Here is a 72,089-nt window from a genome sequence, read left to right on the forward strand (position 1 = left end):
TAGATGAGTCACAAGGTTGTAGACACCATGTGCTTAATTTGTGCGCTAACGCCTGTGTTGTAGACATACGTGCATTCAAAAGGTGCACTTACTTCTAGATAGACTTATAACTTTTATTTTAATTCTTTTATTATTTCTATTATTATTATTTCTATTATTATTATTTATTTATTAATTTAATATTATTTTTATTATTATTAATTTTTAAATTCTATTTTCTTTCATTTAATTTTTTTCTCAATTAATTTCCATTTAATTAATTAAAATCAAGATATCGATCATGACATTATATTAATTTTTATCATGACCTTTACTTTGGCATCGAACATTTGTATGAGTTTGAGGATAGTTATTTGTTGTTTTAATGAATCAGCTCCACATTTAAGAAATCAGTGAAAGTATTTTCATTCTTTCTTTCTCTGCCAATGCTCACACATTTCTTTAAGAACATTGTTTCGTCTACAAACTCCATATGAAATTTGAAAGAAATTCAACATGAAGTTAGAGAATTTTAGACTCTAATTGAAGCTAATTATATGGCTTGAAGACCTCTATAATCTTGAAAATAATCAATGCCTTCATATCGGGTTGTGAGTGATTGACTTAAAAATATTCAGACAGCATCAAATTAGGTTTTTAATCAAACATTTTGATACTTCTCTCCTTCACCTATGTGCATGTTTCCTTGTTCCGTTGGCAGACAAATAAGTATGGATAAATCTGCGAATGAGGACATTGATTAGAACTCGGGCTAGGATTTTTCTTCATCAATGATTTTATGCTTCTCATATTTCTTGAGCTTGAAACATTCCATTCTTCATCTGAAGCACCGAGGATATGGCCGCATCTTTCCGTTTTGGCAAATGAGACTGCAAGTGCGCATGCAAAGCCATCGTTACTTTCGATAGCCAAAACTGTGTTGGTAACCCCTCTCTCGGGTGTCATTGTGGCCAGATTGGGCCTATTTTGCATTTACAAAATATACACTCTCAATTTTTTTGTATTCATTAAAGCCATCTTAACAAACTTCATAGCGAGTTTTCATGACTGGTGAAAGTGACAGAGCTCTGAGAAAACATCACAAAATACTTTCATTTCTCTATGCATTATAGCATTTTCAAGCACCATTTGGAATCCAAGATTGCAATGAAGTCTTATCAGTTTGCTGATAATTTCATTGAACCTCCTCTTTGTGTAATGCTTTTCAAAGCCTCTGTCAAAAATCCTATCGGACTGCTGATACTGTCACTGAACCTCCTCTTTTTGTAATGCTTTTCAAAGCCTCTGTCATTTTTTTTAAAAAAATTGTATTATTTATCTTTATTTCCAACCGGCAGTTATATCAGAGTTGGGGTTCGGATTCAAAGTTTCGGCTAGGAGTAGGGTATGCATTTTGGGCAAAGTTGATATCCGAACTCCAATTCCTTAATCTTAACTTTCTAAAAGGTTAAGGTTGATACATAAAGAAAGCATTGGGGATATACAGAAAGAAGAGGACTTTTGTATGGGGGGAGAGAGTGGTTCTAGTACTTAAAGAGAGGTGGTTTTGGTATGGGGAGAGAGAATGGTATTTAACATTTAAATTTTCTCTCATTCTAGAAATTAAACTTTGTTTTAATCCTTTAGGTAATTATCAAGGTGACAAAACTAGAACAAATTAACAATTACCAAGTTAAAATAAAAAACTATAAACCACTAACCAAGTTGCAAGCCAAACAAAAACCCATCCAAAAGCTTACAAATGGACCAAACTTCCACCAACAAAAAGAAAACATTTTCTGATTATTATATTCTTTAGAAGTGATGCTGTGGCATAGAAAGGTTAATGAATATTTAACCCAAGCCTATATTGTAATTTAAGTGGAAAGACAAAATTCCTTCTCATTTCTATGAATGTTATAGATGTTATAAATATGTCGTCTGAGTGATTTTTTTTAATGAAATACAATAAATGTTTTAATGGAGTGATGTTATTATTTTTGTCTAAATATGTATTAGAACTAGCTACATAGTTATTGTGTTTAGAATAATTTTACACTATTAGACGGTTCTCTTAATTAGGTTTTAAGTAATTTTGTTTAGAGTCAATTAGCTATTGTTAGATATTTTTCCTATTAGAATATGGGTTAAAATTAATTGTATGACATAGAAAGAATATAAATTGTTAACTACAACCTATGTTATAATTTATCTACAAGGAAAAAAATTGTTCTTTATTTTTTAAGTTAATGAACTAATTTTTACTTTTAGAGGAAAAATCATTTTACATGGACAAAAAATCGAAGTTCACGACATAAATTATTTGTTATGCAATACAAAAAAAATCATTTATATGCCAAACAAAAGTGTAATTATATCAATGCTAATAGTAGCACTATCCTTAAGATTACAAATCATGTTTGAATATATGTTACAAATAGTAGATGATTTTGTAGATGACTAATTTAGCTATTTTTTGATGAATAGACCTTTTTCATTAATTATAATTTAACTATTTTAGGATACCTCTCTTAATTAAAAGGAATTAATTCATCCTTGTGCATATTTTTAGAATGTTGTCATGTACAAAATCTTACCTTGTACAATATTAAATTAGATTTTCAAAATTGTAAATTTTTAATTAATGTAATAGAAATGGAAAAATGTTTTTGTAAATTGAATGTTATTATAAAATTTATAGTTAAAAATGTTTTATTAATATATATATATATTTAATTTGGAAGGAGTCAATTCCTTCTCATTGCTATTGTTATACTTGTGAGAGATAATATGACTTGCGTAATATTAGTGGCTAGTGGCCACAAAGCTAGGTGTATGAGAGGTTGTCATCTTATGTCTTAAAAAATGAATTAGTTATCAAGGGAATGGATTCTTGAAGTGTGAACAAGCTATCAGTGTTGAAATATGTGAAAGCCAAGTAGAATGGAGGACTGAAATAGAGATTTATAATCTGCAAATGGAGTTGTAAGTTGTTATTAGATCAAGCCTTATTTTTACCCTCTAAGAATTGTATCAATCTATGATAAATCCTCCTGATTAAGGTTGACCTAATATTCATTTGTAGTTTCTTTAACTAGGTGACATTCCATGTGAATGGTCTAAAGTCCTCTAACAAGGCTCACTCCTAACACAGTGATTGAAATCCTTTAATAGGGTCAAATTTAATAGTGTGTATTGTAACATTTAATAGGGTTGGCCTTTCATAGGGCATCACTTTAGAAGAGTGAAAAAGAGTAGCATGTTACTGGTAGGTTTTCCCAAATAAGGTTTCCACGTAAATCATTATGTCAAGTGTGTTGTTGAATCTGTTATGTTTCATGTTTACATTTATGCAAATTGATTTGATAGTAACTTACAAGTTTTAAGATATTGGATAATCTTATGGATGCATGCATGATGATAAATGTTTTATTGGTTCTCTAAGTTTTGAAAAGTCTTATTTATACATTTAGACCTTGGATAACTGATTCACCCCCCTCTTAATTATTCTAAAGAATTCCAACAAATAGTATCAAAGCCATTGCTTAAGAGGACTAGTTTGAAGGTACTAGTAGCAAAAAAGTCAAGTTGTTAAAAAGAGTTGTATCCAATCTTAATAGAGGGGTGAAAGTACAAAGTTGTGTCACATTTTAGGCCGACTAATTAGAATGACTAAATTTGAATATGTCTATCTAAAAATCATTTTTTTTTTAACATATGATCTTGCTAAATTTATTCTAGCTAAGTTGTATATGGTCTCACACTTTTCCAATTGGAAATGTCTATTAAAAGCATGTTTTATAGTAGTTAGTATCAAATTACCAAAAAAATTAAATTACTTTAGAAAATTGACATTTTAATAGCTCTTACTATTTTTTATGGTATTTTTTTACTAACATATAAACACCATTTTATAGAGCTCATAGTCAAGAATATTCTCATATAGAGTTCATATTCTTTGAATTAGATATAATATATTGTAATGAAAAAATTCTATAAGTATGCATTTTAACACTCGAGAAGATGTCAATTTTTCGAAAAAAAAATGGTAAATCATATCAAAAAAATTTAAAAATTATATAATGTTCTAGAGGAGAGAGTTATCTTAAAGATTCTATAATTTTTCTTAAGGTTGGAATAGATTTATGTTCAAAAATGTGGTGGGAGATGAAAAATATCGATTTAAAAAAGTTAAAATTTCAATCATTGTAAAAGAGAAATTATAGGTTTAAAGTTATTTTTTATTTTTTATTTTTCTAGCTGCATATATCCATTGCTAATTATGAAGGGAACTTCATTATTACTTCCATAGATTGAGTAATACAAAGTTTCCTTAAACAATCACTATTATCATTAATGAGATTACCATCAGGTGCATTAGCATATGTTAGAGATTAGTTATCAACATTTACAATTAGTATCAAGTATATATTGAAGCATGATCATGTTGGCTCATGGCTCAACTTGATCATGTTTCAATATATATTCGATTCAAATTATCATATGTAGATTAATATCAATTACAGTGGCAATATCAATCTTAGACTAGAAATTTAAACAAGTGTCAGATAACATCAAATTCAGATATTAAGACTTCATGCTACATCCTATAGGTCTATCATAAAAAGGAAATCAATAAGATATAAATTACTGAGTCTTCACCAAACAAGATTTATTGAAACTTACATGGTATCAAAGCCTAATTGGTAGAGAGACTATTAAACCAAACATCTCAAACATCGTAAGAGTAGAAGAAGACTTAATAAAGGTGTTGTAAACTTCATTTCATAGAAAGTTTAGATTGCTATGATTCTTGAAGAACTAGAATTAGAATCTTTTACTGAATCTGATATTCAAATTCCTGAAGATGAAACTTAAAAAGTAACTTGGAAAAGACATAACAATAAAGCCAAGAAAATCATAGTAGACTTTGTAAAAGATCACATTCTCCCTTCCATATAAGATCTGAAGAAAGCCTTCCAAGTATTTACCACAATAAAAAAATGCATTTGAAACAAAGAACTCAAGCAGAATGATTACTTTGAAGAATCAACTAATGAATACTAAAATGGATAAGGGAGAAACAATCTCTTTGTATTTTTGAAGGATCACTGAAATTAAAAATTATTTAAATTCTATTGGGAATAAGGTAGTAGACCAAGAACTCTCAATATTAGCACTTAGAGGATTACCATTACCATTGAAAGCATTCATTCAAGTCGTTAGTAGAGCTTTGATTCAATCATTTGATCAACTAAAGATTAATTGTATATTAGAAGAGTTAAGGTTGATCTCCAGAGGTATTGTATCAAATCAAGAGGGAGAAAATCAAGCTCTTTTCTTTGCTCCTAATGATCAAGGTAAGAAGAGAAAATTTAAAGGAAAGAAACATGACTATAAGAAAAAGAATAATAAATTCAACAAAACTAATTTCTCCAAAGTTAAATGTTATAAGTCTAAGAAATTCAAAAATATCTTCAGTAAATGTCTTGAAAGGGAAGAAATATTAGCCTCCTTAGCTGAAAGTAAGAAAGATGAGAATCTATTATTCTTCACTACTTTATCAAGTGAAATAAATTCTAATGAAAGTGTGTGGATAGTAGATTGTGGTGCTTCTAGACATATAACTAGATTGAAAGAAAAATTTGAAACACTTGAAAATGACATATCTGAAGTAGTTACTATTGGAGATAATTCTACTCATTTAGTCAAACATATTGGGACCTGTTCCATTCAACTAAGGAATGGAGCTACATTAAAACTAAAAGATGTTCTATTTATACTTGGAATAAAAAGAAATCTAATTTCAATCTCTAGATTAGTTGATGAATGATTTCTAGTTACATTCAAATAAGACAAAGTTTTGTACCAGCCTAAAAAACTCACATCTAAAAAATAATATTACCATTAAAACTTACAGAAGGGATAGTGGAACCAAAGGCATTCTAGGTAGTGACATACATGAATATGACAAACAAAAATTGATTTGAGGTCCAATAAAGTTATTAAATATTTTTAAAAAGGATATTGATAATTACTAACAATGTACAATAGTAATGAAAAGCCAGAAATAGATTCAAGAAATTGTTTTACAAAATAAGTGGTACAATGACTTTTCTAAACTCTCCTTATGTAAGGAAAAGGTGAAAATAAAAAAAGATACCATTGCCTTTGAATAATAATTCACGATTGAAATCTAATGAGTCTCTATAAACATGTGAAAGGAGGACAATGGTATCTTCACACTTAATTAAAGGGACAATTAAGGATGTTTCTATTGTGAGGACTACATAAAAATAAAGGATAAGAGTTTAGGGCATAGGTTAAGCATAGTTACATGGTCATTTATGTTAATACAAGCTAAATATAATAACTAGAAATGAAAAGACCAGCACAAAAATAACATAGGAGTTGCTAATCATTGAGATGAGCCACGATATGAATGATGTAGTAATTGTTGGGTATGTGAAGCTTAATAGTCAGACCTTTCAACTTCTCCTATCTCTTCACTAGTCATTCGTATATATTTCTATAAATAGTTGTGTCTACAATTTTCTCTGTTATGTATTTATTATATTTTTCTACTGATGTCTTAGTATGATTTCTAAAGTTAGTTGCTCAATTGAAACTTGCAATTGGTATCAGAGCTTCATTCTATACAGGAGCATCATTCCATATTACCTCACATAGGAAATTTTTCAAAACCTTTCGAAGTGGCAATTTTGGTAAGGTATTTCTTACTGATTATAAGATTTAAATATTGACTATAATTCAGCATATAAGAACTTTAGAGGAATAATATCTGACAACGAAAGAGTTACGTTACTAGTGTTGAAAGTGAAATTGTACCAATGAAGCTAGATGAACCAGATTTCATAGATTAGGGAAATTATATGGCACTGTGTTCTGCACCCAATAACCAGGAACATTTTGAGTTCCTTCATATCCCTACGGATGTAATGAGCCATTGTCGTCGGTCCATTAAGAAGGTTGTTGCTATGGAATCATTCATTCCAAGAAAAAAGTTAGATCCTCCAAATACAACAGCAGAAAAATGTGTTACAACAATTTGTGCGAGGGCTGTAGAAGTAACTGAAAGAGAAGCAAAATTTGAGCATAGAGAAGGGCAAGTGGCATCAAAGATGTATATTGTTGATGCTTCAAAACAAGCCAGTGCGGGAGCAGACGTAAACGAAGTTGCTACAAAAGCTAGATATGAAGTACAGAGTGCTGCCACACGCGAGAGGCCACGGAGAAATGAGAAGACTCTCCTGAAACATGCGGAAATGGTAATGAATGATGTGTTCAAAGTTACAATCCAAAATGGGAAAGCCAAAACCGATAACCAGGGAGGTGCTTGAGAAAGGTGATGCCGATGTAGCAGTTAAGGAAAAAGCTTCTTTTTCTCTAGTAGTGTTCCTCATCGTAGATTTTTTGGCAACCTTAAATCTTTAAAATATGTAAGCGAAGATGATTGACCGTTATATTTTATTCAGTCCGATAAAAATTTGGAGAAGATTAATTTACAATGTCCTTGAGCAGAATTTGGCATGATTAAAATCTTCTCAGCATCTGATTACAATATAATATTAAAGACAAAAGAGCAACGATGATGTTGTTGTTCATGACTGTAGCGATAGCACTTCAAGTGGGACTTTATTAAACATGTAAAGCCCAACTGTCAGACCTTGCATCTTCTCCCATCTGTCAGTTGTATATAATTCTATGAATTGCTATGTACATTGCATCCGTATTGGTACCACTATAATTTGTTGTGTTATCTATTTGTTATATTTTTCTATGGCTATTTTAGTCTGATTGTTGAGTTTATCTGCTCAATTCAATCTTACAGTAATAATGTAAAGACACAAGGCGCCGGAGTGTAAAGCAATAGTTCAAACTGATGCCACGGTTGGGATCATCGACAAATTTGAATGATAAGACATTGCCATAAAGATGATGAAGATGAAGAGAGCACTGAGTAGGCAATAACATGTGTGCAGTGAAATACAATGATGAAATAGTGACATCTACACAATGACATAAAGTTTGTGAAGCGGACGCAATTTCTCAGTATAAGAGTACGAAGACAATGGTAGCAGAACACCATGGTTTTATTAATGATGATGATGTGAACTTATAATGAGGGATAGTGCAAGGGGAAGCTGTAAAAACAAAATCCTTTGTCCTTTGATGTATTATGAGCTATTCATACAATAAAAAGAGAAACTTTGACGGGAAAATTTATGTGATTTGTTGGTTGTAATCCGCAATCGGATCCTGACAGGTGAAAGAATGCAATAGTTGGGTGTGATGAGACCTACTAGATGTCCTCTATGCAAAGAGGCGGGTGAGTCAATAAACCATATTTTATTCAATTGTGAGGCTCGTGGAACTGATTACTCGAGTACGTGGAATGCTATGATGTTAGACCTGTATCACTTCAGGATTTTCTCATCGGTTGGCACTGTTGTAAAAGGGATAGAACAAAGGGAACAATTTAACACACTCAAGATTTTTCATTGTTCAAATCAACCAAACTTCAATAAAAATAAATTGAACAATTTAACACTAATTCTGAATTTTTGATCAACTCATGAACACTGGTTCAAGCGAACTCACTTCTAATGAGAACAAAGGGAGCAATTTAAAACACATTCTAGATTTTTTATCAATTTATGAACAGCAGCTCCAACGAACTCACTTTTAATGAGAACAAAGGGAGCAATTTAACACACATTCTAGATTTTTTATCAATTTATGAACAGTGGTTCGAATGAACTCATTTTTAATGAGAACAAAGGGAACAACTTAATACAGATTCTAAATTTTTTGTTCAATTCATAAACAATGGTTCAGACGAACCTACCTTTAACACAAACAAATGGATCAATTTACCACTAATTCCAGATTTTTTATCAATTCATGAACAGTGGTTCAACCGACCAACCTTTAATGAAAACAAATAAAAAATTTAGCAGACATTTCAGAGTTTTGATCAATTTATGAATGGTGGTTCAAAGGCACCTTTAATGAGAACAAATAGAATAATTTAGGACTAATTCTAACTGTTTAATTTTTTTAATCAAACAAATTGACATGATTTATGAACAATAACTCAACTAACCAACCTCTAATGAATATAACTGACACAGTTGAACATTCACTCCAAATTTTTCACCTATAATCAGTTATTAAAGTACTATACAAAGCATTAAAGAAACCTAATCAAATCTTTGTCTATAATCCAAATTACTGTTTATTATAAAAACTGAACAACATTGTGTGGCAGATAGAAACTACGATATGACAAAATCGTTGGATGCCAAGCAAATGAAGTGGACATGACAAACCAAAACATGACTCATTACGGATTGGCAGGAACCCAAGGGACAATGGAAGTAAAGAATTGTTCGGTGGATTCCTTGTCATGTTGTTCTGTAGACAGCAGCTGCCCTCTCATGCAACGAAATTGAACAGGATTCACAACATCTGGTTTTCCTCTTATATTTGATTTTCCTGTAATAAGATGATAACCTAATAATCAGGCAATGGATATAGGCTAATACAATAAGACTCTTTCAATATTTTTCATGCATGCCGTTAGCATACCGTTTATTTCAGCCAACCTATTGTTAAGGTTACATACAGTCTGGTTTTATCTGTCTTCTATGTAATAATCTTTAAAACACTCACCCTCGGTGTCATGAAAGCTATTTCAGCTAAAGGCGAACAAAATTTAAGTTACTTATGTCGTATCTATTCTATTGTAGCAGACCTGTGATCAAACAAAAATCAGATTTACTGCAACTTGGGAACATGGCAAACATCCTGTGACAACAATTGACCCCTTCTTTCTGGCTGAAACCTAATGTCACCTCTTCCAACTATCTCGCTAGACTTATTGCCTCCAAAAAATACTTCTAGGAAATGCGCTTCATGATAATTAGTGAAACAATCTGTACAAAGGTGGCATGAAAAGAGGCTAGGAATCTATCAACAACCAAGAATCTGACTTCGTGTCACTTGTTGAAAGAATAAACTACTTTCATCATTTCCATGTACACTGTATTAGTTTCACTCTTTCTCACATTTTCTTGTTCATTCTTGTAATCGTGATAATTTCACTTTGAGTGGCACACTCCATTTCTACCTCTTCATTTGACGACTTCTTCCCCTAATCTCCATATTGACCATGGTAAGATCATCACCCAATTGTAACCGTTGGCTTTCAGTTATAGACTTAGAGTAAGAAAACTTACGTGCTCATTTCCATACTCATTTACAGCCAAGCGGCAGTTTTAGCTAGAATTTAGGCTAATCAAATACAGAACTTACCATATTTTTCATACGCTTTGTTAGCATATGTTAATTTTAGTCAACTTAGCAGCCTAGTTTCATCTGTATTCGATATGTAATAGTCTTCGTAACACTCACCAGCGGTGGCATGAAAGCTATTTTAAATAAAGGCCATGTAATCATTCATTTACATTCAATGAAATCATTTTGTGATATTTGTGTTCTATGTATTTTCTGCTGGAGCAGAACTGCCATCAATTATGTTTGCAGCTACTTAATTATTTAATGTTATTCTGAAAGCCCTCTCTGCCATCAATGGAGACAAATATATGTCAATGGAAAAAAATTAAAACTCAAATGTTTTGTAATGATTACCATTTTGCTTTTCCTTCGTTTCCAGGTATTCTTTTACCTCTCCTGATGACAGTTGGCCCCTCATGCGGCGGACTTTACCAGGGATTCCATTATCTGGTTTTGCTCCTTCAATAAAATCACCCCTTTAGCTATCAGATAATGCAAACATTTAAACCTAAACAACGTCTTAAATATGTTACAAAGGTTATCCATACCCTTTCCCATTTTCGGTTGTGATCCTGATTCCTGCAAGTACTTCATTACTTTTGGCTGGGATGGACAGGGTCGTTTATTGTGATCCTCGATATAAATCTAAAGATTTCCACAGAAACAAAAACAAAATTCAATTGGATTAAATGTCAGACTATCTTAATACTTCGAAAGAAAGTAAATATAAAGGCTTTATATTGAACACCTTATCATAGCAAACATCACATTTTTTGAATCGCTTTACAGTACTCCAACCACTCTGTGGCAGCCATGATGGATTCTCCATAATCTCCTCTCTTCTTGGGAGATTCGATTTTGGTTCCTTTGTTTGCGAGCAAAATAATGGATGTTAGTATAGTAAAAGAGATGTTACCAACATGAAATGACAGTGAAACGCATGTATAGAAGACAAGAGTAGTTACCAGGGTCTTAAAACCAAAGACAGTCTACGTAGAGTCATACATGAATATGATGAAGAAAGATGTTTTGATGTCAAATTAAGTACTCAATTGTATCAAACAAATAGCGCTGATAACAATGTATTCAGCTATGAAATGGCATAAAGACAGTCAAGATATTGTTTCTTAAGAGCAGCGCTACAATGACTTTTTAAACTCCATTTATATAAGCACAAATATTAGAGTTATCAGGGAACATTAAAAACGTTAACAATTCCTTTGATCTATGAGACGAGGCATGAAAATGTGGAAGGGGAACCGTGTATCATCTCAATTAATCGCAAGGACAAGCAATTCTGTTATGTAAAGGACCACATAAAAATCAATGATTATAACAATGTAGAGTTCAGGGCGCTTGTAAATCATAATTACATCGTTGTTAATATTGATGCAAGCCAAAGATAATTACAACAATGAAAGGGCTAACACACCACAACCGTAGAAAGTTCTGGTCATTAAGATCAGTTGCCACACGATTGAAGTAGGAAGATGCTACAGAAAAAAATGTTCAAAGAGACAAATTTGAATGATAAGAGATCATCAGAAGCATGCACATGAAAAGAGCATCGAATAAGATTGATGTGAGAAAAAACAATGATGAAATAATCTCATCTACACAATGACATTAAATTTGCAAAGCTGTGAAGGACGTAGTTATTCAGTATAAAACTAATGAGAAAATGGTAGGGTTTACTCAAAATAATGTTATGGACTGAGATATTCAGCATAAAACTATTAAGAAAATGGTAGGTTTTATCCAAAATAATGCTATTCAGTATAAAAAAATGTTCCAAAGGGGCAAAAGTTGAATGATAAGAGATCATCAGAAGCATGCACATGGAAAGAGCACCGAATAAGATTAATGTGAGAAAAAACAATGATGATAATCTCATCTACACAATGACATTAAATTTGCAAAGCTGTGACGGACATAGTTATTCAGTATAAAACTATTGAGAAAATGGTAGGTTATTCAAAATAATGTAAAGATTATTAGCTATTTGTAGTATTATGTAATGTTAATTTTAATCTTGAAATATTATATTGTTACATATCTTTTATCATTTATAAGAAATTACCATGTTTAATTTTATTTTTATATATAAAATGTATCGGTTAGCCAGATTAATGTTATAGGAGACATCTAAAAAGATGATTATAACAAATAGCTTTCCTATATTACAATTCAAATGTTTAGTTTTTAAATCTGAGAAATTGATCCATGATTTATGAATAATAGTTAGAGCGAACCCATTTCTTAACATTATCAAATATCCACAATCCATTTCAAACCATTTCCAATGAAAACAACACAAAATATTTACAACTGTAAAGCTTTATATACATAATCTTATGTAAGCCTAATGAAATGTGATCCTACGAACCATTTGATCATTTTTTTAAAACCTACGAAATTAAAATTAATTATAAAAACTAAACAACATCGTGCGACTGTGCTAACTATATTAGAAGCGATTGTTGGTCTGATTCCTTGTCATGTTGTTCCTCTATATAAAAAGTACAATAATTTACCTCTCATTCGACGAAACTGACCAGGCAACGCATCATCAGGTTTCGCTCTTTTATTTGACTTTCTTGGAATACGACGATAACCTAATAATCAGGCAATGGACACAAATTAAACTGAATAAGATTTTTCACTAAGTTTGGTAGCATTTTTTTTTAAACATGAAAGTTAAACTATTCACAACATACATATAGTAATAGAAGCAATAACAAACATTCAACTGAAAGTCTACATAACAGGTTACATTCTTTAAGGATCCCTTAATATTGAATCACCGTCAAAACTAACTAATATTAATTCCATCTAGTACTACATCCACCTGAAATAATAATGATAAGTTCAACATTCTTAAATTCTATTTCCAATCGCTCGATCATCCACTGTACATGCCATAGGGTATGAAAGCTTAAAAAAAATATACATATGTGAAAATAAAGTACACCATCATCGTATACTAACCCATGATTCAACAAAGTAAATTAAACCAAATAACATACATGATACATCATCATAGAAGATATAAACATCCATCATAAAGTTAACCATATATCATTAAACATAATTGACTAAGTGCATAGTTCCTCCCAACCGTAAATAGCATCATTAGACCATCGTGGGCCCTAGCCATCCCTCCGTGCATAACATTCCAAATCATCGAAGAGATCATTGGTATTATCATAGTAGAAATGTCACCCCTAAAACATACTACATCATATGCAAAATTAAGCATAAGACAAGTAAATAACATCATCTATCATATGCTAATCATCAATATAAGGATACATGTCCACCATCATAATCCATGAAAAAAATAAAGATAGATGTCAACAAAGAATGCTTCAACCACTGCGTCTCAGATAGATCTCAAATGATAAGAATGAAAAAGCACTACCACCCAACCACTTGGAACCTAAATGGTCCACTCCCACCACACTGAGGAGATAATCTCAAGTCCCAAATAGGTTATCAAATCACATCGCACAAATACTCTCTAAGTCCAGGAATCATAAAAGTATACTAACTCAAAGGTTCCAACACAACCTGACATCTAATCCTATAGGCACACAAATACATGTAGGAAACCTACTATGCAAGTGGGAAATTGTCATTGCATGGATCACGCTAGAGTTACCCTAGTAGTCTCTCTATAGACCCTAGCCCCCTAGTGATCCCTATGTGGCCACTAGTATCCTCTCATACTGATGAGGCATACTATGGAATGCAAGGTCGCAACCAAGCATTCTCTCTACTCCCATCCTAGTCTGTACTAGCACTCGAGGCATTGGCAAGAATAAAAAATTATCTTATTAGGTTCATTAAGTCAGTATTAGGTGTAATATTTTTACTTTTTAAAACAACTTACAATGAGTTACCCTGGTAGTCTCTTAGGGCCCCATCCCCTATTGCAAGCTAGATAACTTACCCTAAGCTCATGGAATCATAAATCACAAAATCACTACAGTCTATACAAGTGACTGGAAATATACCAAAAGATAAATCCATAATAAGAGCATCGAATCTCCATGAGAAAATAAAAAACATCCATAGATAACCATGACCACAATAGTTCTCTATTGCCAATTGAAGGTATCACTGATAATCACAATATCCATTGGTTCTCAAAAAGCAACCAAAAAGTATCTCAAAGTAATACTAATCAAAGACTCCAAAATCGTCAAGTCAAAACATGTCACAACATGACATCATCGAGATCAAATAAATACTTCAATTACTTCAAGTGACTGAAAAGTTATCCAAATACAACTGATTGATACTCATAAAAAGGTTACATATATCAATCAGCATGCCATCACATAACCATGGCTGAGTTTAAAGATCGAGATCAAAAGACATCATCATAACATCACAATAATAACCCTCGAGCCTCTGGTAGACATCTTATAACTGTTCAACAATCTAGTCAAGCCCAACCCAAAATAGATAGCATAGAGAGAACACAAAATACAAGAACATGTTTTGGTTTGCTTAAAATTACACAGTTGATTAAAGTATGGGATTTCAGTATTCATTTCAGATTTAGATATCAAATGGGAAAATGTTTGTATGTACTTTCCTCTAACCCAAGAATATGTTTTAATAAGCTAAAGATTTTCCCATGACTCTTAGAATTCAATTTTCTAAAGTGCCTACAGGATAAATACATATTTGTACAATAATCCCCCATCTAGTTAAAATTAAACATGAATAATTTTCTAACTTCTCGTTATTATCGTTCATTTAAATTCAATTAAATTATATTTATATTATTAATCTAAAATATTATAAAATGATTAATTATTAAAAGAATTAATCTATTAAATTTTTTATTTATAATAAATATATTAATATTATATAATAATTTAATATTATATAACAATTAATATTTAATCATTTATAATAACTAATATTTAACTAAATAATTAATATTTAATAATATATATTATAATAAATGATATCGCGGTACGTAGTACCTACGATCGTAGGCACTGCGCCAATAATGGTTATAGAGTACCCCTAACGTCGCAGTCCCTGTTGGTAGGCCTCTGCCACCCGCAAGTTAAAGGGTACAATTCGTGCTCCCCCCCTCCCCCCCTCCTTCAATATAAAATTTTTTTAAATTTTTTTTTAATAGCATTTTTATAAAGTGTTTCTATCATATGCGATTCGAATTTTTTAATATATATTTGAATATTATAAGCAACATTTTTTCAATATACATATATATGTATATATAGATGTACACACACACACACACACACACACACACATACAAAAACACACACACACACACATATATATATATATGCAAAATTTATAAACATAAATGCATATTGTGATGTGAATATCAGAATTTAACTGTGTGATTTTGAGTCAAACGCATTGACCCATGTTTCATGAGTAGTGATTCAACATGAATCCATCTCTCATGAGAATAAATGGAACACTTAGCACTCATTGGATCTAGGTGATGCTCACAGGGGTGAAGCATCGGGACTTCCCGGGAGGTCACCCATCCCTGTGAGCATCACCTAGATCCAATGAGTGCTAAGTGTTCCATTTATTCTCATGAGAGATGGATTCATGTTGAATCACTACTCATGAAACATGGGTCAATGCGTTTGACTCAAAATCACACAGTTAAATCCTGATATTCACATCACAATTTGACTTGCTGTGGAAATTATCTCCTACTTATCAATATATGCATATTTTAAAAAGAAAACATTTACAATAATGCCCACAAGCATAAACATAATTTTTCAAACAAATAGGGCTTTTCGATTTTATAAATTAGGAATTCACTCCATAATGATTATTCTCTAGATTTACCTATAATTCCTTTTAATAAGTTTTCCCATAAGCATATGAAAACCCTAGCCCCATAGACTCCTTAGATCTACGCATATGAGATTTTTTCGTAGAGAAATTTAACTAACTATGACAAAATGCATACAACCAATATATTCAACACCTGAAAATTCGCATAAAGTATTCAGAAGACAGAAAGAAGATAGAAAGTGCAAGAAGCGAAATATTATATGTAAAAATCACAAGTGTCTACCTGGATAGTGATGCTAAATCACTTCTCTTTAGAATCTGCAGAGTAAACTCCTTCCTTCTCCAACATTTCAGGGTCCTCCAAGCATGCTCCCCGAGCTTCTAGGAGTGCCTGAATATAAAGAACTCTCAGGAAGCACCTAGAATGTCTCTAGAAACAACCAGAAGATGAGTTAAGCGTTAACAACCAAGCGTGAGCTTTTTTCAACCTTCTAGATGAGTCACAAAGTTGTAGACACCATATGCTTAATTTGTGCGCTAACTCCTGTGTTGTAGACATACGTGCATTCAAAAAGTGCACTTACTCCTAGTAGACTTATAACTTTTATTTTAATTCATTTATTATTATTTATTTATTATTTTAATATTATTTTTATTATTATTAATTTTTAAATTCTATTTTCTTTCATTTAATTCTTTTCTCAATTAATTTCCATTTAATTAATTAAAATCAAGATATCGATCATGACATTATATTAATTTTTATCATGACCTTTACTTTGGCATCGAACATTTGTATGAGTTTGAGGATAGTTATTTGTTGTTTTAATGAATCAGCTCCACATTTAAGAAATCAGTGGAAGTATTTTCATTCTTTCTTTCTCTGCCAATGTTCACACATTTCTTTAAGAACATTGTTTCGTCTACAAACTCCATATGCAATTTGAAAGAAATTCAACATGACGTTAGAGAATTGTAGACTCTAATTGAAGCTAATTATATAGCTTGAAGACCTCTATCATCTTGAAAATAATCAATGCCTTCATATCGGGTTGTGAGTGATTGACTTAAAAATATTCAGACAACATCAAATTAGGTTTTTAATCAAACATTTTGATACTTCTCTCTTTCACCTATGTGCATGTTTCCTTGTTCCATTGGCAGACAAATAAGTATGGATAAATCTGCGAATGAGGACATTGATTAGAACTCGGCCTAGGATTTTTCTTCATCAATGCTTTTATGCTTCTCATATTTCTTGAGCTTGAAACATTCCATTCTTGATCTGAAGCACCGAGGATATGGCCGCATCTTTCCGTTTTGGCAAATGAGACTGCAAGTGCGCGTGTAGAGCCATCGTCACTTTCGATAGCCAAAACTCTGTTGCCAACCCCTCTCTCGGGTGTCATTGTGGCCAGATTGGGCCTATTTTGCATTTACAAAATATAAACTCTCAGTTTTTTTGTATTCATTAAAGCCATCTTAACAAACTTCATAGCGAGTTTTCATGACTGGTGAAAGTGACAGAGCTCTGAGAAAACATCACAAAATACTTTCATTTCTCTACGCATTATAGCATTTTCAAGCACCATTTGGAATCCAAGATTGCAATGGAGTCTTATCAGTTTGCTGATAATTTCATTGAACCTCCTCTTTGTGTAATGCTTTTCAAAGCCTCTGTCAAAAATCCTATCGGACTGCTGATACTTTCACTGAACCTCCTCTTTGTGTAAAGCTTTTCAAAGCCTCTGTCATTTTTTTTGAAAAAAATTCTATTATTTAACTTTATTTCCAACCGGCAGTTATATCAAAGTTGGGGTTCAGATTCAAAGTTTTGGTTAGGAGTAGGGTATGCATTTTGGGCAAAGTTGATATCCGAACTCCAACTCCTTAATCTTAATTTTCTAAAAGGTTAAGGTTGATACATAAAGAAAGCATTGGGGATATACAGAAAGAAGAGGAATTTTGTATGGGGAGAGAGTGTGGTTCTAGTACTTAAAGAGAGGTGGTATGGGGAGAGAGAATGGTATTTAACATTTAAATTTTCACTCATTCTAGAAATTAAACTTTGTTTTAATTCTTTAGGTAATTATCAAGGTAACAAAATTAAAACAAATTAACAATTACCAAGTTAAAATAAAAAACTATAAACCACTAAGCAAGTTGCAAGCCAAACAAAAACCCATCCAAAAGCTTACAAATGGACCAAACTTCCACCAACAAAAAGAAAACATTTTCTGATTATTATATTCTTTAGAAGTGATGTTGTGACATAGAAAGGTTAATAAATATTTAACCCAAGCCTATATTGTAACTTAAGTGGAAAGACAAAATTCCTTCTCATTTGTATGAATGTTATAGATGTTATAAATATGTCGTGTGAGTGATTTTTTTTAATGAAATACAATAAATGATTTAATGGAGTGATGTTATTATTTTTGTCTAAATATGTATTAGAACTAGCTACATAGTTATTGTGTTTAGAATAATTTTACACTATTAGATGGTTCTCTTAATTAGGTTTTAAGTAATTTTGTTTAGAGTCAATTAGCTATTGTTAGATATTTTTCCTATTAGAATATGGGTTAAAATTAATTGTATGACATAGAAAGAATATAAATTGTTAACTACAACCTATGTTATAATTTACCTACAAGGAAAAAAATTGTTCTTTATTTTTTAAGTTAATTAATTAATTTTTACTTTTAGAGGAAAAATCATTTTACATGGACAAAAAATCGAAGTTCACGACATAATTTTTTTTTTATGCAATACAAACAAAATCATTTATACACCAAACAAAAGTGTAATTATATCAATGCTAATAGTAGCACTATCCTTAAGATTACAAATCATGTTTGAATATATGTTACAAATAGTAGATGATTTTGTAGATGACTAATTTAACTATTTTTTGATGAATAGACCTTTTCCATTAATTATAATTTAACTATTTTAGGATACCTCTCTTAATTAAAGGAATTAATTCATCCTTGTGTATATTTTTAGAATGTTGTCATGTACAAAATCCTACCTTGTACAATATTAAATTAGATTTTCAAAATTGTAAATTTTTAATTAATATAATAGAAATGGAAAAATGTTTCTGTAAATTGAATGTTATTATAAAATTTATAGTTAAAAAGGTTTTACTAAAATATATATACTTTTAATTTGGAAGGAGTCAATTCCTTCTCATTGCTATTGCTATACTTGTGAGAGATAATATGACTTGCGTAATATTAGTGGCTAGTGGCCACAAAGCTAGGTGTATGAGAGGTTGTCATCTTATGTCTTAAAAAATGAATTAGCTATCAAGGGAATGGATTCTTGAAGTGTGAACAAGCTATCAGTGTTGAAATATGTGAAAGCCAAGTAGAATGGAGGACTGAAATAGAGATCAATAATCTGCAAATGGAGTTGTAAGTTGTTATCAGATCAAGCCTTATTTTTACCCTTTAATAATTGTATCAATCTAGTGTAAGTCCTCTAGATTAAGGTTGACCTAATAGTCATTTGTAATTCCTTTAACTAGGTGATATTCCAAGTGAATGGTCTAAAGTCCTCTAATAAGGCTCACTCCTAACACAGTGATTGAAATCCTTTATTAGAGTCACATTTAATAGTGTGTATTGTAACATTTAATAGGGTTGGCCTTTCGTAGGGCATCACTTTAGAAGTGTGAAAAAGAGTAGCATGTTACTGGTAGGTTTTGCCAAATAAGGTTTCCACGTAAATCATTATGTCAAGTGTGTTGTTGAATCTTTTATGTTTCATGTTTACATTTATGCAAATTGATTTGATAGTAACTTACAAGTTTTAAGATATTGCATAATCTTATGGATGCATGCATGATGATAAATGTTTTATTGGTTCTCTAAGTATTAAAAAGTCTTATTTATACATCTAGACCTTGGATAACTGATTCACCCCCTCTTTTTTATTCTAAAGAATTCCAACGCTTTGTATCAGAGCTATTGCTTAAGAGGACTAGTTTGAAGGTACTAGTAGCAAAAAAGTCAAGTTGTTAAAAAGAGATGTATCCAATCTTAATAGATGGGTGAAAGTACAAAGTTGTGTCACATTTTTGGCCAACTAATTAGAACGACTAAATTTGAATATGTCTATCTAAAAATCTTTTTTTTTTCAAACATATGATCTTGCTAAATTGATTCTAGCTAAGTTGTATATGGTATCACACTTTTCCAATTGGAAATGTCTATTAAAAACATTTTTTATAGTAGTTAGTATCAAATTACGAAAGAATTAAATTATTTTTAAAAATTTGACATTTTAATAGCTGTTACTATTTTTTATGACATTTTTTTAATAACATATAAACACCATTTTATAGAGCTCATAGTCAAGAATATTCTCATATAGAGTTCATATTCTTTGAATTAGATATAATATATTGTAATGAAATTTTTTTATAAGTATGCATTTTAACACTCAAGAAGATATCAGTTTTTCGAAAAAAAATGGTAAATGATATCAAAAAAATTTAAAAATTATATGACGTTCTAGAGAAGAGAGTTATCTTAAAGATTCTATAATTTCTCTTAAGGTTGGAATAGATTTATTTTCAAAAATGTGGTAGGAGATGAAAAATATTGATTTAAAAAAGTTAAAATTTCAATCATTGTAAAAGAGAAAATATAGGTTTAAAGTTATTTTTTATTTTTTATTTTTCTATCTGCATATATCCATTGCTAATTATGAAGGGAACTTCATTATTACTTCCACAGATTGAGTAATACAAATTTTCCTTAAACAATCACTATTATCATTAATGAGATTACCATCAGGTGCATTAGCATATGTTAGAGATTAGTTATGAACAGTTACAATTAGTATCAAGTATATATTGAAGCATGATCATGTTGGCTCATGCCTCAACTTGATCATGTTTCAATATATATTCGATTCAAATTCTCATATGTAGATTAATCTCAATTACAATGGCAATATCAATCTTAGACTAGAAATTTAAACAATTATTAGATAACATCAAATTCAGATATTAAGACTTCATGCTACATTCTTTAGGTCTATCATAAAAAGGAAATCAATAAGATATAAATTACTGAGTGTCGACCAAACAAGATTTATTGAAACTTACATTGTATCAAAGCCTAATTGGTAGAGAGACTATTAAACCAAACATCTCAAACACCATAAGAGTAGAAGAAGACTTAATAAAGGTGTTGTAAACTTCATTTCATAGAAAATTAAGATTGCTATGATTCTTGAAGAACTAGAATTAGAATCTTTTACTGAATCTGATATTCAAGTTCTTGAAGATGGAACTAAAAAAGTAACTTGTAAAAGACATAACAATAAAGCCAAGAAAATCATAGTAGACTTTGTAAAAGATCACATTCTCCCTTCCATATAAGATCTGAAGAAAGCCTTCGAAGTATTTACCACAATAAAAAAATGCATTTGAAATCAAGAACTCAAGCAGATTGATTACTTTGAAGAATAACCTAATGAATACTAAAATGGAAAAGGGAGAAACAATCTCTTTGTATTTTTGAAGGACCACTGAAATTAAAAATTATTTAAATTCTGTTGGGAATAAGGTACTAGACCAAGAACTCTCAATATTAGCACTTAGAGGATTACCATTATCATGGAAAGCATTCATTCAAGTCATTAGTAGAGCTTCGATTCAATCATTTAATCAACTAAAGGTTAATTACATATTAGAAGAGTTAAGGTTGATCTCCAGAGCTATTTTATCAAATCAAAAGGGAGAAAATCAAGCTCTTTTCTCTGCTCCTAATCATCAAGGTAAGAAGAGAAAATTTAAAGGAAATAAACATGACTATAAGAAAAAGAATAATAAATTCAACAAAACTAATTTCTCCAAAGTTAAATGTTATAAGTCTAAGAAATTCAAAAATATCTTCAGTAAATGTCTTGAAAGGGAAGAAATATTAGCCTCCTTAGCTGAAAGTAAGAAAGATGAGAATCTATTATTCTTCACTACTTTATCAAGTGAAATAAATTCTAATGAAAGTGTGTGGATAGTAGGTTGTGATGCTTCTAGACATATAACTAAATTGAAAGGAAAATTTGAAACACTTGAAAATGACATATTTGAAGTAGTTACTACTGGAGATAATTCTACTCATCTAGTCAAACATATTGGGATCTGTTCCATTCAACTAAGGAATGGAGCTACATTAAAACTAAAAGATGTTCTATTTATACTTGGAATAAAAAGAAATATAATTTCAATCTCTAGATTAGTTGATGAATGATTTCTAGTTACATTCAAATAAGACAAAGTTTTGTACTAGCCTAAAAAACTCACATGTAGAAAATGATATTACCATTAAAACTTACAGAAGGGATAGTGGAACTAGAGGCATTCTAGGTAGTGACATACATGAATATGACAAAAAAAATTTGATTTTTGGTCCAATAAAGTTATAAAATATTTAAAAAAAGATATTGATAATTACTAACAATGTACAATAGTAAAGAAAAGCCAGAAATAGATTCAAGAAATTGTTTTACAAAATAAGTGGTACAATGACTTCTCCAAACTCCCCTTATGTAAGGAAAAGGTGAAAATAAAAAAAGATACCATTGCCTTTGAATAATAATTCATGATTGAAATCTAATGAGTCTCTGTAAACATGTGAAAGGAGGACAATAGTATCTTCACACTTAATTAAAGGGACAATTAAGGATGTTTCTATTGTGAGGACTACATAAAAATAAAGGATTAGAGTTTAGGGTATAGGTTGAGCATAGTTACATGGTCATTTATGGTAATACAAGATAAATATAATAAATAGAAATTAAAAGACCAGCACAAAAATAACATAGGAGTTGCTAATCATTGAGATCAGCCACGATATAAATGATGCAGAAATTGTTGGGTATGTGAAGCTTAATAGTCAGACCTTTCAACTTCTCCTATCTCTTCACTAGTCATTCGTATATATTTCTATAAATGGTTATGTCTACAATTTTCTCTGTTATGGTTTTATTATATTTTTCTACTAATTTCTTAGTATTATTTCTAAAGTTAGTTGCTCAATTGAAACTTGCAATTGGTATTAGAGCTTCATTCTATACAGGAGCATCATTCCATATTACCTCACATAGGAAATTTTTCAAAACCTTTCGAAGTGGCAATTTCGGTAAGGTATTTCTTATTGACTATAAGGTTTAAATATTGACTATAATTCATCATATAAGAACTTTAGAGGAATAATATCTGACAACGAAAGAGTTACGTTACTACTATTGAAAGTGAAATTGTACCAATGAAGCTAGATGAACCAGATTTCATAGATCAGGGAAATTATATGGCACTGTGTTCTGCACCCAATAACTAGGAACCTTTTGAGTCCCTTCTGTTGGAATATTTAATGCAGATGTCTATTTGTCCCTGGAGCCAAATGCCCACTTACCACCCTGAATGTTCAGAAAATTTTATTACGGGCAGGTGAGATTTTGAAATTGAAAAATGAGAGGGAAAATAATTTAGCAAAAGACAAAAGGAATGTTTTGTCATTCATTCGAGAAGTAAGTTGAGACAAAGAGGGTTCTGTATAGCAAAAAGTTGCAGAGCAGAGAAAGAAAGCAAAAGGTGATCAGTAGATCAGTTGTCGCAAAGACAGAAGGAATCATTGTCGTGGTTGCAGATGCACGTGCTTCTTCCTGCCGCTTTGTAAGTCAATAGTTTATTGCTTTCAACCTGTTGAAGTAGTGATTGCTCCAGGTATTATTGTATGCAGCCATTAAAGCTACAAGTTTGAAGTTTAAAGTTTAGGGTTATTTTTAGGGTTTTTTGGTTGAAGCTGAATGCTCCCAGATTTGTAATAGTTTGAATCAGAGTTGAATAGAAAGTAAGCAGGCATATTTGAATCCATTATTGTCCTTCTTCTATTCATTGCATTTTGGAAAGTTCATTTGAAAGTTTGAAGCTTTGAGTCTCTGATTTTTAATGGTGGAAACATTCACGTTATAAGTTTACACTCGGTGCCCTCATCTACCGAGTTCACTCGGTAATCTCTTCGTCTATCGAGTTCACTCAATAATCTCTTTGTCTATCGAGTTCACTCGGTAATCTCTTTGTCTACCAAGCTCACTCGGTATCCTTTGGTTACCGAGTTATGCATCTTTCATTTACCGAGCCAACTCGGTAAACTCTCCTGCCACCTATTCTCTTTGGTTACCGAGCAAAATTTTTGCTCGGTAATAGTTGCTCCTGAGCAAGTTTTTAGGGTTAGGTTGTTTTTGTGATTGAAATTTTTTTTTAATATTTCTCACATGGTATCAGAGCCTTGAGGCCCCACATCCACAGTGAGTTAGGGCATTTGTTTTCTTGGGATATTTATCATGGTAGGAGATGCAGGAAAGATATGGCAGTAGCCAGCATCCTTTAATGGGCAAAAGTATGATACATGGGCAAAGAAGATGAAAACCATTATGGTAGCAAATGATTTGTGGGATTTTGTGGTCAATGGATTCAATGATGTGACTGATCCAACTCAGTATGCCACCCTCACAAATGCATAGAAGAATCATTTGAAAGATTCAAGGAGGACAGGTGCTAAGGCATTAAGTTTGATTGAAGCAGCAATGCTAAAGACAGTATTCCCAAAGATTGTAGCAACAAATTATGCAAAATAAGAATGGGATATCCTTGAGACGAACTTCAAGGGGACTGATAAACTCTATACTGTAAAGCTATAGTATATAAGGAGGGAGTTTGAGAACCTTCAGATGAAGGAGAATGAATCAGTTGCAGACTTCAGTTCAAGGACCTCCAATGTGATTAACTAGCTGAAGTCAAATGGAGAAGACTATCAAGAGTAGAGGATAGTGGAGAAAATATTGAGGAGTTTACCTCATAAATATGACCATTTGGTCATGACCATAGAAGAGGCAAAAGACCTCACTACTTTGACAATAGATGAGTTGATGGGTTCTCTTCAAACCCATGAGTATAGGATCAATACATCCACATCTTCTTCTACCCAAGAGGAAGCATTCAAGGCTGAATCAAATCCAAGAGGAAGGGGGAGAGGAAGAAATGGCTCAGGCAAAAACTCCAGAGGAAGAGGCCGAGGTAATGGAGGACAAAGAAATGTTGCAGTAGGAAGCTCAGGAAGAGCAGATGAAGTACCTCACACACTACTTCAAGAGGAGGTAAGAAAAACTACAACTCAAATAAGAGTAATGTAGAATGCTACTACTATCATAAATATGGGAATTATGCAAATGAATGCTGGAAGAAGCAGAAAGATCAGTCAGGACATGCAAATGTGGCTGATGTGAGTATGGTAGGTGAAAACACTACCTTCATCATGTGTAATGTTGGTGAAGAAAGAAGCCCTGAGGTTTGGTACCTTGACAGTGGATGTAGCAACCAAATGAGTGGTAATGAAACCTTGTTTTCATTCATTGACAAGAGTTTCAAATTAGAAATTAAGATGGGTAACAATGGAACCCTACCAGTTGTGGGCAAAGGATCTATTATGGTCCGCACCAAGAAAGGTGAAAAGAAGGAAATACAAAATGTGTATTTCGCCCTTGGTATGAAGCACAATTTGATGAGCATTGGTTAGCTCATTCAAAATGGATACAAAGTGCTGATGGAGAATGACATGTGTGTCATTCAAGAAAAGGATGGGAGCAAGAACCTACTTGCAGCAGTTCAAATGACAAAGAACAGAATGTTTCCCTTGAGGATAGAGACATGTTTCTCATCTCAAGTTTGTGCTGCACCTCCCACACAATCAGCTCCAAGGAGTGTGATTCAAGATCCCTCACAGCTATGGCACCTCAGGTATGGTCATCTTGGCTATGCTAGTTTAAATTTATTGTCAAATAAAAGAATGGTAGAAGGTTTGCCACATGTAGAAAATTCTTGTGACAAGTGTGAGGCTTGTATTTTGGGTAAGCAACATAGGCTTCCCTTTCATTTTGGAAATTCTAGGAGGGCTAGATATCCATTAGAGTTAGTGCATACCGACCTAGTCGGTCCTATGCAAGTTACTTCCATTGCAGGGAGTACTTATTTCATGACATTCATTGATGATTTCAGTCATAGGACATGGATGTATTTCTTAAAGAACAAATCTGAAGCATTTGATAAATTTGTAGAATTTAAAGCCCAGGCTGAAAGAGAATGTGGACATTATATGAAAGTCCTCAGATCAGATAGAGGAGGGGAGTATACCTCCAATTCTTTTATAAATTTTTGCAGGAAACATGGCATAAAGAAAGAGCTCACAGCCAGCTATGCACCACAGCAGAATGGAGTGGTTGAAAGAAAGAATAGGACCATTGTTGAAATGGCAAGGAGCATGATGAAAGAAAAAGGTCTCCCAACTGAATTTTGGGGAGAGGCTGTGGCAACACCATTTTACCTAATTAATAGGTGTCCTACAAAGGCAGTCCGTGACAGAATTCCAATGGAAGAATGGTCACGAAGAAGATGGACAGTTGAACTTCTAAGGGTGTTTGGATGTGTAGCATATGCACATGTGCCTAAAGAGCAAAGGTAAAAATTTGATGAAAAAGGTGTGAAATGCATTTTCATAGGGTACAGCCCAGAATCAAAGGCATATAGAATGTATGACCCATTGAACAACAAGATGATGCTTTCAAGAGATGTGGAATTTCTTGAAAATCAGTCTTGGTATGGACAAATTGATGAATCACCAAGAACTTCAAGTAAAGTGCCAATTATAACTGAAGAGGATGCTGATGAACAGCAAGAAGAAGGAGCAGATAGAAGAAAAGGCAAGCAGCCTCAGTCATTACCGAGCTCCTCTAGGCATGACCGAGTGTTAGGGCCAAGCAGCAGCAACGAAGATTCTAATCCCACACTCTCCTCCCTGTTACCAAGAAAGACCAAGAGTCTTAGGGAGATATACCAAGATGAAAGGTATGAAGATTATGATGAGAGTGTTAATTTTGCATTATTTTCTCATAGTGATCCAATATATTTTGAGGAGGCTATTAAGGAGAGGAAATGGTGTAATGCCATGGATGAGGAAATAGATGCCATAGAAAGAAATGAGACATGGGAGCTAACTAATTTCCCTCCCAAGAAGCAAGTGATTTGAGTGAAATGGGTCTATAAGACCAAATGTAATGCTAAAGGCAAGATTGATAGGCATAAGGCAAGGCTGGTAGTCAAGCGCTACAAATAGCAGTATGGCAGAGATTATGATGAGACTTATGCCCCTGTTGCAAGAATGGAAATAGTGTGTGTTGTCATAGCAATTGTAGCTCAGCACAAATGGAAGGTATATCAAATGGATGTGAAATCCGCCTTCCTTAATGGTGTATTGAAAGAAGAAGTGTATGTGGAGCAACCACCTGGTTATGAAGTTATAGTTGAAGAGAACAAGGTATATAGATTGAAGAGAACTCTTTATGGGCTCAAACAAGCTCCAAGAGCATGGTACAATAGGATTGACTCATATTTGATGAGCAATGGCTTTAGCAAAAGCAATGGTGAGCCCACTCTTTACATCAAGGCAGCAAATGAAAATGTTTTGATTGTTGTTTTGTATGTAGATGATTTTATTTTTACTGGAAATGACAAGGCTCTAATTGGTGAGTTCAAAGAGGTCATGAAAAGTGAATTTGAAATGACAGACCTAGGTCTCTTGAAGTACTTTCTAGGCATAGAAGTAAAACAAATGCATGATGGGATCTTCATCTCTCAAGAAAAATATGCAAGGAAGATCTTGGAGAGATTTAAAATGCAGAACAACAGGGTAGCCTCCACACCAACAGCAGTAGGTCTGAAGTTGAGCAAAGAAGACTCTAGCAAGAGAGTGGATCCAACACTATACAAGAGTATGGTTGGAAGTCTTATGTATTTCACTGCAACTCGGCTAGACCTAATACATGTAGTAAGTCTAATTTCCAGATTTATGGAAACACCAAAGGATTCCCATTGGCAAGTGGGAAAAAGGATCCTAAGGTATGTGAAAGGTACCAAGGGATTTGGAATCTTGTATACTGCAAATGATGATTTTAAGTTGGTGGGTTACACAGATAGTGATTGGGCTGGAAGTTTAGATGATAGGAAGAGCACTTCTGGATATATGTTTTATATGGGATCAGGGGCAATTTCATGGGCATCCAAGAAGCAACCTAGTGTTGCTCAATCTACAACAGAGGCTGAATATATAGCAGCAAATGCAGCAGCATGTCAGGCTATTTGGATGAGGAGGATCTTGACAAATTTGAATGAAAGGCAAGAGGATGGAACCACAATTTATTGTGACAACATCTCATCTATTGCATTGTCCAAGAATCCAGTCTTCCATGGGAGAAAAAAACACATAGAGATCAGATATCACTTCATCAAAGAGTTGGTGGAGAATGGGGATATCAAAATAGAATTTTGTAAGTCTGAGTAGCAGCTAGCAGACATTTTTACCAAGCCATTAGGCATTGGAAGTTTTATATAGCTAAGAGAGAGTCTTGGTGTAGTTGATTTGGATCAGCAGTGATCCTTGTTTATTTGCCTCAGGACAAAGGGGGAGTGTTGGAATATTTAATGCAGATGTCCATGTGTCCCTAGAGCAAAATGCCCACCTACCACCCTGAATGTTCAGAAAATTTTATTACGGGCAGGTGAGATTTTGAAATTGAAAAATGAGAGGGAAAATAATTTAGCAAAAGAAAAAAGGAATGTTTTATCATTCATTCGAGAAGTAAGTTGAGACAAAGAGAGTTCTGTAGAGCAAAAATTTGCAGAGTAGAGAAAGAAAGCAAAAGGTGATTAGCAGATCAGTTGTCGCAGAGACAGAAGGAATCGTTGTCATGCTTGTTGATGCACATGCTTCTTCCTACCGCTTTGTAAGTTAGTAGTTTACTACTTTCAACCTGTTGAAGTAGTGATTGCTCCAGGTATTATTGTATGTAGCCATTAAAGCTACAAGTTTGAAGTTTAAAGTTTAGGGTTATTTTTAGGGTTTTCTGGTTGAAGCTGAATGCTCCCAGATTTGTAATAGTTTGAATTAGAGTTGAATAGAAAGTAAGCAGGCATATTAGAATCCATTATTGTCCTTCTTCTATTCATTGCATTTTGGAAAGTTCATTTGAAAGTTTGAAGCTTTGAGTCTCTGATTTTTAATGGTGGAAATATTCACATTATAAGTTTACACTTGGTGCCCTCATCTACTGAGTTCACTCGGTAATCTCTTTGTCTACCGAGTTCACTCGGTAATCTCTTCGTCTACCGAGTTCACTTGATAATCTCTTTGTCTACTGAGTTCACTTGGTAATCTCTTTGTCTACCAAGCTCACTCGATATCCTTTGGTTACCGAGTTATGTGTCTTTCATTTACCGAGCCAACTCAGTAAACTCTCCTGCCGCCTATTCTCTTTGGTTACTGAGCAAAATTTTTGCTCGATAATAGTTGCTCCCGAGTAAGTTTTTAGGGTTAGGTTGTTTTTGTGATTGAAATTTTTTTAAATATTTCTCACACCTTCATATCCCTAAGGATGTAATGAGCCATTGTTGTCGGTCCATTAAGAAGGATGTTGTTAGTGGTAGTTAGTAATTTTTGTCATTAAAAAAAGACAACCAACCCAACTCAGCCGTCCACAGTCAATACTCCAGCCCACAACTCAGTCATCTATCCACCTCCCATAATGAATTACATAGCAGACACTCTGCCATTCCAGTCGGCCATGTTTTTAATATATGTAATATTATATTTAATATTGTGTAACATGTGTAAAATATGTTGTGTGTAGAGAGTTCTCATACCCTCTATAAATAGAGGCCTTATGTAATGCATTTGTGTAAGGCAGTAAGGCAATAAAATCAGTTATTATCTCTATGTATTTGTCTCTCTTTGCCTTCAAATTGGTATCAGAGCATGAAGAGCTGGGCCTAGGAGAAAAAGAATTATGTGTTGATATATATAACTGTTATAGCAGTGAATGGAGCTTGTAATGTTTTCTTGATTGCAGATCATTATCAGCTTCTAAAGTTGGAGACTAGTGGCTGCCAAGATTGAGAGAAGAAAAGATCTCAGTTTAATGTTTGAAGAAGGTATGAGCTGATTTCTTGGAGTGAAGTCTAATGTTAAAAAAAAAATTGTTAAAAGGGGAAAATAAGCATTATAATATTGTTTGTTTAAGCTATATGTCATTGGCTTAGACTTGTTTGGTGGATTTTCTTTGTAAAGAAAAGTTTAAAATTGTAAGGTGCAGTTGTAACTGTGTATTAATATGGCTTCAGGAAGTAGTATAGCTCAACCACAAATTCCAATATTTTCTGGTAAAAATTATGAATTTTGGGCTATAAAAATGAAGACACTATTTTGTTCTCAAGGCATATGGGATCTTATTGAAAAGGGTTTTATTCAACCACAAGATGAGTCTACATTAACACAAGATGAAAAGGATAAATTACAAGATAACAGGAAAAAGAATGCTAAAGCGTTGTTTCTAATTCAACAATCTTTAGATGAATCAATTTTTTCTAAGGTTTGTGCTGCTAAAATGTCTAAAATTGCATGGGATATTTTAGAAACAGCATATCAAGGGACATCAAAAGTTAAGATTGCTAAATTGTAAACTTTAAGGCATGATTTTGATAATTTGTGTATGAAACATTCAGACTCAGCAGATCAATTTCTAAATCAGGTAATGAATGTGGTTAATCAAATTAGATCATATGGTGATGATTTGACAAATCAAAAAGTTGTTGAAAAGATACTTAGTTGTTTGCCTAGAAAATTTGATGCCATTTTTGTTGCCATTGAAGAATCTAAAGATTTGACAATACTATCTATTGATGAATTGATGGGCTCACTTTTATCTCATGAATGAAGAATGAACAGAAATAACAATTCTTCTTTGGAGAATGCATTTAGATCGCAGGTATCTTTTGGCAGAGGAAGAGGAAGATCAAACTACAGAGGAAGAGGAAGAGGACAAATCAAGAAGAGAGAACAAATCAATCCATTCAGAGTTCTAATAGAGGATGTGGCAGAAGTTCATTCCAACACCCATCATTAAAGTTTGATAAATCTCGAATTCAAGGTCATTATTGTAAGAGATTTGGTCATATTGCAAGTGAATGTAGAAAGAAACAAGAGTATATTGAAAAGAATGGTGCTAATTACTCAGATGTATTTGATAACAATTCAGGAAGTTTATTTATAACTTGTAATGTTGCTCAAGAAAGCTCTAGTGATATATGGTTCCTAGATAGTGGATGTAGTAACCATATGACTGGAAATAAAGATTTGTTTGCTAGCTTGGATGATTCTGTAAAATTTGAAGTAAAGCTAGGAAATGATAGTAAAGTCTCTGTAATGGGAAAAGGTGTTATAAATGTCTTGACAAAAAATAGAGGAAAAAGATATATTCCTGATGTGTATTGTGTGCCTGGATTAAAACACAATCTCATGAGTGTTGGTCAACTAGTACAAAAGGGTTACAAAGTTTCTTTTGATAATGATGTTTGCACAATCTTGGATAGAAATCCTAGTGGCAAGTTAATTGCAAGGGTCAACATGACACAAAATCGAATGTTCCCCCTTCAGATTCATTGCATTCAAGGAGGAAAAGAAGTTAGTTTCAAGACAGTATACTCAGATCAATCGTGGCAATGGCATTTGAGGTATGGTCATCTTCATTTTGATGCTTTAAGCTTATTACAAAAGAAGAATATGGTGAAAGGATTGCCTCAAAAATTGAAACCACCAAGTTCATGTGAAAGTTGTATTTTTGCAAAAGAACATATAGAAATCTTCCCAGTAGGAGGTTCATATAGAGCAAGAGCACCATTGGAATTAGTTCATACTAATACATGTGGACCTATGCAAACTCCATCTTTAGGAGGAAGTATATATTTCCTAACATTTATTGATAATTTTAGTAGGAAAATTTGGATATACTTTCTCAAACAAAAAAGTGATGCTTTTGAAAAGTTCAAGGATTTCAAAAATTTGGTTGAAAAAAAAAGTGGTCACTACATCAAGGTATTGTGATCTGATAGAGGTGGTGAATTCAGTTCTAATGATTTTCTAGAATTTTGCAGATTGCATGGAATTAAGAAGCAGTTTACCACAAGGTACACACCACAACAAAATGGTGTAGCAGAAAGGAAGAATAGAACCATAATGGAAATGGAAAGGAGTATGTTGAAGGCCAAAAATCTATCCAATGAGTTTTGGGCAGAAGCAGTAGCATGTGCTGTATACATTTTGAACAGGAGTCCTACAAAGAGTGTTAAGAACACAATTCCACAAGAAGCATGGAATGGTAAGAAACATACAGTATCCCATTTTAGAGTTTTTGGTTGTGTTGCTTATTCATTAGTTCCATCTGAATTAAGAAAGAAATTGGATGATAAAAGTGAAAAATGCATCTTTATTGGCTATAGTGAAGAATCAAAGGCTTATAGATTGTATAATCCCGTTTCAAAGAAATTGATCATTAGCAGGGATGTTAAATTTGAAGAAGAAGATTCATGGCATGAAAATGATAACAAACAAGTCACAAGAGGAGCACCAATATTACAAGGTGATGATGAATTAAAGGAACATGGGACTCAATCAACACCCAACACTCCACCAAGGAACTTTGTGCAAGGTGCCTCACCTCCAAGTTCAAATGTAAGTGATAAATCTGATTCAACATTCTCAACAATAGGTTACAAAGGTAAGAAGACAAGAAGATTAAAAGAAATATATGATCAAGAAGAAGAGAATGTAGATATTTACTCAAATTTTGCTTTATTTTCTTGTGATCCATTGTATTTTGATGAAGCAATTAAAGAAGATAAATGGATCAAGGCAATGGATGAAGAAATTGACTCTATTGAAAGAAATAGCACATGGGAATTAATGGATTTACCTAAAGGAAAAGAATGTATAGGAGTCACATGGGTTTACAAAACTAAATTTGATGAAAAAGGTGAAATTGTTAAGCACAAGGCAAGACTAGTTGCTAAAGGTTTTTCACAACAATATGGAGTTGATTATAATGAAACATTTCCTCCAGTTGCTAGACTTAACACAGTTCGAATTATTTTAGCAATAGTAGCACAAAATGATTGGAAAGTGTATCAAATGGATGTAAAATCAGCTTTTTAGAATGGTTTTCTTGATGAAGAGGTATATATTAAACAACCGCCTGGTTATGAGGTTAGTGGGCATGAAAACAAAGTATATAAACTAAACAAGGCACTTTATGGTTTGAAACAAGCTCCTAGGGCTTGGTATAAGAGGATTGATTCATACATGATAAGTAATCAATTCAATAGAAGTAACAATGAGCCCACGTTATATGTTAAGACTAATAAGGAATGTCAGATTTTGATTGTATGCTTGTATTTTGATGACTTAATATTCACTGGAAATCTATCAGTAGACATGTTCAAGTCGGAAATGATGAAAGAATTTGAAATGACAGATTTGGGGTTGATGAGATATTTATTAGGTATTGAAGTTATTCAATGTGACAAAGGTATCTTCATTTGTCAATCCAAGGATATAAAGGATGTTTTAAAGAGATTTAAAATGATGAATTGCAATCCAGTGTCAACTCCAGTTGCAACAGGAACAAAACTTAGCAAGGAAGAAAAGGGCTCAAATGTTGATCCAACTATGTTTAAAAGACTTGTTGGAAGTTTAATGTATATGATAGCTACAAGGCCAGACATCATGTATAGTGTCAGTTTAATCTCAAGGTTCATGGAATCACCACAAAATTCTCATTGGCAAGTTGGAAAAAGGATATTGAGATATATTGCAGGAACAATGGGATATGGAATTCTATATTCCAAAGCTAACAATTTTGGTTTGATTGGTTATACTGACAGTGATTTTGCAGGTAGCATTGATGACAGGAAGAGCACTTCTGGATATATCTTTCACCTTGGATTAGGAGCTGTATCATGGGCATCAAAGAAGCAACCTATAGTGACAATCTCATCAGCTGAAGCAGAATATGTAGCAGCCACTTCTACAGCATGTCAAGCAGTATGGATGCGTCGAATTTTGCTTGATCTTCACCATCATCAGGAGGAACCAACACCAATTCTTTGTGATAACAAATCCACAATACAATTATCTAAAAATCATGTATTTCATAAGAGGAGCAAACATATTGATACAAGGTACCACTTCATCAGAGAATTGGTCAACAATGGAGAAATCTACCTTAAGTTCTGCAAATCTGAAGATCAGTTGGCAGATATATTCACTAAGCAATTACCAAAGAATAACTTTGAATATCTGCGAGAGAAATTGGGTATTACTAATGCAAAATTTGTAAATGACAAAAATTAAGGGGGAGTGTTGGCGGTAGTTAGTAATTTCTGTCATTAAAAACATACAACCAACCCAACTCAGCCGTCCACAGTCAACACTCCAGCCCACAACTCAACCGTCTATCCACCGCCCATAATGAATTACATAGCAAACACTCTACCGTTCCAGCCGCCCATGTTTTTAATATATGTAATATTATATTTAATATAGTGTAACATGTGTAAAATATGTTGTGTGTAGAGAGTTCTCATACCCTCTATAAATAGAGGCCTTATGTAATGCATTTGTGTAAGGCAGTAAGGCAATAAAATCAATTATTATCTCTGTGTATTTGTCTCTCTTTGCCTTAGGAATCATTGATTCCAAGAAAAAAGTTAGATCCTCCCAATACAACAGCAGAAAAATGTGTTACAACAATTTGTGCGAGGGCTGTAGAAGTAACTGAAAGAGAAACAAAATTTGAGCATAGAGAAGGGCAAGTGGCATCAAAGATGTATATTGTTGATGCTTCAAAACAAGCCAGTGCGGGAGCAGACGTAAACGAAGTTGCTACAAAAGCTAGATATGAAGTACAGAGTGCTACCACACGCGAGAGGCCACGGAGAAATGAGAAGACTCTCCTGAAACATGCGGAAACGGTAATGAATGATGTGTTCAAAGTTACAATCCAAAATGGGAAAGCCAAAACCGATAACCAGGGAGGTGCTTGAGAAAGGTGATGCCGATGTAGCAGTTAAGGAAAAGGTTTCTTTTTCTCGAGTAGTGTTCCTCATCGTAGATTTTTTGGCAACCTTAAATCGTTAAAAGATGTAAGCGAAGATGATTGATCATTATATTTTATTCAGTCCGATAAAAATTTGGAGAAGATTAATTTACAATGTCCTTGAGCAGAATTTGGCATGATTAAAATCTTCTCAGCATCTGATTTCAATATAATATTAAAGACAAAAGAGCAACGATGATGTTGTTGTTCATGACTGTAGCGATAGCACTTCAAATGGGACTTTATTAAATATGTAAAGCCCAACTGTCAGACCTTGCATCTTCTCCCATCTGTCAGTTGTATATAATTCTATGAATTGCTATGTACATTGCATCCATATTGGTACCACTATAATTTGTTGTGTTATCTATTTGTTATATTTTGCTATGGCTGTTTTAGTCTGATTGTTGAGTTTATCTGCTCAATTCAATCTTACAGTAATAATGTAAAGACACAAGGCGCCAGAGTGTAAAGCAATAGTTCAAACTGATGCCACGGTTGGGATCATCGACAAATTTGAATGATAAGACATTGCCATAAAGATGATGAAGATGAAGAGAGCACTGAGTAGGCAATAACATGTGTGTAGTGAAATACAATGATGAAATAGTGACATCTACACAATGACATAAAGTTTGTGAAGCGGACGGAATTTCTCAGTATAAGAGTACGAAGACAACGGTAGCAGAACACCATGGTTTTATTAATGATGATGATGTGAAGTTATAATGAGGGATAGTGCAAGGGGAAGCTGTAAAAACAAAATCCTTTGTCCTTTGATGTATTATGAGCTATTCATACAATAAAAAGAGAAACTTTGACGGGAAAATTTATGTGATTTGTTGGTTGTAATCCGCAACCGGCTCCTGACAGGTGAAAGAATGCAATAGTTGGGTGTGATGAGACCTACTAGATGTCCTCTATGCAAAGAGGCGGGTGAGTCAATAAACCATATTTTATTCAATTGTGAGGCTCGTGGAATTGATTACTTGAGTACGTGGAATGCTATGATGTTAGACCTGTATCACTTTACGATTTTCTCATCGGTTGGCACTGTTGTAAAAGGGATAGAACAAAGGGAACAATTTAACACACTCAAGATTTTTCATTGTTCAAATCAACCAAACTTCAATAAAAATAAATTGAACAATTTAACACTAATTCTGAATTTTTGATCAATTCATGAACACTGGTTCAAGCGAACTCACTTCTAATGAGAACAAAGGGAGCAATTTAACACACATTCTAGATTTTCTATCAATTTATGAACATCAGCTCGAACGAACTCACTTTTAATGAGAACAAAAGGAGCAATTTAACACACATTCTAGATTTTTTATCAATTAATGAACAGTGGTTCAAATGAACTCACTTTTAATGAGAACAAAGGGAACAACTTAATACAGATTCTAAATTTTTTTCAATTCATAAACAATGGTTCAGAAGAACCTACCTTTAACACAAACAAATGGAACAATTTACCACTAATTCCAGATTTTTTATCAATTCATGAACAGTGGTTCAACCAATCAACCTTTAATGAAAACAAATAAAATTTTTAGCAGACATTCCAGAGTTTTGATCAATTTATGAATGGTGGTTCAAAGGCACCTTTAATGAAAACAAATAGAATAATTTATGACTAATTCTAACTGTTTAATTTTTTTAATCAAAAAAATTGACATGATTTATGAACAATAACTCAACTAACCAACCTCTAATGAATATAACTGACACAGTTGAACATTCATTCCAAATTTTTCACCTATAATCAGTTATTAAAGTACTATACAAAGCATTAAAGAAACCTAATCAAATCTTTGTCTATAATCCAAATTACTGTTTATTATAAAAACTGAACATTGTGTGGCAGATAGAAACTACGATATGACAAAATCGTTGGATGCCAAGCAAATGAAGTGGACATGACAAACCAAAAGATGACTCATTACGGATTGGGAGGAACCCAAGGGACAATGGAAGTAAAGAATTGTTCGGTGGATTCCTTGTCATGTTGTTCTGTAGACAGCAGCTGCCCTCTCATGCAACGAAATTGAACAGGATTCACAACATCTGGTTTTCCTCTTATATTTGATTTTCCTGTAATAAGATGCTAACCTAATAATCAGGCAGTGGATATAAGCTAATAAAATAAGACACTTTCAATATTTTTCATGCATGCCGTTAGGATACCGTTTATTTCAGCCAACCTATTGTTAAGGTTACATACAGTCTGGTTTTATCTGTCTTCTACGTAATAATCTTTAAAACACTCACCCTCGGTGTCATGAAAGCTATTTCAGCTAAAGGCGAACAAAATTTAAGTTGCTTATGTCGTATCTATTCTATTGTAGCAGACCTGTGATCAAACAAAAATCAGATTTACCGCAACTTGGGAACATGGCAAACACCCTGTGACAATAATTGACCCCTTCCTTCTGGCTGAAACCTAATGTCACCTTTTCCAACTATCTCGCTAGACTTATTGCCTCCAAAAAATACTTCTAGGAAATGCGCTTCATGATAATTAGTGAAACAATCTGTACAAAGGTGGCATGAAAAGAGGCTAGGAATCTATCAACCAACCAAGAATCTGACTTCGTGTCACTTGTTGAAAGAATAAACTACTTTCATCATTTCCATGTACACTGTATTAGTTTCACTCTTTCTCACGTTTTCTTGTTCCTTCTTGTAATCGTGATAATTTCACTTTGAGTGGCACACTCCATTTCTACCTCTTCATTTGACGACTTCTTCCCCTAATCTCCATATTGACCATGGTAAGATCATCACCCAATTGTAACCGTTGGCTTTCAGTTATAGACTTTAGAGTAAGAAAACTTATGTGCTCATTTCCATACTCATTTACAGCCAAGCGGCAGTTTTAGCTAGAATTTAGGCTAATCAAATACAGAACTTACCATATTTTTCATACACTTTGTTAGCATATTGTTAATTTTAGTCAACTTAGCAGCCTAGTTTCATCTGTATTCGATATGTAATAGTCTTCGTAACACTCACCAGCGGTGGCATGAAAGCTATTTTAAATAAAGGCCATGTAATCATTCATTTACATTCAATGAAATCATTTTGTGATATTTGTGTTCTATGTATTTTCTGCTGGAGCAGAACTGCCATCAATTATGTTTGCAGCTACTTAATTATTTAATGTTATTCTGAAAGCCCTCTCTGCCATCAATGAAGACAAATATATCTCAGTGGAAAAAAATTAAAACTTAAATGTTTTGTAATGATTAACATTTTGCTTTTTCTTCGTTTCCAGGTATTCTTTTACCTCTTCTGATGACAGTTGGCCCCTCATGCGGCGGACTTTACCAGGGATTCCATTATCTGGTTTCGCTCCTTCAATAAAATCACCCCTTTAGGTATCGGATAATGCAAACATTTAAACCTATACAACGTCTTAAATATTTTACAAAGGTTATCCATACCCTTTCCCATTTTCGGTTGTGATCCTGATTCCTGCAAGTACTTCATTACTTTTGGCTGGGATGGAAAGGGTCGTTTATTGTGATCCTCGATATAAATCTAAAGATTTCCACAGAAACAAAAACAAAATTCAATTGGCTTAAATGTCAGACTATCTTAATACTTCGAAAGAAAGTAAATATAAAGGCTTTATATTGAACACCTTATAACATCACATTTTTTGAATCGCTTTACAGTACTCCAACCACTCTGTGGCAGCCATGATGGATTCTCCATAATCTCCTCTCTTCTTGGGAGATTCGATTTTCGTTCCTCTGTTTGCGAGCAAAATAATGGATGTTAGTATAGTAAAAGAGATGTTACCAACATGAAATGACAGTGAAACGCATGTATAGAAGACAAGAGTAGTTACCAGAGTCTTAAAACCAAAGACAGTCTACGTAGAGTCATACATGAATATGATGAAGAAAGATGTTTTGATGTCAAATTAAGTACTCAATTGTTTCAAACAAATAGCGCTGATAACAATGTATTCAGCTATGAAATGGCATAAAGACAGTCAAGATATTGTTTTTAAGAGCAGCGCTACAATGACTTTTTAAACTCCATTTATATAAGCACAAATATTAGAGTTATCAGGGAACATTAAAAACATTAACAATTCCTTTGATCTATGAGACGAGGCATGAAAATGTGGAAGAGGAAGCGTGTATCATCTCAATTAATCGCAAGGACAAGCAATTCTATTATGTAAAGCACCACATAAAAATCAATGATTATAACAATGTAGAGTTGAGGGCGCTTGTAAAGCATAATTACATCGTTGTTAATATTGATGCAAGCCAAAGATAATTACAACAATGAAAGGGCTAACACACCACAACCGTAGAAAGTTCTGGTCATTAAGATCAGTTGCCACACGATTGAAGTAGGAAGATGCTACAGAAAAAAAATGTTCAAAGAGACAAATTTGAATGATAAGAGATCATCAGAAGCATGCACATGAAAAGAGCATCGAATAAGATTAATGTGAGAAAAAACAATGATGAAATAATCGCATCTACACAATGACATTAAATTTGTGATGTTGTGAAGGACGTAGTTATTCAGTATAAGACTATTCATAAAATGGTAGGGTTTACTCAAAATAATGTTATGGACTGAGATATTCAGCATAAATCTATTAAGAAAATGGTAGGTTTTATCTAAAATAATGCTATTCAGTATAAAAAATTGTTCCAAAGAGTCAAAAATTGAATGATAAGAGATCATCAGAAGCATGCACACGGAAAGAGCACCGAATAAGATTAATGTGAGAAAAAACAATGATGAAATAATCTCATCTACACAATGACATTAAATTTGCAAAGCTGTGAAGGACGTAGTTATTCAGTATAAAACTATTGAGAAAATGGTAGGGTTTACTCAAAATAATGTTATGGACTGAGTTGTTCAGCATAAAACTATTAAGAAAATGGTAGGTTTTATCTAAAATAATGCTATTCAGTATAAAAAAATGTTCCAAAGAGTCAAAAATTAAGAGATCATCAGAAGCATGCACATGGAAAGAGCACCGAATAAGATTAATGTGAGAAAAAACAATGATGAAATAATCTCATCTACACAATGACATTAAATTTGCAAAGCTGTAAAGGACATAGTTATTCAGTATAAAACTATTGAGAAAATGGTAGGTTATTCAAAATAATATAAAGATTATGAGCTATTTATAGTATTATGTAATGTTAATTTTAATCTTGAAATATTATATTGTTACATATCTTTTATCATTTATAAGAAATTACTATGTTTAATGTTATTTTTTACATATAAAATGTATTGGTTAGCCAGATTAATGTTATAGGAGACATCTAAAAAGATGATCTTAACAAATAGCTTTCCTATATTGCAATTCAAATATTTAGCTTTTAAATCTGAAAAATTGATCCATGATTTATGAATAATAGTTCGAGGGAACCCATTTCTTAACATTATCAAATATCCAAAATCCATTTCAAACCATTTCCAACGAAAACAACACAAAATATTTACAACAACTGTAAAGCTTTATATACATAATCTTATGTAAGCCTAATGAAATGTGATCCTACGAACCATTTGATCATTTTTTTAAAACCTACGAAATTAAAATTAATTATAAAAACTAAACAACATCGTGCGACTGTGCAAACTATATTAGAAGCGATTGTTGGTCCGATTCCTTGTCATGTTGTTCCTCTATATAAAAAATACAATAATTTACCTCTCATTCGACGAAACTGACCAGGGAACGCATCATCAGGTTTCGCTCTTATATTTGACTTTCCTTGAATACGATGATAACCTAATAATCAGGCAATGGACACAAATTAAACTGAAAGGGAAAAACAAATGAAACTTTAATGTTTTATAATGATTACCCTTTGGCCGTTCCTTCCTTCCCAGGTATTGTTTTGGTTCTGCCGGTGAAATTTGGCCCCTTATGCAGCGGACTTCATAAAATCACCGCTTTAGCTATCAGATAATGCATTTATTAAAACCTAACAAACATCTTAAGTTTTTAAGAAAGATTATCCTTACGCTTTGTCCTTTTCGGCGGTGATCCCGATTCCAAGTACTTCATCACCTTTGGCTTGGATGGAAAGACCCGTGCAAAGCGATCGTAGATATAAAACTAACGATTTTCAGAGAAACAAAACAATTCAATTTCATCATATATCGGACTATCTTAATAGTATGAATGTTGTAACTTCAGAAAGACGGAGTTGAAATGAAATCGAATACCTTAGCATAACAAACACGACATTTTTTATATCGCTGTACCGTGGCCCACCCGCTCTGCGGCAGCCATGGCGGATTCTCGTTAATCTCCTCTCTGTGTAGGAGACGCTTCCTTTGGAAATTTATGGTGATGACAGGGAGAATATCGTGGGCCGCCATTGTTGCTAAAACAAATGGAGCTATAGACCAACCTAAAACACAAGATGAGCGCATACACAGAGCAGCTTTTGAAGATACCTAAACGATGAGATTGTGGGTTTTATATAAACAGCAGGGCATAATAATAGGGCTTTTCTTCATCCAATGCATCAGTGCGTTCTGACAAGCATGGGCTTTACGTTGCACTCCCAAATGTTAAAAAACGGAGATTCGGGTTCACTCGTCTACCGGCACAATTTTCAATTAGGAAACGTGGTTTCGGAAATGAGGATGAGTGTGTGATGCTAGACTAGTGCGGCGTTCTTTGATGAATATGAAACCCTAGGTAGCGTGGGTTAAGTGGTAATTTCAGGCCATCTTTTTCAAAATTATTGATTCTAGTTTCGAAAACATATATGACAGATCAGATCTTGCTGTGAAATTAAAGAGTGTCATTTACCTTGTGGGATGGGTGCAGCAGGCTGAGAAGGGTTTTTATCAAATTATAAGTCATGGCTAGTGGTTATCCTACTGAGTGCATGCAAGGTTGTTATGATAGACCAAAATAAGTGAACGAGCTTTATATAAATTGTGTATTATTAGTCCTGCCAAATAGGTAGAGACTATAGCTTTCATGCTTCTAAATTCTATTAATTCATGTTTCCATAACAATTCACAATCATTTTAATCTATGCTATTTAAAAAAATTCTTATTAAAGTTGATTTCTTACATTTATTCCTATTTTGTTGTTTTAGTTTTTGATGGTAGTCTTTTTATTTTTTAAATTTTAGAGATCTAAATTGTTACAATCTTCTATAAAGAATTCTCTTTCTAGACACATCTTTTGCATATGTATGTTTTGAGAGGGCAGCTGGAAATTGATCATTCTCCTAACACATATTTGACAAATTCTATATTGATGCATGCAAAATGTATAATTTTTTAGTATGTTGAGAATCGATTCATTAATAAACTTCGAGACTCCTTAAAATAATTTATGAACAAAACATTAATGCGTATAATTTGTTGTTTATAGGCTATGCAAGTAGTGACCCAGTCTGAGAGGTTTTGTATTTGTTCAACTAAATGGTCAAGTTTGATATAGTTTTGTGGATGATTTGATTGTGCTCTATTTGCTATGTCAAAAAATCTTCACAAACTAACACAAGACCTAGGGGAGAGAAGTGTAATTGATCATCCATCTGATGGAGTGGAAGGAGGAGAGGTAGGAGGAAAAGTTGTACACATTGATGGCCCTCCATTTTCTAACTACATCGTCTACTAATAATTTTCCTTCAACTTTTTTGTCCTTTCTCAATCTGGGCCTAGGTTATCTAGTGTGTACTATTTTTCCAAATTTCTTTTCTCATTATAATTTAACTTTAACAATTTTGTAACCCTATACACGTAATGAGATATTTCTTAATATCTTGCTCTTTTTCATGTATTTGGTTGCATTCATTCAATCAATTTGTTTGCAAGAATTTTAAAAAGTATACTTTTCAAGTGGACAAAAGGAAGGGGTTAAACTATATTACGCAGAGAAAGAAAAAGTTCTAAATTTTTTTCCCAGTATAATGTAAGGAGGTAGATATGGTTCAGCTTTACAGATTGACTGAATTGTTTATTTTGTGCAAAAAAAATCCATAGCCTTAATAATTAATTTAGGAGTCTTAGCTTGATCAAAATCAAATAAGAACTAGAAACCAAGATTAAGTTAGAATGGTGTTGTATATTGGGTAAAAGTTAGGTTTAGAGATGGTTTTTTTTTATGGAACATTTAATTTATTTTTTCTAAAGATTTTATTTTTCTCTTTTTAAAGTAAATATAGAAGTTGGATCCCTCAATATTTAAACTTAATAATAATAATTTATTATTAGAATTCATAGAAATAAAAATAAGTACATTTTCCACAAAAATATGCTCATTTTCATTGATAGGTTCAGAAGTAACTAATTTTGGTTATGTAGGTAAAGTATCATAATCATTTGTAAGGACTAGTTTTCTAAGGAAAACTATGAAATAGATAAAATCTCATAGTTATTTTCTTTGTATTTTGTACTATATATTCCTAGATAGAGTAGGATTGTCTTCCTTTTTATAATTTCTCGGTAAATTTTATAGTGATCTTAAACTGACCAGTTAACATGTGATTTAAAAGTAAAAATATGAAGTTCTTGAAAAAACAAAAAAATAAAAAGGTACTTCAAATATATTTGAGACATCAAATAAACAAACTTTTATAGCTTTTTCTACTTGGTTGGCTATTTCATTATCATCCCCTGCAAATTTATTATTTCTATAGTGAAAAAAAAAGTATAGGCATCTTCTTAGAATTACTTGATGACCATTAGGCTAGGTTAACGCTTGAGATATTAGAATTTTTTCAATGAATTGTAATTATTTGTCTTCTTCTACGGATGTCAAATATAAAATATAAAAATTGAAAAGACTTTATCTGATAGAAGTTTTGTATGATAAGAATAAGAATGAAGCATCTATGCAACCCTATATGATGTTTTGGGAAAACAAAATTGTTAGCCAAGTAGTATTGTATATAACATTTTCAGAAGACATCTTTAGTATCACTATATGCGTTAGTTCTTCTTTCATAATTTAAGTAGAAGATATATATAATTTCAAAGTAAAATATTATTATGTATGATACCCATTCTTGCTACTCTGGGTATAAATTTAATATAAAATATGAAATGTAGTAGAAATATAATTTGAGATAGTAAGCTTACAAACAACCTATTCAACAAATGTCCATTTGAAAACTTTGCACGCACAACTCATTCTTACATACAAATACATAGAATTGGGTATAAAATTGAAGATAACAAATAGAGACTTTATTATTGTGGAAGATTTCAAAGTAAAATGCTATTTTTATCTCCTACCTTCATATTCTTATTGAAATGAGGAAGGCTTCTTCAGTCTCTATGCTTTTGCTTGGATTTAAGCTAACTCTTTTTACCACATTGTATATGTACTTATTTATTATTATTATTTTGAAAGGAAAAAGTGGACATAGCCTTTGAATATGCTCCACGGGGAAAGAACTAGTAGTTTTCTCATCCGAATACTTAAAGAAGGATGCAACACCAAGACTTCCCCAAGCATAAGTTGAGATTGTTACAGCATTGACTTGTATTTGGTCTCATCTTTAAAGGTAATATGAGCTTCTCTAATTTACTTGAATGCTTTTCAGTCATAGCTTCAATTTCAATCTTTTAAAATGTATTATTTTCTTGTTAATGACATTTATAAATCTATATGCATAGTCAATGACATATTTATATGTCTATGATAAGAGTATGAATAGAAGCAACATTTAAAAATGTTTATCATATCAGAAATTTATGGTCATCACCTACCTCCTCTACTCCTCTAATTGTAATTTTTGAGCTATATTTAATGTTCATAAGGCCACAAGTCAAAAATATGGCCATGAGTTCATATGGCCATAGGTCAGAAATCAACTATTCATCAAAAAAACTTTTAGAAAATATAATAAAATAAAGAAATCCTCATGTTGCTAGCACAATGCAAACCTAGGGAGGAGGAACCTTATCATTAGAGCCCCATCTAAGGGTGGGGTGAGTAGATGGCTCAGGGGGAGTCCATCCATCATATGCAGGAGCTACGTTATCTTCATCATTCTCTCCCTTAGGCGTAGGAGGAGAGTGACTAAGTCCAGCTTAGGAAATACCCACTTGGGGTCTGAGTGTGTAGAGGGCCAATCGGTAGCAGGAGCAACAGGAGGAGCCATTGGCAACTAACCTAAACTAGACCTTTAGGGAGGCGAGGTATAGCAATGATGACCACCAAACCATCTAGAAGAGTGGTGCTGACCAAAAGCACCATCTTTGGGAGAGTAGTGTGGCAAAGAGCAAGGCATGTCGGAGATGAGTAGAACTACTGTATCCTTGACGGTGACCGCAAGGAGGTGTATGGTCACCAGAGGTGAAATTTGGCAGAACACGAGCTATACCATATAGTGGTAATTTCCCCAATGAGCCAAACGCTCCTATAAGTGAGCCACCTCCTAAGCTAGTTTATCTATTTGTACTAGAATTTACAACATGACATTGTTATAAACACATGCTTTAGCATACATAGCCACACTAAGGTCAAGTGTGTTGTTAGCATAAATAAATGCATCGTGATCTTTCCAAATGGTAAACAAGATCCCTAATCTAAAAGCATGCCATATCTTAGTGTACTTGAAGGGTATCTGAGTATTATCACCCAGAAGAACCATATGCCAGGAAAAAGGTTCTAGGTGGAAGGGGCAAAAGAGATCATGGATGCATCGCTAGTAACATTGAGCCCGTCTACACAACCATAAATGTGCAAAAAAGAATCTGGTTGACCACGGAAAGGGCAATGAGGGTCAAGAACTCCCAGGTATGATAGTTGTGGGCCCAAAGGCAAGCCCTGGAAAAGAATTCACTAGAAAAAATGCACAATTTTAGGTTTAGTAATGGTGTGCCACATAGTGGAGAACTTGTGATTCCAAGTATAGTGAGAAGATTTCAAATGCCATCGTTAGTTGAGAACATTAACCATGGGCAAATGAGGAAACAACCATCGGTAACCAAGCCTAGGCTTATAGCTTATTACCAGGGTGTCTGGATACTACTTCCAGTCCTTCCACCAAGGGTGAGAGGGCTGAAAGCTGACTTTATGTAACAAATGTGGAGTCATTGCAAAAACTAGAAGATCAAAAGTCTGTCGATCTGGACGAGCGAGCCAAAATTGCACTTCCATGTTGTCACATGACCATAAGGTTATAGTAACTCTAGAGAAAAGATCTTTAGGGGTCCTTATTCCATGTTTAAAAAGACATAAAGCACTAGCCCTATGCACCTTAGCTAGGGGAACACCTTGGATAGAAAATAATGGTGACAATGAAAGATTATTCTGGTTCATGGAGAGCCAATCTTTGAACCCATTTCCAACCCAGTGAAGCTAGGGCATAACTACTTCCCAAGCTTTCCAAATACTCTTGGCAAAAAGAGTACCCTAAATCTAGGTAGGTTTAGAGGCGACAAGATGGGTTTGAAACCCAATCCCCTTCTAGGCTAGCCGGTGAACTAGAAAGCCTAGAGAAATGCAATCTCTTAAAAAAAACTTCCAAGCTTCATTGCCAGAAAGAGCTCGAATCACCCATTTGGCACATAAAGCAATACCTTGCTTCTTGGTGGATAGCAAGCCTAGGCCACCAAAACTCTTTGAGAGAGAACAAAAATCTTGGACAACTCTATGAAAGCCCTAGTGAGAAGCATCTGACACCCAAAGGAAGTCACATAATAGGTGCTTGAGCTTGAGGTAAGAGACCTTTGAAGGAGCCCAATAGGAAGAATAGTAAACATGGGTTGCAGCCAACACTTTGGACAAAATTTAGAATTTTCTTGCAAGGGAGAGAGGTTTGGTAATCTAATATTCTAGCTTCTTCTCTATTCTAGCAAGAACCACATTCCAGAGATCAACATCTGAGGCTTGGAAGGAAAAAGGGATGCCCAAAAAATGAAAGACTTCCCCATGCTAAACCCATTTCCATTGATAATTCTCAAGCCAAGCAAGAGGAGGAAGGGAAGACTGCATGTAACAAAGGATTTTGTGCCATTGAATAGCAGACCCTAAGGCAAGACAAAATGTGTCAACACATTGCAAAGTGTGTTAATATTCTCTTCATCCTCTATGAGAGTGAGGAAGGAGTCGTCTATGAAATGACCATTAACAAGCTGATCAGGGGAATCTAGGAGGGAAATACCCTAGACCCTCCTTTGTGAAATGGAAATTGTGAGAAAATATTCAAAACCTTCTACTGACAACACATATAAAGAAGGAACTAGTAGGAATCCTTGTTGGATTGAAAGATAAAGCCCAAAAGCTTAAGAATTATAGCCTTTAATAGAATTACAAGCAGAGGCATCCCCAAAAAGCATCTGGACTGACTATAAAAAAGTAGGGCCAAACCCAAGAGCCCAATGCATTACAAGGATGAATGGCCAGCCCAGCGAAGCCAGGGTGTAACTACTTCCCAAGCTTTCCAAATACTCTTGGCAACAAAAGTACCCTAAATCTGGATCGGTTCAGAGGTGACAAGATGGGTTTGAAACCCAATCCCCTTCTAGGCTGGTTGGTGAACTAGAAAGCCTAAAGAAATGCAATCTCTTAAAAAAATCATCCAAGCTTCATTGCCAGAAAGAGCTCGAATCACCCATTCGGCACATAAAGCAATACCTTTCTTCTTGATGGACAACAAGCCTAAGCCACCAGAACTCTTTGAGAAGACAACATAAATCCCAATAACTCTATGAAAGCCCTAGTGAGAAGCATCTGACACCTAGAGGAAGTCACGTAATAGGTGTTTGAGCTTGAGGTAAGAGGCCTTTGAAGGAGCCCAATAGGAAGAATAGTAAATGTAATGTCCCCATTTTAGCAATTGACCAAGTGTGTGTGCGTTAGCCTTGTTCTACATGGTCCCGAGGGCTAATGAAGGGTTTAATGAGATCTTGGAGTGTTTTGGCCTAGTCATTTCCAGTTTGGGCCAAAATGAAGTTGATTTACTTAGTTTCAGGCATACTTACTATTTTTAGTAAGTCTACAAGACACAGTGTAGGTCAATTTTGGTGATTGGATTTGATACTCCTCGGTGAGAGCTTTTCGATGAGCTATCACTCACATTATTTAGAGTCTGATTGCTAATACATTTTAATGCCCGAATTTTTATTAAAGTAACATCTAATTTAATTGTAAAATATTAAAGTGTTACTTTAATATTTATTTTATGGTGATGTGTACCCAAGGGAAACATAAGGGGTATTTTAATATATGTTTTATATATTACACATCTTTTATCCCACATTGCCCATATGAGTTGAGCAGACCCATGGAAATAGAATAAAAGGAAGCATTTGTCGCTTCATTAGGAAGGTTGAATATGAGAAGAAATTGGTGTGTGAGTTGCAGCTCCGTTCTTGGCATTTGAGGACATCTATCCTCTCTTGTAACATTCTAGATGTCATTCCCTTGGGGTTTGGCCTTTGGAATTCTTTGTTATTGGCTTCATTATCAGGTAGTTTAGTTGCATTTTTGGCTAAAGGAAGATTTGGTATTTTGCTCATATCTTCTTCACTACTTGTCCGACGCTTATGCCGCTTGGAGGGAATGGTATTATGAAGGTAGTGGACTGATTGAAGGACAAAGTATTATACCAGCAAGTTCGTAAGCATGAGCTGGAGTATTATGTCAATACTGCTGAAGTAATTAGTGAGTTGATAAATCTACCATGTATTTGGTTTTATGAATTCTAAAAATAACATTTTATTAGTAGCAGTTCATTTCCACTTTGCATATCATTGTAGTTTCTTTCTTGTTTATGTTTTATGATACCAATTCCATGCACAAAACACAACAAACAATAAACGTTTGATTTTCGGAGTTATAAGGGGTTCAAAACATTAAACGGAGAAATAAGAAGTTGAATGCAAACTGTTTGACATAATTCCTTTCAGCAATTTGGTTTAGTTTTTTGGGACATCCAGGGGTGCCCATTACAGTGGTATCAGAGCTATAAGTCCTACCATCCTATGGAGGTCTTATAGGGAATTTGGAATAGTTGGATAGAGGGAAAAAGTGTTTGACGAAATGTCAAAACACTAAAATCAGAAATAAATAAAAAACACAGGCTAAGCATTTATGTTTGAGCATGCGACAGGGGTCTTATAATTTCTGCGATACCAGAGCAAGACAAAATAGGATTTCAGACTTGCAAAGCAAACAATTTAGTACACTCGTGCAGGTGGACATTGAATCCAACCATACAGACACAGAGGAGATATTCTTTGATCAGGACAATAATATGGGTGATCGAGATTTCAGGAATACAGGATTAGGCGGAGGCGGAAATGCTAGTCCAGATCAGGGGGAGGTACTGTTCAGATAGTTACTAGATACATTAGAGTAGGGGCAGCATATGCAATAGGAGCAGAATAGGCAAATGGACATGATGTTGCAGCTCATGGCTAGACAGATGGGTGTCAATATTAATCCAGGTGATGCCAACAACTGAAACAATAACAATGATGAAAAAAATAACAAGGGGACAATAACCATGGAGGCCAAGGCAACAACAATGGTCCTGAGAATAACATTAATTGTAATAATGGACATGAAAATAATGGGAATGAGGCTGATAACTTTAGACATGTTGCACGCCTAGCACGGATTGCGAGCTCGAGACCTCTTCTACCCACTTTCCCACCCAGAGATCCAGTTCAACCAGTAAATGAACCGCAGATTACCAAGTTATAGGATCAGTTTAGGAGGACCTAGGAGGCTAGTGGACCGGAGTTTTAGGCGGATATTTCTCTTAGAGATTATATGGACTTGAGGATGAGACACATGCCTAAAGCAAGAGGGAGGAATCAAAACTTTGAGCTGAGGAAGAAAGTTGGAAAACTTTCTTTACCTTATTATGATGCTTCAGGAAAGATGACTGCACGAGCTTGGGTGCAGAAGGTAGATACATACTTGCAGCTAAATCCTTTGCCTGAGGAGGAGGCTATCAAGTATGCGGCTATGCACTTGGATGGCATTGCACATGAATGGTGGCATCATGGCATGGTGACTTTGGGGCATAATCAGATTACATCCTATGAGGAATTCACTGAAACATTGATTGGGAGATTTGACAATAAGGATCTCGAGTTACATTTCAAGGAGCTAGCACAGTTAAAACAGTCAGGTTCTGTGGATGCTTACATTGCCAAGTTTCAACGCTTGTCTGTACTTGTTACTGATATCTCTCCTAGGAGATTGGTGGTGTTATTTTGTGATGGTCTTGCTGATCCATTACGAGGTTGGGTAAAGGGACATGATCCACTCACCTTAGCTAAAGCAACTAAAAAGGCACGAGATTTAGGTCCTTTGGTATACAAAGGAAAAAACCATTCAACAGATTCTTCCTACCGTAAGGACAAAGACAAAAACTCGTTTCAGAAAGAGTATAGAAAACCCAAAGAAGGATCAAAAGGACTAGACAATGAAACCTTGAATGAACTTCAAAAGAAGAAGCTATGCTTCCATTGTAGAGATCCTTGGGACTTATCTCATAAATGTTCTCTCAAGGCTAAGGCAAATCAAATGGAGTATTTTTCAGTAGAAGAGTCAGAGTCAGATGGGGAGGATCAACACTCCGATTCAGATGAGGGTAACACTATAGAGGAGAGCAATATTCATAAGGATGATAGATCATTGGCACGCTTGATAGGGGCCCAAAAGACAATCACATTTAAGGTCAGGGGTACTATCCAGGGGTAGAAAGTGATATCTCTTATTGACACTAGGGCTACACATAACTCCATTGATGCACAGTTGGTAGCCAGGAGAGGCTTATAGACAGAGGAGCATGATGGGTTTAGAGTCATGGTGGCTAACGGTAATAAGTTATTATGCACTCGAAAGATATCTAATCTTCGCATTAGGTTTGGAGATGGCTACAAGTTGGAGGATGAGTCCTATGTTTTGGACATGGGAGATTATGATGTCATCCTCGGCATGACATGGATGGCTTCACTAGTTGAGTTCACACTCAATCTAGAAAAATTGGAGATGAGATTCCAACATGAGGACAGAACTATGGTACTTAGAGGACTTTCAGATGGAGGTTGTAGAGTAGTGTCCTTGAGGAGAATGCAAAGACTTTTTCATCATGATGACATAGAGTGGGCGGCAAAGTGCCACATTATGCCAACTTCACCAGAGCCACAAGAAAAGAGTCATCCACCAGATATCCAAAAGAAAATTGATAGACACGCTAAAGTATTTAGCGATATTCCTCATGGGGTTCCTCCTGACAGAGGGATGAAACATGTTATTGAGCTTGAGGAGGGAGCCAAACCAGTTATGATTACTCCCTATTGTCATCCTATGAAACACAAGGATGAGATAGAGAAGGCGATTAAGGATTTGTTGGAGATGGGGCATATAAGGCCCAGTAAGAGCCCCTTTGCTTCAGCATTAGTATTGGTAAAGAAGAAGGATGGGATGATGCACATGTGCATCGATTATAGGGCATTGAATAAGAAAACAATTAAAAATAGGCATCCCATTCGTAGGATTGATGAGCTGATTGATGAGTTGCATGGGGCATGCTTCTTCACCAAAATTGATTTGCAATCCGGATACCATCAAATCAGGATGAGAGCAAAGGACATTGAGAAAACAACCTTCTGATGTCACTATGGCCACTTTGAGTTCATGGTTATGCCATTTGGTCTAACCAATGCACCTACTACATTTCAAAGTTGTATGAACTAGGTATTCAGGAAGCAGCTGAGGAGATTTGTCTTGATCTTCTTTGATGACATCTTGGTCTTCAGTAAGACCTGGGAGGAGCACTTACATCATTTGGAGGAGGTGTTATCTATTCTATAGAGAGAGTCATTGTATGCCAAGGAATCTAAATGTGAGTTTAGCATGACTGAGCTCCTTTACCTTGGGCATATCATTAGTGCAGATGGCATTCGGGTTGATCCCGAAAAGATTAGAGCTATTTTAGAGTGGCCTGCTCCCAAAAACCTTACATAGCTTAAGGGACTCTTTGGTTTATGTGGTTTTTATAGGAGGTTTGTTAATGGATTCTCACAGATTGCTACACCCTTGACAGATCTTACCAGGAAAGGAGCCTTCGTGCGGACAGGGGCAACACAGAGGTGTTTTGAGCATTTCAAGTAGGTAATGTCTTCATGTCTAGTTCTAGCTCTACCGAATTTCACGAAGCCTTTTGAGCTTCATTGTGATGCATCAGGTGATGGGATTGGAGCAGTATTGATGCAGGAGAAGCATCCCATTGCATTTTAGAGTAGGAAGCTCCGGGGAGTTGACAAAAGTTATTCTATCTATGACCGGGAGATGTTGGCCATAATGCATGCATTGGCCAAATTTCAATCATATTTGGTAGGTGGATGTTTTATGATCAAGACTGATCACAACAGTATTAAATACTTCATGAGCTAGTGTGATCTTAATGACCGGCAACAAAAATGGGTGACTAAATTGCAGGCTTATTACTTTGACATAGAGTTTGTCAAAGGTAAGAAAAATTTGGTGGCTGATGCCTTATCTCAGAGACCTCACTTATGTGCTCTGGCAGAGATTTCAGGAGATTGGAGAGATCAGATTATAGCCAAGTATGTTCAAGATGCTTGGGCTTCTAGATTGATTTCAAGTACCATACAGGATGATCGCTATGAGGTGATAGATGGATTGATCAGAGTTCAGGACAAGGTTTATTTGATTCCATCATCACATTTGAGAGAGGCGATACTGAAGGCATTTCATGATGCACCCACAGCTGGACATCCGAGGGTCTTTAAGACCTACAGGCAAATCCAAGAGCGGTTTTCATGGAAAGGGCTCAAGGATGATGTTCAGAGGTATGTCAGGGAGTGTGTGGTTAATCAACAGAATAATGGAGATCACACATTTCCTGCAGGTTTATTACAACCCTTTCCCATTCCTGATAGGAAATGGGAAAGTATTTCGATGGACTTCATCACTGGTTTACCATGAGTGCAGGGAAGGGATTGCATCTATGTGGTGGTGGACCGCTTGACAAAGTTTGCTCACTTCTTTGCTATTTCGTCCACTTACACAGGAGCACAAGTGGCAGATCTTTTCTTTAGAGAGATATTCAAGTTACATGGGCTACCCAAATTCATTGTCAGCAATCAGTATAGTAAGTTTATGAGTGTTTTTTGGCAAGAGTTATTTAGGTTGTGTGGTACAGATCTTACACCTAGCACTAGTTATCATCCGCAAACAGATGGGCAAACAGAGATTGTGAATAAATGGGCGGAAGGATATTTGAGGAACTATGTAACTACACAACAAAATGCTTGGATCAGATGGTTGCATATGGGAGAGTATTCTTATAACACCACTTATCATATGTCCATCGAGATGACTCCTTTTATGGCACTCTATGGTTATGAAGCACCTAGCTTCATGGATTTAGTTTTGGGGGACAATAGAGTGCCCAAAGCCAAAAACTTATTGCAAGATAGTCAGGACATCCTGAAAGTGCTCAAAGAGAATATACAACAGGCCTAGAATCAACAAAAATTGTATGTTGATCAGCACCAAATAGAGCGTAGCTTCGAGGTAGTGGATATGGTTTACTTGAGGCTACAACCATATAGACAGTCATCACTCAAGAAGAGTGGAGCTGAAAAGTTGAAACCTAGATTTTATGGTCCCTACAGGGTGATTCGCAAAATGGGCAAAGTTGCCTATGAGCTTGAGCTTCCAGAGGGCAATCGAGTGCACAATGTGTTTCATGTGTCTAGGCTTAAGAAAGCCATTGGTCAGAGTGTAGTGCCTTCAACAGATTTACCCCCTTTGGATGAGGAGGGGAAGCTTGTGTTAGTACCCGAGGCTATTCTGGACACCAAAGAGAGGAAGCTTAGAAACAGGATAGTGAAGGAGTATTTGGTTAGATGGAAAGACCCGTCGGAGGAAGATTCTACATGGGAGAGTGAGCAAGTTATTCAGCAGGCTGGACTGAGATTGCTTGAGGACAAGCAATTTCAAGGGGGGTAGACTGTAATGTCCCCATTTTAACAATTGGCCAAGTGTGTGTGCGTTAGCCTTCTTCTACATGGTCCCGAGGGCTAACAAAGGGTTTAATGGGATCCTAGAGTGTTTTGGCCTAAACATTTCCAGTTTGGGCCAAAATGAAGCTGATCTACTTAGTTTCAGGCATACTATTTTTAGTAAGTCGGTAGGACACAATGCAGGTCAATTTTGGTGATTGGATTCGATACTCCTCGGTGAGAGCTTTCCGATGAGCTATCACTCGCATTATTTGGAGATCGATTGCTAATACATTTTAATGCCTGAAGTTTTATTAAAGTAACGTCTAATTTAATTGTAAAATATTAAAGTGTTACTTTAATATTTATTTTATGGTGATGTTTACCCAAGGGAGACATAAGGGGTATTTTAATATATGTTCTATATATTACACATCTTTTATCTGACATTGCCCATATGAGTTGAGCAGGCCCTTGGAAATAGAATAAAAGGAAGCATTTGTGGCTTCATTAGGAAGGTTGAATATGATAAGAAATTGGTGTGTGAGTTGTAGCTCCGTTCTTGGCATTTGAGGACGTCTATCCTCTCTTGTAACATTCTAGATGTCATTCCCTTGGGGTTTGGCTTTGGAATTCTTTGTTATTGGCCTCATTATCAGGTAGTTTAGTTGCATTTTCGGCTACAGGAAGATTTGGTATTTTGCTCATATCTTCTTCACTACTTGTCCGACGCTTATATTGCTTGGAGGGAATGGTATTATGAAGGTAGTGGACTGATTGAAGGACAAAGTATTGTAGCAGCAAGTTTGTAAGCATGGCCTGGAGTATTATGTCAATACTGCTGAAGTAATTAGTGAGTTGATAAATCTACCATGTATTTGGTTTTATGAATTCTAAAAATAACATTTTATTAGCAGCAGTTCATTTCCACTTTGCATATCATTGTAGTTTCTTTCTTGTTTATGTTGTATGATACCAATTCCATGCACAAAACACAACAAACAATAAACGTTTGATTTTTGGAGTTATAAGGGGTTCAAAACATTAAACAGAGAAATAAGAAGTTGAATGCAAACTATTTGACATAATTCCTTTCAGCAATTTGGTTTAGTTTTTTGGGACATCCAGGGGTGCCCATTATAGTAAACATGGGTGGTGGCCAACACTTTGGAGTAAATTTGGAAATTTCCTGCAAGGGAGAGAGGTTTGGTGATCCAATACTTTGGCTTCTTCTCTATTCTGGCAAGAACCACATTCTAGAGATTGATAGCTAAGGCTTGGAAGGCAAAAGGGATGCCCAAAAAATGAAAGACTTCCCCATGCTAAACCCATTTCCATTGATAATTCTCAAGCCAAGCAAAATGAGGAAGGGAAGACTGCTTGTAACAAAAGGTTTTGTGCCATTGAATAGTAGACCTGAAGCAAGACAAAATGCGTCAAGATATTGCAAAGTGTGGTAATATTCTCTTCATCCTCTATGAGAGTGAGGAAGGAGTCATTTGCAAAATGACCATTCACAAGCTGATCAAGGGAATCCAAGAGGGAAATACCCCAGACCCTCCTTTGTGAAATGGCATTTGTGAGAAAATATTCAAAACCTTTTATTGACAACACATATAAAGAGGGCACTAGCATGCTTCCTTGTTGAATTGAAGGATAAAGCCCAAAATTTTAAGACTTACAGCCATTAATGGAATTACAAGCAGAGGCATCCCCAAAAAGCATCTGGACTAACTGTAAAAAAGTAGGGCCAAACCCAAGAGCCCAAAGCATTACAAGGATGAATGGCCACTCAATCAAGTCATAAGCTTTGGCAAAATCAATTTTGAGAATTATGGCCCATTTCTTGGAATGTCAAGCCCATTCCATCCCTTCCCACACAACAATTATATTGTCTAGGATATAATGGGATTTGATAAAACTCGTTTGTTCAGGATGAATGATCTGAGGAAGAAGATGATAGATTTTAAGAGAGAGATCCTTGGCAATGATCTTATAGGAGACATTCAACAAATTAATAGGCCTCCAATTGCATATGTCTTTAGGGTCACCCACCTTAGGTATGCATTTGATACTCCCCTTGTTAATAATATTGCCTAGAGACTAATGAGTTTGTGGGTTTTATATAAACAATAGGGCATAATAATAGGTTTTTTTTCCATCCAATGCATCAACATATTGTAACAAGAAAAGGGTTTATGTTGCACTCCCAAATGTAAAAAATGGAGATTCAGGTTTACTCGTCTACCAGCACAACTTTCAATTAGGAGACGTAGTTTCAGAAATGAGGGTGAGTGTGTGATTCTAGATTAGTGTGGCATTCTTTGATGAATATGAAACCCTAGGTAGTATGAGTTAACTGGTAATTTCAGGTCATCTTTTTCAAAATTATTGATTCTAGTTTCAAAAACATATATGACAAATCAAATCTTGCTGTGAAATTAAAGAGTGTCATTTATCTTGTGGGATGGGTGTAACACGCTGAAAAGGGTTTTTATCAAATTATAAGTTAGGGCTAGTGGTTATCCTACTGGGTGCATGCGAGGTTGTTATGATAGAACTAAATAAGTGAATGAGCTTTATATAAATCGTTTATTATTAGTTCTACCAAATAGATAGAGACTATAGCTTTCATGCTTCTAAATTCTATTAATTCATGTTTCCATAACAATTCACAATCATTTTAATCTATGCTATTTAAAAAAATTCTTATTAAGGTTGATTTCTTACATTTATTCCTATTTTGTTATTTTCATTTTTTATGTTAGTCTTTTTATTTTTTAAATTTTAGAGATCTAAATTGTTACAATCTTCTATAAAGAATTCTCTCTCTAGACACATCTTTTGCACGTGTATGTTTTGAGAGGGCAGCTGGAAATTGATCATTCTCTTAAAACATATTCAAAAAATTCTATATTGATGCATGCAAAATATATAATTTTTTAGTATGTCCAAAATGGATTCATTAATAAACTTGATGACTTGTTAAAATAATTTCTAAACAAAACATTAATGAATGTAATTTGTTGTTTATAGGCTATGCAAGTAGTGACCCAATCCAAGAGGTTTTGCATTTGTTCAATTAAATGACCAAGTGTGATATGATTTTGTGGAATTATTTGATTGTGCTCTATTTGCTATGTTAGAAAATCTTCACAATCTAACACAAGACCTAGGGGAGAGAAGTGTAATTGATCATCCATCTGATGGAGTGGAAGGAGGAGAGGTAGGAGGAAAAGTTGTACACATTGATGGCCCTCCATTTTCTAACTACATCGTCTACTAATAATTTTCCTTCACTTTTTTTTTCCTTTCTCAATTAGGGCCTAGGTTATCTAGTGTGTACTATTTTTCCAAATTTCTTTTCTCATAATAATTTACCTTTAACTATTTTGTAACCATATACACGTGTGGACAATGAGGTTTTTCATACTATCTTACGCTTTTACATGTATTAGGTTCCATTCATTCAATCAATTTGTTTGTGAGCATTTTAAAAAGTATACTTTTCAAGTGGACAAAAGGAAGGGGTTAAAGTATATTATAGAGAGAAAGAAAAAGTTCTAAAAACTTTTCTCATTATACTGTAAGGAGGTAGATATGGTTCATCTATACATATTAAATAAATTGTTTATATTGTGCAAAAAAAATTCCATAGCCTTAATGATTGATTGTTTTCTCATCCAAATACTTATAGAAGGATGAAACACCGTGACTTCCCCAAGCATAAGTTGATATTGTTACTGCATTAACTTGTAGTTGATCTCATCGTTAAAGGTAATATGAGCTTCTCTAATTTTTTTTAATTCTTTTCAATCATAGCTTCAATTTCAATGTTTTAAAACATATAATTTTCTTGTTAATGACATTTAAAAATCTATATGCATAGTTAGTGACATATTTATATGTCTATGAAAAGAGTATGAATAGAAGCAACATTAACAAATCTTTATCATATCAAAAGTTGATGGTCATCACCTGCCTCTTCTACTCCTTTATTTGTTCTATCAAAAATCATCTTTCTCCACAATGCTAGAAGATCTATTGGAGAGAAGACTATTATTGATTCATCTTGTTGAGTGGAACAAGGGGAGATAAGAGAAAAGCTTGTATACTTTGATAGCCCTATGATTTTCATAATAGATTATCAACTAATAATTTTTTTTGATGAATAGTCCCTTATATTAAAAAAATATAATAAAGTTACATATTCACAAAAAAAGGGGTCGGGGAAATAGGATCACCCCATGAGTTCATATGGCCATAGGCTAGAAATCAGCTATTCATCAATTTCTTTTAAAAAGAAAATATCAAAAAAAAAAAAATCCTCATGCTGCTAGCACAGTGCCAACCTAGAGAGGAGGATCCTTATCATTAGAGTCCCACCTGAGGGTGGGGTGAGTAGATGGCTCAGGGGGAGTCCATTTTTCATCAACAATAGTAACATTATCTTCATCATTCTCTTCCTCAGGCCTAGGAGGAGAAATAGCTAAGTACAGTTGGGGAAACACCCACTTGAGGTCTGAGTGTGCAAAGGGCCATCTAGTAGCAAGAGTAGTAGGAGGATCCATTAGGGACCAACCCAAACCAAATATTTGGGGAGGCAAGGCTGAGTGATTCTGGCCAGTAGATCCTCCAAAAGAGCAATGTTGATGAAAAGCACCACGACTAGGAGAGTGGTGTGGTAGAGAGTGAGGTGTGTGGGAGCGGTGAGCAGAACTATTGTATCCTCGATGGTGACTATGAGGAGGTATACACTTGTTAGAGGCCAAATCTAGTGGAACACAAGCTACCATACAAGGGGCATTTCCCCAATGAGCCAAAAGCTCATGTAAGTGAGCCACCTCCAAAGCCACTTTATCTATTTGTACTTGAATCTACAACATGAAATTGTTATAAAAACATGCTTTAGTATACATAGCCACACTAATGTCAAGTGTGTTGTTAGCATAAATTACTGCATTGGGATCTTTCCAAATGGAAAATAAGATATCCAATCTAAAATCATGCCATATCTAAGCATACTTGAAGGGTATTTGAGTATTATCACCCAGAAGAAACAAAATATCAAGAAAAAGGTTTCTGGTGGAAGGGGTGAAAGAGGTCATGGATCCATGCCCAGTAACATTGAGCACATCTATAGAACCAAAAATGTGCAAAAAAGACTATGGTTGACCATAGAAAGGGCAACGAGGGTCAGGAACTCCCAGGTGGTAGGTTTCATAGCCGAGGGCCAAAAGGCAAGCCTTGGAAAAGAATACATTAGGAAAAATGCACAATTTTGGGTTTAGTAATGGCGTGCCAAACATTGGAGAACCTATGACTCCAAGTACATTGAGAAGATTGCAAATGCCAATGCGCAGATGAGGAACCAGCCATTGGTAACCCATACTAGGCTTATATCTTATTACTAGGGTGTCTAGATACCACTTCCATTCCTTCCACCAAGGGTGAGAGGACTAAATGCCCACTTTATGTAACAAATGTGGAGGCATCGTAAAAACTAGAAGATCAAAAGTTTTTCGATCTAGACGAGTGAGCTAGAATTGCACTTTCATGTCCTCCTATGATTGTAAGCATATAGTAACTCTAGAGAAAAGATCTTTAGTGGTCCTTATTCCACATTAAAAAAAACATAGAGTACTAGCCTCACTTACCTTAGCCAAGGGAACACCTTGGATAGAAAATAATGGTGATGACCAGAGATTGTGTTGGTTCATGGGGAGCCCATCTCTAAACCCATTGCCAAACCAATGAAGCCAGGGCTTAACTACTTCCTAGGCTTTCCAAATACTCTTGGCAACAAAAATACCCTAAATCTGGATAGGTTTAGAGGTGAAAAGATGGGTCCATAACCAATCCCCTTCTAGTTTGGCTAGTGAACCAGAAAGCCTAAAACAATCAGCATTATCATTAATGAGATTACAATCAAGGGGATTAACATATGTTAGAGATTAGTTATGAATAGTTATAATTAATATCAAGTATATATTAAGCATGATCACATCGAGTCATGCCTCAACTTGATCATGTTTCAATATATATCTAGTTCAAATTCTCGTCTATAGATTAAAATCAATTATAGTGGCAATATCAATCTCAGAGTAGAAATTTAAACAAGTATCAGATAACATTAAATTTAGAGATCAAGAATTCATTCTAAATCCTTTAGGTCTATCAAAAAAAGGAAATCAATCAAATATAAATAAATGAGTCTCCACCAAAAAATATCTTTTGAAACTTACATGGTATCAAAATGTAATTAGTAGAGAGACTACTAAATCAAACATGTGAAACACTGTAAGAGTAGAAGATCGACTTGAAAGTTTTGTAAACTTCTTTTCATGGAAAATTCATATTGCTATAATTCTTGAAGAGCTAGAACTAGAATCTTTTATTGAATTTGATATTCAAATCCCTAAATATGAAACTGAAAAGAAACTTGAAAAGGAAATAACAATAAAGCCAAGAAAATCATAGTAGACTTTGTAAAAGATCACATTCTCCCTTCCATATCATATCTAAAGAAAGCCTTTGAAGGTTTCACCACAATTAAAAATGCATTTGAAATCAACAACTCAAGCAGATTGATTACTTTGAAGAATCAACTAATGAATACTAAAATGGATAAGGGAGAAACAATCTCTTCATAGTTTTGAAGGATCTTTGAAATTAAAAATTAGTTAAATTCTATTGAGAACAAGGTAGAAGACCAAGAACTCTCATTATTAGCATCTAGAGGATTACCGTTATCATGGAAAGCATTCATTCAAGTGATTAGTAGACCCTTAATTTCATCATTTGATCAACTAAAGATTAACTGTATATCAAAAGAGTCAATGCTAATCTCTAGAGGAATTGTATCAAATGAAGAGGGAGAAAATCAAGCTCTTTTCTCTGCTCCTAATCATCAATGTAAGAAGAGGAAATTTAAAGGAAAGAAACATGACTACAAGAAAAAGAATAATAAATTCAATAGAACTAATTTATCCAGAGTGAAATGTTATAAGTGTAAGAAGTTCAACAATATCTTCAATAAATGTCCTGAAAGGTAAAAAAGTATTAGCCTCCTTAGCCGAAAGTATGAAAGATGAAAATATGTTATTCTTCAGTACTATATCAAGTGAAATAAACTCTAATGAAAGTGTATGAATAATAGATTGTGGTGCTTCAAGACATATAACTAGATTCAAAGAAAAATTTGAAACACTTGAAAATGACAAATCTAAATTAGTTACTATTGGATATTATTTTACTCATCCAGTCAAAGGTATTGGAACCTATTTCATTCAATTAATGACTGGAGCTACATTAAAATTGAAAGATGTTCTATTTATACTTGGAATAAAAATAAATTTAATTTCAATCTCTAGATTAGTTGATGAAGGATTTCTAGTTATATTCAACAAAGACAATATTTTGTACTAGGCTAAAAAATTCACATCTAAGAAAAACTATTACCATAAGAACTAGAGATGGGACCTTATACAAACTATGCAACATTCAAACCAAGCTCTTAATCATTAAATAACAAATTCAAATGAAATTTTTCATAGGAGACTTGGGCATATTGGTTTTAGTTTACTACCTAAGATTTTTGAAACATCACCTCTAGTATACCAAACTTAAATTCCAAACACATAAGTATATGTAAAGGATGCGCTCTAGGAAGGAACACAAAAAAACCTTTCCCTCTGAGTGAATACAGGTCCAAATCAATTCTTGAATTAATTGACTCTGATCTATGTGGGCCCACGCCAACTCTTTCTCTAGGAGGTTACTCATATTACATAACTTTCATTGATGATTACTTGAAGAAGACCTGGATTTATTTCCTAAAAGTAAAAGAATCAAATGAGTTGTTATAGAAATTCAAAAAATTAAAAGAATTGGTAGAAAATCAAGTGCCAAAGAAAATTAAAACTCTAAGATTTGACAATGGGGGAGAATACACCTCTAAACTTTTCAAAGTTTCTTGTGCATCTATTGGGATTAAGAGGGAGTATACTATACCTTTCAATTCTCAATAGAATGGGGTAGTAGAGAGGAAACATACAACTATTTTTGATTTAGAAAAATCTATGCTCCATTATCAAAACCTATACTACTAATTTGGGCAGAACCCACAAATAGTATTGTATACATGCAAAACATATGTGCTCACTCCAATCTAGAAAATACAACACTTGAAGAAGCCTTTACGAGAAATAAACCTGACTTAAGTCATCTTAGGATTTTTGGCTGTCCATTATATAAACATATACCTAAAGAGAGAAGAGCTAAATTAGAACCATCAGTAAATAAAGAAATATTTGTCAAGTATAGTGAAAACTTGAAAGGATACAAAGTTTATGTTCTTGGACAAAAATTAGTGGAAGTTAGTAGAGATGTCATTTTCAAGAAGAACACTTCCTTAAAACTATGCACAAGTATAGATAATGAGCCTAATACAAACTCAGATTGAATAACTCCTTCTAAAATTCAAAGGGAGAGTATATCAAAAGAAACTAGACCAGTACAAGATGCAAAAATTAGTAACTTTTCTAACATCAAGAAAATACTTTTGTGGGAAAGAAAAATGCTTGAGATAAATAACATTGAACTAGATGAAATTACTAACAAAGTCAATAAAACAAGAAAAAAATTATGCTATACTATACTAGTAACTAAGCTTACTAAATTTGAATCCACATCTATTGGAGAAGCTCTAACTTTTCAAGCATGGAAAGATGCTATGGTTGAAGAATATCAATCAATACTACAAAATGATGTGCCGGATATCATACCTAGACCTAAAGCCAAATATGTTGTCTCTTCTAAAAGGTTTTATAAAATAAAATATGTAGTAGATGGAAGCATTGAGAAACATAAAGCAAGGTTTGTTGCTTGAGTTTTTTCACAAAAGGCAAGCATTTATTATGAAGAAACCTTTGCCTTGATTGCTTGTTTCACTTCTATCAGAGAAATTCTTGTATTAGCAGTAGCAAAAGTGGAAGGCGCATCAAATGGATGTGAGACACTCTTAATGAGGTCATAAATGAAGAAGTTTACACTGAACAACTTGAAGGTTTTGTAATAAAAAATGAAAACCTTTTTGTATGCAAACTAAAGTATTCCATGTTTGGCCTTAAACAAGCACCTCAAGTGTGGTATGAAAGAATTGACAACTATCTCACCAAATTAGGATATGCTAAACATCAAGCTGATCCTAACATTTATTTAGAGTTTCTAATGGACATATGATTATATTGGTTCTTTATGTTGATGATCTCTTAATAAGAGTCGAAGATCATCTTATTGCTAAATGTAAATAAGATCCTGCTACTGAATTTTATATGAAATACATAGGGTTATTACATTACATTCTGGGTCTAGAAGTATGTCAAAAGGAAGGTTACATAGTCTTAAATCAAGGAAAATACACTCAAGATATTCTGAATAGATTTGGGATGATGGATAGTAAGTCGCTATAGCAATGGAAACTAATCTACACAAGCTTAAAGAGGAAGCCAAACATTCAGAATCTATTGATCCTACCCCTAATAGGAAAACTATTGGGTCTCTTATGTTTCTAGTAAACACTAGGCTTGATATCTATTATTTAACAAATGTACCAAGTCACTTTATGTATGAACCTAAGAGAATACATCTAATGGCTGCAAAACATGTTTTGAGATATCTACATGGCAGTATTGGTTTTGGACTAAAATACAAAAATGTTGAAATCAAAATTGAAGGCTATATTGATTCTAATTGGGCTCGTTGTTCCATAAATTGCAAAAGTACCTCTAATTTTTTTTTTTAGTCTCAGATCAACTATGGTACCATGGTTTAGTGGAAAAAAATGCACAGTTGCTTTGAGTTACACTAAAGCAATATATGCGGCAGCCTCCATGGGAGCACGTGAAGCAGTTTGGTTAAAAAAGCTATTATTAAGCTTATTTGGAAATAAGTTAGAGTCTTCTATGATCCATTGTGACAATCAATGTTACATTAAGCTTTTTGCAAATCTAGTCTTCCACACTTGGTCAAACTACATTGAGACTCCTTGCCACTATATTAGAGAGATGGTTGACAAGGATGTGATCAAACTAATCTATGTTAACACAAATGATCAAAATGCTGATATTTTCACTAAACCTCTTGCAAGAGTGAAAAATTATATATTTTTTAATTATATTTTTTGTAAATCTATTTATGAATATTAAATTAAATTATACGGTTTGCAAACTTGTTAAATGAAAGGTGACAATATTTCATATATGTTTTAAGGTCTCTATCGTGAGGTGACAATCTTAAAAATAGATAACCAATCTTCAAATACAAAAAGTATTGAAGGTTATTAGTGTCATTTTTATGAGGCTAGATTTTACCGAATACATTGATATCCATCACGAATATTAGGCTAGATTTTGTTGGACATCATGGAAATTACTGGTGTCATTATTACTAGGCTAGATTCTACAAGACATTGATAGCCACCATGGTTATTATGTTGGATTTTGCTAGACATCATGAAAATTATCAGTGTCATTGTTACTGGGCTAGAGTTTTCTAGACACATTTATATCCATCATGGTTATTAGGCTAGATTTTTGTGAGACACCATGTAAATCTATTTTTATGGTTCTTTAGGTATATTTTTCTAGAAATGATATTTTTTCAGTTACAATTAAGTCATACTTAATAGCATGAAGAAGTTTTAAACCCTCATTGCTAAAGAGAGAGTATTACGAATGTTAGTATTCTATGTTGAAAACCTATTGTCTCATAACTATTGTTAGAATACATATCCGTATATTTTCCCTATTAGTTTCATTGTAGGTTTGTCAATCTTTAGATTGAATAGAATAATTTTAATGCCTCTTATAAATCCTAATTGTAATGGGTGCATTTAATACATATGAGTATAGGGTTTTTGATATATAGATCCATCACTGGTTATGAGGGGAACTTCATTATTACTTCCATTGATTGATTAATCAGGTGCTTCATTAAACAATCACCACTATCATTAGTGAGATTACCATAGGGTGAATTATCATATATTAGAGGTTAGTTATGAATAGTTACAATTAATATTGTATTTATTGAAGCATGATCACATTGGGTCATGCCTCAACTTGATCATGTTACAATATCAGGTTCAAATTCTCATATGTAGATTAATATCAATTACAGTGGTAATATCAATCTCAGATTGTTAATTTAAACAAGTATTAGATACCATCAAATTCAGAGATCAAGACTTCATTCTACATCCTTCAGGTTCATCATACAAATGAAATCAATGAGATATAAATTAATGAGTCTACACCAAATAAGATTTATTAATACTTACAAAAGGGATAGTGGAACCAAAGACATTCTAGGCAGGAACATACATGAATATGACAAACAAAATTTTATTTGAGGTCCAATAAAGTTATAATTTTTATTTTTTAAAAGATAGTGGTAATTAATAACAATGTATAACAGTAATTAAAAGCCAAAAATAGAGTCAAGGCATTGTTTTAAAAATAAGTGGTATAATGACTTCTCTAAACTCCCCATATGTATGGTTAAGGTGAAAATTAAAAAAGATACCATTGCCTTTGAATAATAATTCACAATTGAAATCTAATGAGTCTCTATAAACATGTGAAAGGAGGACAATGATATCTTCACACTTAATTAAAGGGACATTTAAGAATGTTTCTATTGTGAGGACTACATAAAAATAAAGGATCAGAGTTCAAGGCACAAGTTAAGCATAGTTACATGGTCATTTATGTTAATACAAACCAAATATAATAACTAGAAATGAAAAGGCCAGCACAACAAAAACATAGGAGTCGCTAATCATTAAGATCAGCCATGACATGAATGATGTAGCAATTGTTGGGTATGTGAAGCTTAATAGTTAGACCTTCCAGCTTCTCCTATCTCTTCACTACTCATTCATATATATTTCTATAAATGGATGTGTCTATAATTTGTTGTGTTATGTGTTTATTATATTTTTCTATTGATGTCTTAGTATGATTGCTAAATTTAGCTTCTCAATTGAAACTTACAATTGGTATCAGAGCTTCATTCCATATAGGAGCATCATTCCATATTACCCCACATAGGGAGTTTTTCAAAACCTTTCAAAGTGGCAATTTCGGTAAGGTATTTTTAAGTGACTATAAATCTTTGAATATTTTTTGTAAAGGAGATGCTTTGTTAAAACTATCCAATGGAAATAGTTGGCTACTACAAGATGTCAAGTATGTTCGTACTCTCAAAAATAATTCTATTTTGTTTGGCTTTAGACCTGTATTTTCTCTTTTATAATGATTCAAATTTCAACTTATTCGAATCTATAGTTTTCATCTCCCAACACATTTTTCAAAATAAATGAATTCCCGCCAAAAGAAAAATTATAGATTCTAGAAGAGGACTCTCTCCTCTAGAATGTCATATAACTTTTAATTTTTTTAATATGATTTAATATATTTTTCTTTCTCAAAATTGACCTCTTCTTGAATGTTAAAATATGTATTGATAAAATTTTTTAATTGCAATATACTATATCTAATTAAAACATTATGAAATCTATATGAGAATATTCATGACATTGAGCTCTATAAAATGGTGTTTATATATAATATTAAAATAAAAAATAAGAAATAGTAAGACTTATTGAAACATCAATTTTTTGAAATAATTTTATTTCTTTAGTAATTGAATAGTAACTAGTATAAAACATGCATTTAATAGAAATTTTCAATTGGAAAAGTGTGAGACCATATACAACTTAGCTATAATGAATTTACCAAGATCATATGTTTGAATAAAATTGATTTTTAGATAGAAATACTTGAATTCAGCTGTCCTGATAAGTCAGCCTGAAAGGTGACACAACTTTGTAGTTTTACTCTTATTACTAGGTTATATCCATTAAGCTTGGCAATATAATTTGCAATTCCACAAATGTTCTTTTCTTCTTTGCTTCCATTTGTCCACCTCACCTACTAGTTCTTTCCTACTCCTTTCAACCACCATCTTTGTAGCCTAAACATTTATTATTCTCATAAACACCATCCTCTATTTCCCTTTCTCAATCCACTAGTAATCTATTTTAAACCACTTTGTCTTTTGATACTATAAAGGTGGTAAAATAAATAGCCAACCCACAAAGTGTGTCAATTTGACATGATAAACATCACCTGCCTATTCCATCTATATTTACCATAATTGTAGTGGCTTTCAGCCATACTAGTATTAATTTCCATAATTAATTTAGGATGACACTCATACCTCCCTGGATGCTCTCTTGATTGATTAGGATTTTTGAATCTACTAGAATATTCTTGTTGGTATTCCATATCATCACCAATTCTTTCTTTGTTGATTAGTTGTCAAACCAATCACCCACTGAGTTAGCCTCCCTATACTCATGGCTAACATATATGCATTCAAATTTGCCGAGTGTTATATGGATTTCTTCAATTATATTTGCAATTTTCCAATTGGGATGAAGACTCCCTATAATACATCTAATAATATTATTTGAGTCCCCCTCTAGCCATAATTTTTTAACTCCCACATCCAAGGCTAATGTAATAGTGTGCACAGCAGCACTAGCACCAACATAATGAATTGTTTGAATTCCCAGGGGGTAGGAGATAGCAACAACTTCACCACCATGATAGTTTCTAATTATTCCTCTGCATCTAGAAAGAATAGGATTCCCTTTAGCTGCTCCATCAAAGTTGGCTTTATGCCAACCCTCAGGTGTGAGCTTCCACTTCACCTCATATCTTTTTTTTCTCCTATTCTTATCCTTTTCCTTTTTCCTATCTCCATCTTCAATATCTCCACCCTTTCATATCTAGAAGTTTTCCTTCATAGTGCTATTGATTTTTTTGCAAGCACATAAGAAGATTCCTCCTTATCTCTAAAAATTCAATTACTTATCTCCTTCCAAACTCCCCAGTAGAAGTGAGGCAAAGACTAGGAGCTTATAGCATGCAAATTTGTTCCTTTATACATACTATACCATTGACAAAAGAACTCCAAAACATTATCTAGCTTACACCAACTAACCCCATATTTGTTTGTGAGAAAGTCCCAAATCTCCATGGAGTATGGACAATGAATAAAAATATGATTAATCAAATCCAAATGATGCTTACAAAGAATACATCTGTTTGGGATATACTGATCTTTCTTTGCCAGATTATCCAAAGTGAGAATTTTATCTTGTAACATAAAATAGAAGAATATATTAATCTTAGGGGTAAGGCCAAGCAACCAAGCCTTAGCCCATGGAGGTTTCTCTTTTAGGCTCCAAAGGTAATTATACCATGATGCCACTAAGTAGCAACCATTGGAATTATCCTCTTGTTGTTCAAGATCATTGAGTTCAACATCACCATTATTGGTTTGACATCAATCGAGATGAGAGATAGGTCTCTACATCCTTAGTCTATTCTGTAGTCTCTAACTTTCACTCCATATTACCTAATACAGATATTTTCCAAGTTGTCATAGATAGGATTGATAATGAGAGGACCCTAAAATAACCAACAATCATGCCAGAAGAAGATGTCTTCACTGTTTCCCACTTTCCACTTGGTCTTAGAATTAGCTAGGTCTCTTTCCTTAAGAATACCAGTCCAAATGACCAAGCCATTCTGGATGTCAAGATTGTTGAGTAAAAACCTTAAAGAAGACCTTCTAATAGACTTTTCCACTAAAAAATCTCTCCATTCCCTCAAGCTATTGAAAATGCGCTAGATCTGCTTAGCTAGATGGCTTTATTAGTATGTCTTAGTTTCCTTATTCCAAGACCTCCATAGATTTTAGGGAGACAAACATTATCCCAAGCCAACAGAGGGTATCTTTTGTGTTCCTCAAGCCTAGACCAAAGAAAATCTCACTGGATCTTTTCCATTTTATTAGCATGTTTAGCTAGTATCCCAAAGAGACTTATAGCATACATTGGAAGATTCTAAAGTGAGGGTTTCACCAAAAGACATTTTCTAGCTTGGCTTAAAGTAGCACCTTTCCAACTTGCCAACTTCTTATTGAACCTATCAAGAATCCCATTCTAGAATTGATCTGGAGGCTTAGTTCCCAATGATAGACCAAGATAGTTAGTTGGAAGGTTGCAAACCCCATACCGAATCCTAACAATCTTCCCTTGTCTTTCAACAGTAAATGCATAAACATATGTCACCCTTTTGTAAAGGAAAATTCTAACAACAATATAACTATTCATCTTCAATGGTCCATAAAACTGGTAGTATTATTTAGAATTTGAAAATGAAGTAAACTAATAAAATATGTAGAAATGATGGAATTTTAAGATTATAATTTTTAATAATTCTTTGGAATAAGAAATGGTATATTTTCCTAATATTATAGATAATTTTTTAGTTGTTGAAAATGCTGAAAATTGGGGGTTTAGTTCCCACCTCAAAACTATCTAGAAATAAACTTATTTTCATTTGAACTCATACTATGTTATACATTAGACATATAGCTAGACCAATCACAAATAAAAATTGACTTCATACCTATATTTTCTCTTTTATAGTGATTCAAACTTCAAGTCACCTAAAATCAATAGCTTTCATCTCCCACCACATTTTTCAAAAAAAATCTATTCTAACCAAAAGAAAAATTATGCTTCTGAAAGAGGACTCTCTCCTCTAGAACATCATATAATTTTAATTTTTTTTTATATGGCTTAATTTTTTTTTCTCAAAATTGACATCTTTTTGAGTGTTAAAATACGTGCTTGTAGAATTTTTGAATTATAATATACTATATCAAAGTAGAACACTATAAACTCTACGTGAAAATATTCTTAACTTTGAGATCTATAGAATGGTGTTTATATTTTACTAAATAAATATGGTAAACAATAGGAAGAGTTATTGAAATGACAATTTTCTAAAATAATTTTATTTCTTTAGTAATTGGATACAAACTAGTATAAAACATACATTTAATAGTTATTTCCAATTAGAAAAGTGTGAGACCATATATAACCTAGCTAGAATTAATTTATTTACATCATATGTTTTAGAAAAAATGATTTTTGGATAGAAATATTCAAATTCAATCATTCTGATAAGTTGGTCTGAAAGATGACATAGTTTTGTACTTTTACCCTCAAGAGGAGTATTAATAAAGAAAACTAAGCTTTTTTCCCAATTAATAAGCTGGCCTGATCCCTTGACATACTCATCCAATAATTGCTTCATCACTTTAGCCTCCTGAACCATGGCTTCCCCTCCCATGATAGTGTCATCCACAAATTGTTGATGAGTACAAGTAACATGTCCTAAAGATGGCTTGATACTTCTTAATATCCCATCCTATCTTTTTCTATGAATCAAACTACCAATCCATCATCCATAATAATGAATAAGATAGGAGATAGGTGATCCCCTACCATAAACCTCTTGAAGGTTTGAAAAAATTAGAAGGAGCTCCATTGATTAGTATGGCAATAAAAGAAGTAGAAGTAAGTTTAGAGATGAGTTTACACACCTCATGATGAAAACAAAAAGCCTAGAGAATAGAACCAAGGAAAGTCTAGTCCACCTACTCATAGGCTTTGGAAAGGTCCAACTTTAGAAGGAGTCCTTCTCTTTTACCCACTTCCAATGAATGAATAACTTCATGAACCAACATGATAGAATCCAGGATCTGTCTTCCAGGGACAAAACTCGTCTGCTACTGGGATATGATCAAAGGTTCAGAATATTAAGAATTTTGGATGTCAAAACCCTTGAAATGATCTTGTAAAATGGATTACAAAGACTAATGGGCCTAAATTGATCCACTAAATATGCCCCTGGAACTTTAGGAATGAGAAAAAAAAATAGAGTTGAGTCCTTTAAGGAGATTTTTGGCTCCAAAAAATTCCTGCACTGCCTTGACAATATCCTCCCTAACCACCTCCCAATATACCTAAAAGAGGAATGTAGGAAAACCATCTGCCCCTAGGGATTTATCTACTGGAAGGGAGAACAAAGCTTGTTTAACTTTCTGAGCCTTAGGAATTTCCCACAATATTTTATTCATAGTTGAATACATTGTTATCAGCACTATTTGTTTGATACAATTGAGTACTTTACTTAACATCAAAAAATATTTCTTTTCATGTACCCAATTTTTTAATAATAATTAAATTAAATTAATTAATTAACTCGTCCCAAAATTTAAATAATATAGAAGGACCTTTAATTAGTTACTTTAATTAATTACTATGGGCCCAAATTAATAATTTTATTTGTGTTCCAATTGATTTAATATATCTCAAACCTATTTTAATTTTTAGTTTCCATTGGTAAGTGTTTCCATTGGCTATCTTTGTACACCCTTAGAAAGGTTTACCAATGGGTATTTAAGCATAGCTTGTAGGTAGTAGTTGGTAGGACATTTGGATTATTTTTCTTGTACTGTGAATTCCTATTGGAGTTTTCTATTGTTCGCCATTTTGGAAGTGAAAGATCTTCTCTACTTGGCTTTTTAGTTTTGGTGGGATTCAAATCTCATCCTATTCCATCACCTATAATACTTTTCTCAGATCTAGCAAGTCAGAGAACCATCTTTGGCTATGAGTGTTAATCAGAGAATATCAATATTTAATATCTATTCATGCTTGGTATTTAATTGATGGTGTTGTATTCTAATATTACTTGTATATGAGTTTGTATTCTCTTTCCAATATAATACCCTACGTACTCTTCCCTCCATACTCCTTGTACTCCTTCTGCCATCTTCCATCTCCATCTTCCATCTACCAACTTCCATCCACCAACCTCCATCCATACTCATCCCTCCATCCATACTCCTCCCTACATCTAATGTACTCCTCCCTCTGTACTTCTTCCTCCATCCCTCTGTACTCCTTGTATTCCTTCCATAATCTTCCATCTTGCAACTTTCATATGCCATC

This window comes from Cupressus sempervirens, chromosome 5 (genome assembly GCF_028749045.1).
Source record: "Cupressus sempervirens isolate cs-2001-9-10 chromosome 5, ASM2874904v1, whole genome shotgun sequence".
Taxonomy (NCBI): domain Eukaryota; kingdom Viridiplantae; phylum Streptophyta; class Pinopsida; order Cupressales; family Cupressaceae; genus Cupressus; species Cupressus sempervirens.